Raw genomic sequence first — 56,627 nt, forward strand, 5'->3', positions numbered from 1 at the left:
TTTTTTGAGATCAAAACGTACGTCGAGTCTTTCGCCCATTCGTCTATTCATATGATGGATTTTTGTGAGAATTTTTCTTGATATTTTTTAATTTACATTTTATAAATTAGTAAGTACATTTTAGCAATGTACGCACACAATTTGATAGAGTGAGTGACCAGAAGAAAAAAATATGTCTGTCGAAGTACCTCACACCATTGGAATCTCTTTTGTAAAAGTACCTTAAGATTGGCCAATATTCGAGTTTTACGATGAATGGAAAATATTTTATTGCAAAATGCAAAAAAAAACGACGTCCGAGATACTGTGTGAGATTAGTCGGTTTTTCCTTATAATCAATCTATATAGTTATCAGCACGAATCTTGAGCTCTGACCTACATCTGCGCAGAAGTGGGTCCCTTTTGTGGTATGAAGTGAGGCGCGGGGCGGGCTGAAGCGGTGATTGTCCCGCAATGCATCGCGTCATAGCCGTCACTCGGGATTGGTTCTTTGCTAATAAATCACTTTTGCGCAGATGCAGGTCAGAGCTCAAGATTCGTGCCGATAACTATACTTCTGCGCAGGTGAAGGTCAGAGCTCAAGATTCGTGCCGATAACTATACTAATATAGTAGGTACTACTTACGGCTAGCAATATTATAAATGAATACATAATGTGACTGGTTTTTAGATCAACGCACTTGGTTCTTCTACTGGCCTCTATTTTATTCACACTTCTATTTCGGCAACGTTTATACAATAGTATTCATGTTTTGGACAGGAGTTAACGAGTTCTTAGTTATGGTAAGTAATAAAAACTATTCTTATACAAACTTTTTCATTACACTTATAATATTATATACTGACCTCTATATTTACACACTGGACCGGCTGTTCCGTACGTTTGACAGCAATTTTTTTGTGCCCATTTGAAGCGCCAATATCGTCTAAGCGAGTGTCCACAGAACTAATTTTGACGTATAATTTCAAATGGCTGTGAGAGACGTGTTTGTTCATTGGTTCACTGTAAAATAATTTTAGTACCACGAACACTCGCTACGTCTAACAGTGCCAAAATGGCGATTATCAAAGGGCACAAAAGCACGTTGACAACAGCCTGTCCAGTGTGGTAATTATAGAGGTCAGTGAATATATGGCATCTGCATCTTGTGTTTGGGCATCCTTTATTTTGTTTTGGTAAGGTTTTTCTACAATTATGGGTTATGACTACCTGCGCACTGTACCGACATATTATAAGTATTATAGTATTGGACCCAAAAACTGAAAACCATAATATATCTAAGCATCTATCTATATTTTAGAAAATTGGCAGGGAGGTAGTTAAGAGCCAGGGGAAGGACATAGGATAGTTTTTGTCACCATCCGGCTACGGGAAGCAGTTATCTCGGGACGTGGGTGAAACCACGGGCGGAAAGCTAGTATATATTAAAAATTGAAACCGATTTAACAAAGCACTGAAAGGGGCAAAATAAAACTTTTGACATGACTAGAAGTCGGTGGCAAAATAAACATATTCAACAGATTTGCAGTGTTTTTGCAGATCAACTGTCTAACATTATATAGTTTGGCCCATTTTTCCTTTGTTTCAGATAGTGACATATCATTGTTTAATACAAACCGTGATCTATGAATGGCCAAAGTTTCAACATAGAGTTAAAATTTGGTTTTTTAAAGTGCCGTTTGTTATTTTAGGCGTAGTGGTTGTAATTTTTACCAACGGATGGGTAAGAGAGAATTATAATTTTTCTAAATTATATATTGGATTATGATGTAAGAAGCAAAAATACTATCATATTAAGTAAGTTAGAAATTAAGAACCTCTGTAAACTATGGGATTTTAGCGATATGAATACTGAACATTGTGTAAGAATACCTTTCGAGGCATTCTACGTAAATACATAAGTACCTACTACTTATGTATTTACGTAGAATCACTAGAGATGTATAGAGAACTCTGGTAAACCACCTCGGATGTTCTGATGATGAAACTGGTACCATTTGGATGCATTTGGAAGCTAGAATATTCCGAAATAATATTAGTTGTATTTTATTCGGGCACGAGCAGTAATTTCTACGGGACGCGGGTGAAACCGCAGAAAACTGCTAGTGTTTTATACAGGTGTGCAGAGGCCTAGGCGCATTTAACTCTCGAGTGTATCGCGCTCCTTTTCCCAGCTATGCTGAACCCGGCTACCAGTCTAAATCGGTGCAGCTGAGTAACAGCATTTAACATAGAGCGACTGCCTTTCAGACATGACAACTGGGTGTCACTAATTAAACGTCCTTACAAAACACGGATTTTTTATACCACTGTTTTTTTTTTACAGTACATAGCAAATTTTTTTATCGCCAGTAAAGCTTTAATAACTGTCGTGGAATCCGTATTCTTGTACCTATTGTACCCTTTAGGAAGACTTGTAGACGACTATACATTTCATTACGGGACTCCACCAACCAGGTTGAGAATTCTGAACTTAAGATTAGTACCAGTATACTACGCGGTAAGTACCTATAATAAAATTAGCCCTCACATTATGAATTAGATTTTTTTTCCGCTGTGGGTTAGCAGTGGGGAGGGAGTGTCATACTTTTACTGACTAAAAATCCATCGTGTTCCTTCATATGCCGGTTATGAACCAGGGCCGTAAAACTTTTTCGAATAATCCCTCGGCCCCGGCAGGCCTTGGCCCTGTTGGGCCCCGCTGGGTTTGCTGACGTCTCTTTGAGGAGTGCGTGGAACAACGCGCATCGCCGTCACGGGACCTGTTATCTATACAAACGGAGAGACGATGAGCCACCCGAGCTCACCGACCACGGACCCACGCCTACCGTGACTGGGAGTCATCTCGCGACACCCGGCGCCCGTGGTGTCTACAACATCCGACTTGTATCTTAGAAGTTACTTCTTTCCAGCCATAGCCTTTCATATAATCCGGCTAGATTCATCTGTTTGATAATAATAGTGTTTCTCTCGTATTTATACCAATAGGGTTTACTTACTTTTTTCAAATCCACAGTTCAAGTATTACTTCATGATGAATGCTACATATGATGTACTGAGTCAACCAGAAGTAAAAATAAAGATTCCGTACTTCGTCTGGTCGTGGCCCATTATGGCCGTGCCATTATTTCTTGGCGTATTATGGATAATATACAAGTACCTTGTAAGGCAGAGAATGGCAAGTATAATATTATCCTCTTTACTAATTCTTATTCCCTTGGTCATACCATCAGCGTGAACTGCTGGACCGATTATATTGAAAATTATAGGAGAGATGCTTAGCCCCAGGAGAAGAACATAAGATCGTTTTTGTCACCATTCGTACCTCGCGGATGAAACCGCGGGCGGAAGCTAGTTTTGATATAAAGAGCTGAAGAGTTTACTCAAAGTCATTAATCTCAGGAACTACCAATCGCATTTGTTAAAATTGACAGCTTTTAAAAATTTAGATTTTGACATTCTGTACATATGTTTCAGACTTGGCAGTATATTTTCCGCCCTATCCCAAAATGGGGACCGAGGGATTTTTCTGAACGGCAACTCAGAAAGCAATATAGTTCTAAATATGTAAGTAATATTAAGACTTTGTCATAAAAATATAACAATTCGCTCTAATCTATGCGCTCGCTATCTTCAGTTGAACATTCCTTGATTGCTGACATCTTATGGCAAGATTCAACCAAAACTTTTTGAAAACGTGACTGATTTTCTTTCATATTTGTAATACTAGCGTCCGCCAGCGGCTTCGCCCGCGTGGTGTGTAGATAAAAAGTTGCCTATGTGTTAATCCAGGGTATCACTTATCTACATACCAAATTTCAACCAAATCGGTTCAGCCGTTTTTGCGTGAAAGAATAACAAACATACATCCATACATTCTCACAAACTTTCATATTTATAATATAAGTAGGAAAGTAGGATTATGATATAAGTAGGAAGTAGGATAAGTAAAGCTTTATTTGGTTCTCCTTTCAGTACATCAGTTCAGAAGTACCGAAACTACTGAGCCGCTATCTAATGTCTAAAAGGGAGTCTAAAGTATATAAAGTGGATGTTCGTTACGACATGCAAAGAAGGTCAACGGTCAGCAAGGCGGTCGGTTTTAGCGCTCCCAGTAAAAAAAATATGTAATAGAACATATAATTTTTATTGTTTACGTACTTAATTATATTTTAGATTTTAATTTTATTCATGAAAACGGTAACTAGTTTTATATAATTCTTAATTTTGACCTAATTTATAGATCATTGTATTTTTGTTTTTGGGATTTTAAAATATATAACGCCTACTCATTTATTTGTGTTATTCATGATTATCCTACATAATTATTGTATGTACGGAGTATGGAGATTGTTATTGGAAGCATACACAGCAATGCCATCCGGAATTCTCATGGAATGTCCTATATTCTGGTAAGTAAACTATTATAAGACCGATATTGAGGTGAAAAATAATGTATTTAAAGGAATTTATTAAAACTGTAAAGAGAATAATGAATTTCTTGAATTCTAGTAAACCACGATATGCAAATGCTTAAACCAATATAACGAAGAAGTTTTTTTTGTCTGTGTGTTTGTACCCTAAAAGCTACGTTACTACTGAACCGATTTAAAAAAGTCTTTCACTGTTCGCAAGCTACCCTATCTTTGACTCAAATAGGCTATATTTTCCTTCTACTGAAAGTGTGTGAAACCGCGGGAACAAGCTCGTTTATAAATAAAGCATTTCAACCGCCAACCCCACTCATATTATACGTACAGAATTTTCACAGGCAGATCACTCCTCGTACATAAATATTTAGCAGTCGCCCACTCCAACGCGTCAAATGCAAATAAATTCAATTCAGTTACTACAATCGTATTGGCACCAATGTTAATTAAATCTGTTCGGTTCATTGCAAATTTAATACTAAATTGCTTTGGTATTTATGCAGTGTTGGTTCGTGTGGCCTCGACCTGTTTTCGGAGATAACGGCGAAATTATTTAATGTGTAAACTTTATTATATTGTTAGCTATGGCTGTCAATATGAAACGCTTCTTTTGAAATATGTATTAAAATATTCAGTGTGCTATGGAATGCAATTTTCTCACAACATCTTTCTGACTGTTCTTAAAGACTAGACAGACATAATGTAGTAGGTGCTATCAGAAGATTCCATCATCAGCATTAAGTTGGAGACTGATCCATACTCCACGACAGCAGTGTGAGAATTGAAGCTCTCTAACAATGAAATCAAAAACTCAAACTAGCACATACGTCAAAATAACTCAAATTAAAACCAGATAATATTTCAAAATTATATCCAACTTCAAAGAGTGCTTAATAAAACAAAACACCCACTTAACAAAACGAATGTACAACAAAAACACAATTACTACCTACACAGGTACCTCGCAACGTTTACTGTTATTGTGAAAGACATTTACCAACTTAATTGCAGTCTGCCAGCCGACATAAAGTAGATATTTCAGCTTTTAGAACGCGTTGAGCGGCGCCGAAACTTCTCTTGAGTGGGAATGTAGGAGTGTTTACAAGTGGCCTCCTAGACGCTATGCGCGCCTGGTACTTTTATTTATGCTTTAATGAAAGTGTTATAAGGTTTCGAATAGGTTTACAAGAGAAATGCGTGATTTTTTACTAGTGTTGATTGATGATTGAGTATTCTTACTACCAGGTTAGATAAAGTAGATATTTCAGCTTTTAGAACGCGTTGAGCGGCGCCGAAACTTCTCTTGAGTGGGAATGTACGAGTGTTTACAAGTGGCCTCCTAGACGCTATGCGCGCCTGGTACTTTTATTTATGCTTAAATGAAAGTGTTACAAGGTTTCGAAGGTTTATGAGGAAAATATATGATTTTAACTAATCTTGACGATTGATTAATGAAGCAGGTGAGGTAAAGTAGATATTTCAGCTTTTAGAACGCGTTCAGCGGCGCCGAAACTTCTCTTGAATGGGAATGTACGAGTGTTTACAAGTGGCCTCCTAGACGCTATGCGCGCCTGGTACTTTTATTTATGCTTTAATGAAAGTGTCACAAGGTTTCGAATAGGTTTTTGAGGGAAATGTGTAATTTTTTACTAGTGTTGATTGATGATTGAGTATTCTTTCTACCTGGTTAGATAAAGTAGATATTTCAGCTTTTAGAACGCGTTGAACTTCTTTTGAGTGGCCTCCAAGACGCTGTGCGCCCCTGGTACTTTTATTTGACAGTGATACTAGGTTTCGAAAAGGTTTATGAGGGAAATGTGTGATTTTTACTACTGCTGTTGACGATTGATTATTCGATATAAATGTGGGGTAAGTCACAAAATAATGATCCAAGGAGAGATAGCAAACGAAGAAACTATGTATATGATAGAATAGCAGCTGACAGACTCCAAATAGAATTTCAGAAAAGGGTAAAATAACTTTTAATAACTTGTGACAACTCAGTGGAAATATTGTCATTAATAAAAGAATATCTAGAGCAATATATTTCAGATTAGAAAATTGGAATAGAGGACATACAAGCAAAACGCTAGGTACGTAATTTACTAGTAAACGGTAAATGCTAACCAAGAGAACTACATGAAAAACTAAGAAGTTTTGATTGTGAATCGCAAAATTGCATACATTTGCATAAAATTAATAAGTATGCATTGAGTTTCGATTTGTTTGGAAGAAACTTAAAAAAATTATGATTTGTTATCATGTTTATGCAAACTTTTGTACAGCAAAACCCAAAAAAAAAAATCTTGCTTTAGTTCATTTTAAACTTTAATAGTTGACCATCATTTGCCTAGCCTTTTCTTAACTAAGTTGGGGTCGGCTTCCAGTCTAACCGGACACACCTGAATGCAAGTGTTTTACAAGGAGCGACTGCCTATCTGACCTCCTCAACTCACTTACCCTACTTACTCCATACTTCCACTATTTAATGTATACTCCAAGGTAGCTATTATTCCAAGGTCCTCAGAAAAACTACCCGAAAAGGTTTTGCAGGTCCTATTTCTGTATTTATTGTGGCTTTATAAATGTAATCACGTAATTCCTGGTCACAAACGCGTCTCTTGTTCTACGAAGAAAATTGGTCCAAGTCACAAGTCGAGATAACAGAAAAATAAATATCAAGAATTGACCAATAAATTGAGTACCTACATTAATTTTCATTTCGTGTGGACTGTTTTTTTAATAAACAGACCTTTATCAAGTCGTACATACGCTGATGATAATTAACGATTGCTTAGCAAAACTATCAAAACTTTGTCCATTATTTACAGAGTTTTGATATAGAAAAGTTTTTTAGCCAATTAGTACAAAAAATAATTTAATTGAACATTAGACATTTAATAGACTTTGGTGCATAACGATGCTAGAGCATCGTATTTTGGAGGAGGATATACGAGCAAGCTACCCAACACTCAACTTTTCTAAAAAAAATATCGCTACCCGCTTTAATTTTGCACCAAAAAATCGTCGATCGTTATCTTTTCTCTAAATTAGAGGCGGGCGCGGGTCGAAAGGGTTTTCCTTAATCTCAGCCTTTAATGTGAGCAGATGCGGGTTACATACTATTGTTTATATTACGTCCTTGTGTTTTTGGTACTATTCTTGACGTTCTTTTGGTCATTTTAGTTAGTTGTTAGTGATATTGCTCACTTGCATGTGTTAGTATCAATGTGCTCAATTTTGCTTGTTTAAACATGTAAAAGCAGATAAAAATATACCAGCTACTTGTTGAATTTTTTGTGATTTTTTTATTAGTGCTTTGAATCCAAATAATGCTTATAGTGACATTGTCTGTAGATTTAACAGCCTTGTAAAAATATTATTTAAATATTCACAAAAACATCTCGACAAAAGAAATCAATACTGAAAACGTAAGAGTTTTATTAAAAACCTCTTGTTAAGCAAAATCCAATTATCGTTCCACCAACTCGGCCACAATCACAACAAAAGTCTGAAAAATTCACTCTCAGGGACGAAACTGGAAATTAAAAATCATATTTACGATTGTATATTTTTAATTTTGAAAAACAAACCGTTGTTACCGTGTAAGATGTTGAATTATTTAGCTCATTCCCGCTTCTCGTGAACAAGTTGTCATATAAATTTTGTGGAGAGTTGCCATAATTTATAACAATTTACTGGCTCCTTAAAGTTTTTGCTCATCTGTCATCGTGATTTTGACGCGACAACATTGTTTAGTTTTGCTCCGGTAAAATAATTATTTTATGTGAGTTTGTGTAAGTTTTGAAGTGAGTGACTGTTACTACTAAAACATATTATATCTTTGGACATAATTATGGTGTTTGTGTCACAAATTACCAGTGATACAACCATTTTTCAGCATAATTTCTAAATAAAATTTCAGCTTATTTTAATTGTCAAAGTTGGCATATGTCATTTTTTTCTTCATAAAAAAGTTTCTATAAATAATGGAAAGCGGTTGCGACGAGGAGGACGGTAGCAGCTGTCATTCTAGCTCTGTGACCTTACGAGCTATGATACACAATACTGATGGTACGTCTGATTTAGAGGAGGGTGACACTGAAAGCAATTTGAAAGTTGGGAATAAAAGAGGCAGAGATGATTCAAGTCCGGATGATGATATACAGAATGGAGAGTTCATTACGGTGGGAAAGCGTGGTAAGAAAGCAAAAGTTACTACACCGCGTTCTGGATTTTCTCCAGGAAAATCGTTCGTGAGTGATAATCCTGAATATGTTGAAGTATCGGTTATATCAAAAGAAGTCCTTCCGAAACAGATTACGCTAGCAAAACTATTGAGTACTGAGAAAATTCCGGAAATAATGAGGATTGTTTACAAAAGTCCACACAAAATTTTGATTAGATTTAAAAGTAACTATGCTGCAGATAAACTATTATCTTCTGCATCTATCAAACAAAGAGGATGGATCTGTAAGAAGACTAATGAGGTAAATGTTTCCTACGGCTTGATTAAAGAAATAGACCTCGATCTGGATGACAATAGCATTAAGGACATACTAGAATGTGAGGTTGATATTTTATCCGTAAAACGTTTAAGCCGGAGAAACGATGAAGGCAAATGGGTTGCAAGTGCGAGTATTCGCATTTGTTTTCAAGGTCCTATTTTACCTCCGTTTGTTTTTGCGTACGGTATGAGGATGGAAGTATTGCCTTTTAATTTCCTTGTTACCCAGTGTTCAAAATGCTGGAAATACGGACATATTAAAGCATTTTGTCCTAATAAAAAGCAGATTTGTCCGAAATGTGGTGGCGAGCATGACAATTGTGAAACAATTAATTTTCAATGTGTTAATTGTAAAGGAGACCACATGTCTATGGTGAAAAGCAAGTGCCCGGCATTTTTACGTGAAAAAGAAATTAGAGATATAATGTGCAAGCATAATTGCACATACAAAATGGCTCTTATTAAAAATAAAGAAAATAAGAATGTAGTAGTACCTAGTCCGAATTTATTTACTGTCGATGAATTGACTAGAGCCGAGGTAAAGGCTGGAAAATCCTATTCAGATGTTGTCAAGCAGTCATTCCTGCCTACTGAAAATTCGGATGAAGATAGAATGTCTCCTATTCTAAATTCGAATAAACTTTTGGTTCGTTCTAAGAAGACTCTCAAAAATAAAATTACAAAAGTCAAGAAAGGCAGGCGTAAAAAAATAAGATGCCCAGTTGAGGATGAAGAGATATCGGAATTTTTGGCAGAAAATATAGAGAATACTGAGTCCCAATCAGGTGATAAATCTCGTAAAAAGCATGATTTCAGTCTAAAACGATTTTTGAAGAATATAAAAGAAATTTTAAGTGGAAACAGTTGCATGGAAGCCAAAATAATAGCAGTTATAAAATATTTTACTACAGAATTAAAGTCATTCCTGAAGAGTTTTCTGAGTGTTGATTTTTTGCTGGAGGTACTAGGGTGCTCTAACAATGGATAAGAACTTCAACACAAAAAATAGAGTTGTTACCATTCTACAGTGGAATGCGAACAGTTTAAGCCCTAAAACAGATGATTTTCAATGTTTGTTACTACGGGAAAAGATACACATTGCTGTTGTAAGTGAAACTTGGTTATCTTCTGACAAATCTTTAAATATTAGTAACTATAACATTATCAGAAAGGATAGATTGGATTCCTATGGAGGTGTATGTGTTATAACGCATAAATCAATTAAAGTCTTGCACAGAGATGTTGTACATCCCAATTCTAGTATTGAGATGATCATCGTCGAAGTTTTAATGTGCCTGGAATAAAGAACATTATTTCAATTTATTGCCCCCCCTCATCTATTACTAATCAGTCCGACTGGCATTATATTTTTAACAGATTTGATAAAGAAACATTAATTGTTGGTGATTTTAATGCGCATCATATAACCTGGTCAAATAAGACTGATCGACGGGGAGAGATGATATATGACGCTTATTTTGATAAAGATTATTTGTGTTTGAATGATGGAAATGCTACAAGAATTAAGTCTGTTAATGGATTTTTACAACAATCTTCTCCAGATGCTTCATTTGTTTCTACTGATCTAGCTACAAAAATGTCTTGGGAGACTACAAATGAGTCACTAGGCAGTGATCACATCGTAATCAAAATGAAGTACGGTTATGAATCTGTAAATAATTTCATAAAGCGACGTAACTTTAAGCAAGCTCGGTGGAGTGAATACCGCGAAAAATCGGAAGAAGCGTTCGCTAATGTAGATCTTTCGTTGAGTGTTCAGGAATCTTATAACTTATTTGCATCCAAAATTGATCAGGTAGCTGAAGAGACAATTCCATGGATTAAAATCTGTCAGGATCCTACAGCAAAATTTGTACCGAAACCTTATTGGACTTCACAGTTGTCTAAGGCCGTAGCCGAGAGACGCTTGGCATTGGCAAAATTAAGACGTAATCCTATTCCAGATAATTATGATATGTATATGGCTAAAATAAATACAGCCCGAAAATTGGTTGGCAAAGCTCGTTCTACGGGCTGGAAGGAATTCTGCACGAGTATTGATTCAGAAACATCCGCGTCAGAGATGTGGAAAAGAATGAGATGGGTAAAAGGTGGGAGGTATGGTAACCGTTGTGTTGATTCTGACAAATGCAGAGAGCTATTACAATCCTTGACACCTGATTTAGCTTGCGAGGAACCACCACTTTTTATGGAGGGTTCATGTGCCATGGAAGAAGATATAACATTGTTTGAATTGTTAAATTGCTTGAAGCACAAAGATACGTCGCCAGGCGTAGATAATATATCTTATTCTATGCTTTTCAATTTGTCTGTTACAGGTAAAAGTTTTGTTACATATATATAATTTGATACTACAAACTGGTATAATACCAAACCAGTGGAGAAGCATAAAGGTAGTTCCGATTCCTAAGCCCGGTAGAGACCCCAATAGTTCTAATTCCCTGCGGCCTATTTCCCTAATGTCTTGCCCATGTAAAGTATTTCATGGAGTTTTACTGAAACGTCTTGAATGGTTCGTAGAGAAATCATACCTTTGTCTCCTTCCACTATTGGTTTCGTAGGTCACGCTCGTGCTTGGACAACCTAACACGGTTAATATCATCCATTCAGATTGGGTTTTCTAAAAATATGGCCACTATTGCATGTTTTGTTGATATAAATAACGCTTATAATAATGTAAATATTAATAGAATGATTTCCTTGTTAAATAGAATTGGGGTTGGGGAAGCTTTGTACATATATTTTAATTATTTGAGTCAAAGGTATTTACAAATTGATACGGGAATGGATGGTATCCTAGTAAGACAGGCAAGTGTAGGTTTAGCTCAAGGTGACCCATTATCTCCTCTCCTGTTTAATATTGCAACTATGAATATTTGTAAATCAATCACTAGCTGTAATGTATCACAGTATGCAGACGATTTTGTTCTCTATGTGTCTTCAAGTAAACATAATTTAGATTCAGCCATCAGTCACTTGTACACAGCTTTAGATGTTCTTGTTAAAAATTTAGGTGAGATGGGATTATTTCTGTCGGAATCAAAATCAAATGTTTGTCTGTTTAATAGGTCTAGGTGCTTAACGAATGTCCACATTAGTATTAATAAAAAGGAATTGAAAGTTGTTGATAAAATTAAATATCTGGGGTTGTGGCTTGATTCATCACTTCGTTGGGGAGCTCACATAAATGAGACATGTGAGAAAGCTTACAAATATTTAAATATTCTTAAAACTTTAGCTGGGAAATCTTGGGGCATTCATCCGAAACATTTAAGGAGACTGTACATCTCACTTGTTAGAAGTCGAATTGATTATGCTAGTTTTTTATACGGTAATAGTGCTAAGACACATTTGTATAAACTAGATGTTTTACAAAATCGTGCATTAAGAATTTGTGGTGGTTTCATTCGTTCAACACCTATTTGTGTGATGGAGAGTGAGCTCTGCGTGTCACCACTATTTGTGAGGAGATATTGGCTAGCCTGCAGGTATTGGCTGAGGTTGAGCTCCTTTTCCAATGATGCAACTTTATCTTTATTACAAGAACTATCTGTTTTGTGCACCAATGCATATTGGAGGAATAAGAATAAACCCATTTTGATTGATATTCATAATAAGTTCAATAACAATATTGTGCATAAGTCCCCTATATTAGACATGTATAGCTTGGATACTTGGGTATCAAATATTAATATTCGAGATTGTGTTATTTGTAATGTTGACGAATTAGGTGTACCAAAGCGTTCAATGAGTGTGGCAAATTTAAGAATGTTGATTTCTAATATGTTTAGTTGTAGATACGATAATTATTATTTTATATTTACCGATGGCTCTAAAAGTGTTCATGGTGTTGGCGCAGCATTTTTTGATGTCCAAACAAACACTGGTATGAAATTTAAATTGTGCAATGACGCTTGTATCATGAGAGCTGAATTAACGGCTATAGTAGAAGCTTTGTCCTATGTTCAGAGTTTGCCGTATAAGAATGTTGTGATTGTGACCGACTCCAAGAGCGCTTTACAGCATTTGATTCGTTGTGTATCCGGAGTTCGAGGCATGCCGATTGCATACGAGGCATTAAAGAGTATACAATTTCTTCAGAAGCAACTTGTAAATATTAAAATTCAATGGATAACTTCTCACATAGGTGTCCCGGGAAATGAAATGGCTGACAAGCTAGCTTCCGAGGCTATTGCTGATGGCATAGTTATTCCCGGTGACCCTTATTTTACTGAGCTTATTCCTCACATGAAAAAGTTTTGTCATAATTTGTGGGAGGAACATTTTAGTTTTGTTACAGCAAGAAAAGGTCTGTGGTACAGAACTATTCAGCATGATCTGCCTCGAGCTCCTTGGTTTGACGTGGGTAACATGCCGAGAGAACTTTTAGTGTTAGCATTTAGAATAAGGTCAGGCCATGTGCCTGCTAATAGGTTTCTGCACTTGATGGGTGTGAAACCATCCCCGTTATGCAATACCTGCACTCATCAAGTAGTGGACGACTTATACCACATTCTGTTAGAATGTTGTGCATTCGACGACTTGAGGCTACGGCTGTGTACGGCGGTCGGTGGCGATATGTATTGTGGTGGAGTTAATGTTTTGCTTGGGAGACCTCTCTCGGAACAGAGTGTTTCTATCTATAAATTTGTAAAAGAAGTGTTTTTGAGGAGAGATTCTTTTTAGTTCGTGTATTTTATTATCAGTTTATTTTAATTTCTTTTTTCATTCAAGCCTTAGTTAATTTTTTATATTCTGTTTCGGGTTGTCTCTCAAGTAAGGCGTGGGATTTGCCATTGTGCATGTCGCCATCGATTATATCGAATGGCTCTGGCATCGAGTCTTTGAATGCACAATATTTAATTAAATTCACTAAATTTTTTATTGATTAATTTGTATATAGAGTTTATTATGTGTTTTTTTAATTTAATTTGTGTAAAACCTTACGAGGCTGGCATAACGCAGCAGCGTTTAAGCCTCTAAAAATAAAAGATTAAAAAAAAAAAAAAAGTTTTTGCTGCTCACTTTTGAATTCTGCGCATGTATTTTGATGTGTCTTGTAAAATACAAGTATTTTTTTATTGATTTTAAAGTAGGACGAGGTCATGCCTCAGATTGTATGTCTTCAGCTCAGTTAGGAAATACATTAACTTGTGATGGCAAGTGCCTTGACGTGTATGTGAAATTAACTGCCCGTCTGTCTCACTTATCATCAGCCTATAGCAGTCCACTGCTGAACATAGGCCTGCACACCACTGAGATCGATTTTCGGCTGCTCGCATCCAGCTCCTGCCAGCCGCCTTGCGCAAGTCATCACTCCACCGTGCCTGAGGACGTCCTACACTACGTTTGCCGAGTCGTGGTCTCCACTCTAGAACTCGTTTACCCCAACGGTTATCGGTTCTTCAGCTAATATGGCCAGCCCACTGCCACTTCAGCTTGCTGATTCGGTGGGCTATGTCGATGACTTTGGTTCTCTGACGGATTACCTCATTTCTGATGCGATCCCTCAGAGAAATGCCAAGCATAGCTCTTTCCATAGCCCGCTGAGCGACTTTAAACTTGTGGACCAGCCATACCGTCAGTGTCCACGTTTCGTATACCCAAAACTACTGAACCGATTTGATAGAAATGCACTGATATTTTAGAGCCTGTGAAATGTCAAAGGGCTACTTTTTCATGCCAAAGACATACTCAGAAAGTTATTTGTCATTTCAGCCGAGACCAGTTGAAGTAGATAAATATATTTTCATGTAACTATAAAGTATTCATGCACTCACGTATTTATGCTTAAGAAAACAAAACGATGCTTATACAAACAACAACAGAATTACTAAAATCTAGACCGAGGCCAAGTAATAATACAAGCACAAAGAAACAATATATCCGTTCTTATAAGAAATAATCTCGGTAACCTTATTCCGATTAGGTTTCATAAAAACAAAGGCTCAATAGGAGTTGACCGTTACGAATAAGGCCGAACGCAGTTGACCAACTTATACTTAATTCTTGCCCATTTTCTCAAAACGCAAGTGTGGCAATTATCAAATTAGTACCTACTTGCTTTCTCGGCGTTCCATCAATTTATGTACCAGGTTGGAGATCAGGATTTTTGTTTCTATATTGAAGAAAAGACTTTCGCCCAGAAGTTGGAAGCGGGTGTAAATAATCTTACTAACACTGAAAGATTTTTTCAAATCGGTCAAGCAGTTTTGGAGCCAATTTGTATCAAATTTTACGTTTCCTGTTTATAATATTAGTGTAGATATGTGCACCAAAAATCGGACGATTCTACAAGTATACAAAAGTGTGCAAGGTTTCATACAATTGCATAGGTTTAAAGAATACTAAAATTACTTTCGTTTTCGTTCCCCAACAATGAAGTCGACCTTAATTCTGATTCCTGAAAACTGTACTTCGTTTGTAACAATCCTTACTCGAAACAATGAGTACCTACCTATAGTTTTATTTCCAGTTGGTTGCTCCATATAGCAATATGTAGGGCGAAGTAAATAGAGCTTTTGTAAAAGGGTTCTTGGGACAACCTTACGTAGGCACTCTAACATCGATTAGCATTTTTTGTTTAGCTCAGTGTTTTAACAGAAAAAGACTAAAACAGGTCTTGAAATAAATAGGTAATGTCAAGGTTCTAGGCTTTTCTGATCACACGAAACTCCCGTGTAAAGTTACCTATATTATGATCACAACTAAAAACTACACTTATGATATTAGCGTAAATATTGAAGACGTAGTATAGTAGTATTGTCCAGAATTCAGATTCACTATCCTTGTTTGTAATCGTCAATATTAACCATGAATGTCAAAGAAACAATCAAAACTATGTGTTGTGTTTTGAAGCTGCATTGCGGTTAGGTAGCATGGCGTACCTACATTTTTGTGTATTGCATGAATTCCTCAAATGACCCGACCGTGGAGAGTGAGCGTCAATTATAATTATGAATATCGATTACTTATTGCATTAAAGAAAGTCTTCCAATTAATTGGATCCTAAAAGATCATTTACCCATTAATTAAGTTTGAGAGCAGATGGTAGACGAATTTAATTTAATTATTTTAACGTCTTCTATTTATTTCAATTTTATGCCACAAGTGTTTCTCATTGAGACGCAGTTATTCGGATTTTGACTGGGTGCAAACTTATACTTAGCTTTGAATTAGATAAGGACTAGCTGTTCCACGCGATTCCACCTGTATTCTTATTGAAGTACTTCTCGGAACTGCACAAAAAGAAGCCTATATCATTCCTGAGGCTCTAGATTATCTATATATGTATGTTAGTATGTTTTCACCATCGGTTTTGTAGTGTTGGTGTGAAAGCGTCACAGGCAGACAAAGGATGATGGGCAATTTTATATGAACCCTGGCCTGATAACCAATAAAGTTCTTATGTATATTAGATTATTGCTTATACCCTACAGTTACTGAAATAAAACAGTTCATGTCAAGAATCGACCGGAAATAAGTACAGTCGGGCACAAATGCCATGGGCTGTCCTATGCTATCAAGTGTCATATCTTCGTTCTCCGGTGGTTTACAAGGTTGTGCCCATAACAAAAAATGAAGCTTAGGGTATAAGCTATCATTTGATATGCGAATGGTTTTTATTGGATATACCGGTTACACTCACCGGAATGGCGGAATACGTACACCATAAGTTGTAAATACTATGTGTTAAATAATCTTTTTTTTATAAGCTTGGAAAATATGGGCACAGACACCTTGTGTGATATGTCCTGACTAATATGGACAATAATATAATGCACTTAAACATCGCTCCCATACAGAATCAAGTGGTTCAAGTCCATAGGTTGTCCTATGCTATCAAGTGTCATATCTTCGTTCTCCGGTGGTTTACAAGGTTGAGCCCATAACAAAAAATGAAGCTTAGGGTATAAGCTATCATTTGATATGCGAATGGTTTTCATTGGTTATGCCGGTTAGAACCACCAGAACGGCGGAATACGTACACCATAACGTTGTGAATACTACCTGCTAAATAATATTTTTTTTTCAATAAACTTGGAAAATATGGGCACAGACACCTTCTGTGACTCGTTTTGACAATGATTGACAATAATAATGCACTTAAACATCCCTCCCATATGCAATGAAGTGGTTCAAGTCTATGGGCTGTCCTATGCTATCAAGTGTCATATCTTCGTTCTCCGGTGGTTTACAAGGTTGTGCCCATAACAAAAAATGAAGCTTAGGGTCTAAGCTATCATTTGATATGCGAATGGTTTTTATTGGATATACCGGCCAATTTTACCCATCATCCTTTTCATAAATAAATAGAATAACCTTCCAGTTAGGCACGAATTCACTCCAGCCACTAAAAACAAAAATATAACAGGCGACTAAGTGCTTAATATATTTAGTGGCCAGCTTAACACCTTTTAAAGCACATTTTATGCAAATCAGTAGCTAAACTCTCTTTGTTTTTGAAAAAGGCTACACAGAACTAAAACTAGGAGAACCATTAGCATTTTCAACTAAAATCTCTCAGCTTAGATTTGGTCGTAACTGCGCTAAATCTAGATTAGAATAACTATTATCTGGATTTCTAAATGAATGCCGTTTCTGCCCAGATTCTAATGTCCCTAATGCTAGTGTGAGAGAAATATCATTTTGCTAACTGCAAATTGAAATATTTGAGAGTTTTGGCGCTATTTTCGGGGAATGTTGCTATGTGAAATTCTTTACTATTTTACTGGGGGCTGTGTCCCTGTTTGATGTTTAATTTTTTGTTATTTTGTATGAAGTATCCGAGAATTTGTAACTATGCTAACGAAATATAAAATTGAAAATAAATTATAATTACATGGATTCGGGTTTATTTGTTTCTGATTATGCAATTACTTAATTTTTGAATGGGTACAAACTTGTTATATTATGAAATAGCTTAGTGCTTAGGAATTCAACATGGTTCATAGTGCCAAGAGTGTACATTTTCTAGGCTAGTAAAAGATTAGAAAATAAAAAAATAACGAAGTTTTTTTTCTTTATTGATAACATGATTACAAAAAAAAACAAAATACCTTTACAATATAATTTGTGTATAAATTCCGTTAAATATGTGCAATGGTTATGGGATATCCAGGGATCCGTGGTTTTAAAGTATTTTGCCTTTTGGTAATTCTGTCTGAATACCGCCACATCCCCCAGCCTCCTGAAACTACACCACAATATGTTAAAATATAATAGGTCTTTACAAGTTACATTGTTATATAGGTAACAGTAGTCAAAAATATAATAAGCGTACTTCAACAAAGTAAAATATGAAGTTCACTGGACTCCAAATAAAATAACAACAAGTATTATTGCACAACCTGAAACCTGTAAATAAAGTGTCGAAAAAATGGAACTGGTAAAACTGGTAAGCTCTTGTGATTTCGATGTAATGAGAAGATTTCTTAATTACTGGACAAAATTGTGTGTGTTCTTGTATCGTGTATATAAACGTAAACCAATTTTAAGAACTATGCTTACGTTTAGATCAACCAATTTACAAGAACGACACTTCATAGATATGCCATGCCATCTTGTAAAATAAAAGATTTCATTATTGAATACTCTTCAATATTTCACTTCGGCTGAAATTTGAACATCTTTGGCAGTCGTTACGGGTAGCCGAGTCTAAGGGGTATAAAATTACCTGGCTAAATGGGTTGAAGAAGTCAGATAGACAGTCGCTCCTCCTAAAACACTGGAACTCAACTGCTTTCAGTTAGACTGGAAGCCAGATGATCTCACTTATAACAAATGAGAAACCAAATAATTATAATAAATTACTTACGAGGTTTACAGCACTCCATACCCTGCCGTTGTTGTTCAGGACATAATCCTATCTCCGTAACAATATTCCCGGGGGGACAGGCGAACCTTCTTGCACAAATACCACCAGCTTGCATACATGGTAACTCAAAGAACGGAGCCTTGCCAGCTGAAAGAAAATTATTCGATGAAAACGTTTTGATTTTAAGGCTATGTTCAATTGAAACTGATTGTATGTCGCTGAATGTGAGCGAGCGTTACGCAGTTTATTGTATTTCCACGCATATATTTTTTTCCTACAGATCTAACCGACGATACGTTATGTGTAATATGCATAGACGCTGTCATTCGGCGGTTGTCAGTCTGTTTAGTTTGAACGCAGCCTAACTTCTAAAATAGAACTGTAGACTGCACATCAGTGGAAACTGTAATGCACCTTAACTCAACAGTAATAAGTACAATTTTCCTATAAAACTGTTACCACTGACCTGAAGTTGACTGTACATGTATAATTATTATTTATCGGAGTACCCATCTATGTAAGTATCCTATTCCTCTTTAATTGAAAATGGAAACTGTAAGCAAATATCTTATTCTTCTTTAACAGAAAAATTGTAAGCAAAGTGATTAATTAATCGTTTTTTAATAATTAATAGTTCCAGTAACATCATTTCTTAGCAAAAACCACATACCGTTCCCACTCATTTCTGATGGCTGTTCAGTAACTTTTGAGCTGCACAAAACACTCGAAAGTAAGGACAAACAAAAAATCTTGAAGAACATCTGGAATACAACCACTCTAATCGAAATTAGATAAGCGACTGAACTATTGACATAATAATTAACTTAAAATATTATTGCGTTTAGTTTTGAGAGTGGTTCACGAGTGTGAAAGGTGACTTATTATTATAATAGAGTACTTATTGAAATTTTTTAAGTGTATCAGTTAAATTGATGTACAGGATGTTACAATAAAGTCGGACCTTATAATCATCATGATTTTTAGTCCTTGATTGGGCTCAGAAGGATCAAACCTTTTTTCTGTTAGAACAGCCCAATGGTTTTTTTCTTACTTCAGAAAGAAATTAATCTCAGTCAAAAAAACTGGATGGAGCAATGGAAAACAAAAACAATATTTAAACAGTTATGAAGGAAACAAAGATCGAATGGCTTGAAAGATCTGATGACTTTCATCCTATCTCTTAAATCAGTGTAATTTTATAAAGAAAAACACGTTTCCTTATTCTTCAGTACAAGGTGATGTCACAAGTCAATATCTGAAAAAAATATTTAACACCTTCTATAGCTACTAGAGAGTGTTTCAAATAAGATAGTTTCAACTAACGAACAATGGGTCTCGAAAGGAAGATGATGAAAATCTTTCTCACGAACCTTTGATAGTCTAAGAGCAAACATAGTTTACTATTTTGGGAACGTATTCATTCAACTATCAATTTTGGATGGGAGCGGTCGCACTCAAAATGTTGCTCAAGATATGTTATCTTTTGCTCGTTGTGAATTGTTTCTGTTCTGCTGTTTGGGATCTGAACGAAGTTGAGATATACGGAGGTAATTTTAACATCGTTTCTTTGCACTGTGATAGGCAGTTTAATTTCATAAGCATAGTCTTGCCAATAAGTGGCAGTGACTTTTTGGTAATAATTTTTGCCCTTTTTTGCTCATTGATATAGGTTCTTTAAAGGTAGATATTGTATAGTATGAGCGCATTCACACTAACGGATTTTTCACTCAGTGTTTTTGAGTGACAATGCTTGGTTTGTAAGAGCGTCAGAAAACAATTGACAACTACGACGACGAAACGAATGATTTAGATTTGCCTACTGCCGCGCGAAAATTTTACCGCTAGGAATGCACCCAGTTTTGACAAGAATCTGTCAGTGTGAAAGTGCTGTCTTAAACGTCATAAGACAGACTTTGTGCTCGCTCAAAACAAATTAACTTGCATGTCCGAATATTGTTGTAAGGTTAACTCAAACAGAATTGTAATGCCAATTATTTATGTCTTAAAATTACAGCTGGAAAAGCCCCATTCTTCGAGATACCATGCATGCGCATAGGAGGTACATGCGCGCAATCTTTCGCCTGTCCTCCTGGGACGAAGGTGGGTCAAAGAGGCCTATGTCCTGAACAGCAGCGCATAGGCGTAGAATGCTGCAGACCCCGTGAGTTCCTCTTCATGTATGCCTTTTTTGAAATAAGAAGCATGCAGTTTGGCAAGGTAAAATTTTGGTGTAATTTTTGTTGATTCTGATACGGAGCTCGTTGTGAAAGTTTTGAGAAATCTATGCGTACAGTCATGAGTTTTGTCGCTCTCATTTATTTTGTTGAAGGAAGGCAATATACTGCTGTGTTTTGGTAGGAAACTCACAATTTAATAGGTTAAATCCTTGCACCAAAATTCAACCTTGTAGGAAACTAACTGTTTCTTGTTTCAACCTCTCAGTCTTCCACATGTTCTTTGATAAATTATACTTCTTTTATCTTTTCCCAGATTTCAGTCGGCATATCAAACTTCATAAAAAATGGTTGAGACGTACCCTGTACATGCCATGAAAAGCTTTTTCATTTACGAACTTATATAGTATGGTTTTTACGTATTTGTAATCATCGATAAATTGGTAAACAGGTAAATGGAAGGAGGATCGAGTATGGAAATCCAGAATTGGACCGACACCTGCTAATCAAAATTTTTGAATTTTATTGATAAGATTAAGTAAATAAAATGATTATGAAAATCAGAACTATGCCACTGTAGGCTTTGATTTGATTGGGCCTTATCAACAACCTGTAATAATCACCATAATTTCTCACGCCAAAACAAAGCAGTATAACAACTAAGATTGTAATTACGTCTTTCACAACGAGCTCTAGTAACTATTCTAAGCTTTCCAAACATTTTATTATTTCTCCGATTTGGTAAATAGAATTTCAACAGTGTTTTCACACTAGCGGATATTTGTCGCACGGTTTTTATACGCACGACACATACCGGCGGCAAAAATCGGTCGCGCTTTGTTAAACGTCATCTTCCGTACAAGATGTCAATTGTTTTATGTAAACACACACAAGAATCCGCTAGTGTGAAAACGCTGTAAGTGACATCTTTGAAGATAATAATACTTTTGTCACTGAAAACCTTGGTTAAACAAATACTCTTGTTAAAGAAGAACTTTGTTCCAGTAAAGGGGGTAATGGGATGTCGAACTCAAATGGGTGAATGCATCCCATTGTCTGTCACATGCCCAAGTTACTTGTTATCAGAAGACGCCACTGGATGTGGGTATGACGAAATATGCTGCTTACGAAGGGGGAAATCACGCCTTGAAAAAAAGCCGTAGCTGGTTCTTGTTGAAACTTTTTTAAAGTAATTTTAAGGTTGGAAGTCAAATGGAAACTTTTTGTTTGGAAGTCAAACTCAGGCTTCAAATTAAGATCTGACATGTAAATAGAACGCCTACAGATGCACCTAGTTCTGGTTTTTGTTATAAGTTAAAATTATTTGTTTTGTGTTATATGTTATTGTATTTTATTTTTGTCTAGTTTTTTTTTTATCTAATAAAGATTTTTTTACAATAGTTGGTTTTTTTATTGGTTAAGTTGGTAAGAAAATTTGGAAAATAAATGAAGTTGATCTATAATTTTTCGTTTTATTTTTTAATTTCGTCAAATGATCTCTCTTTAATTCGTGGTACAAAAGGGTTCTTCTAGGATTCGTATTTTTACATTCCATACTCATTCTATAGCAATTATTTCAAGGTTGTGCTTACAAAAATGAAGTTATTTTGAACGACCTTATAAATTATAACCTGAGTTGAATAAACAAAAGAAGCATTATAGATGATAACTAGCTTCCGCCCGTGATTTCGCCCGCCTCGATTTCGGTATAATGCGTTTCCAAGAGAACTCAAAAGTCCGGGATAAAAACTATCCTATGTTCTTTTAATCAAGGTCAACTTTATCTCTGTACCAAATTTTATTAAAATCGGTTCAGTGGTTTAGACGTGAAAGCGTAACAGACAGACAGAGTTACTTTGGCATGTATGATATTAATAGGGATATAGCATCTATGGTATATAGTCACCCAAGAATGGGTGATGTCATATAGACCATTTATTCTTTCTTTTAAAACAAGCTATTCTATTATCAATCAAAGTTTATGAATAAGGAAGTAAACACTGACTGATGTATTTATTAACAATTATAAACAATCATATGGATAGACCAGTATTTTTCTACTTACTGACCCAGTAATCTTTCTACCTCGGTAAAGTGACCTGGTTAGACTAGGAAATGTTTTTCCGTTTCATTTGTTTTTCTTTAATTGTGAATAGTTTGTGGTGTTCGGTTTGGCATACAGCGAGGGTCAAAACCTGGTATAGTGGTAAGATATCTATCTTTGGTAGTAGTAATTATAAAACTGAAGAGTTTTTTTTGTTTGAAAAAATCTTTCTATGTTAAGTAGGTACCTAGCGTGTTTTTCAAGAAAAGTTATATATGCTACTTTATAAATTGGTGCGCTTAGTATTTCCCGCATGATGTAGTTGAAGTGACAATCCTTTTTTCTGGTTGCGCGAAATGTTCTCACGGGATGGGGTTGAATTGACAGACTGTGAGGGAGCTGCTTTTCTCAGCTAAATAAAAAGCAGTCTACGCCCTGTCTCAGGCTCTAGATTATCTGTGTAACTTTCATTTAAATTGGTACAGAACCTTTTGACCTGACCCGTTTGGACTAGCAAGCGCAGCGTTAGACGTCCACCAACAAGGCGGACAGACGACCGTATAAAGGTCGCCGGAAGACGCTGGATGCAGGTCGCCTCCAACAGGTATCTGTGGAGATCTAAGGGGGAGGCCTATGTTCAGCAGTGGACGTCCTATGGCTGAGATGATGATGATGATGATGATGAGATTCTTTTGGCGTGCAACCGCGACAAGACAGAGATTCTGATACTTCAAATAAATAGAGATCATTATAAGTCAAAAGATTAAAATTTTCTTCCAGTAAGAAAGTCACCTTTCTTCGAACAGCCATGCGTACGGTTGCGAGGTTTCTGTGCACTAAAAGACACGTGTCCTCCTGGCACGGGGGTGAATCACAAGGGTTTGTGCCCTGAACACCTGGAACAAGTCATGGAGTGCTGTGTGCCTCGTAAGTACTACTTAGTAAAAATCTACATAATATGTAACAAGTATTTTTGGTGGATTTTGGAATTGGAGGTCTTAGGATGTCTCTGTGAGAATAAGGTCTAATAAAACTAAATCTTACATAGCCTTTATTTAGATGAGAAGGATGACAGTTGCATTTAGACTGAAGTTACTTACAGAATGTAGACAGTGTTGTTGTTTATGATTAAAATGTGTGTTAATGTAGGGTTAGAAAAATCTGTGTAATAGTTTCAAGTTTTTGCCTCTCTAAGTTTGCAATTGCATAGGCAGCGAGTGGGACGAGTACCAAAATTCCCTACCGGGTAGCACAAATATGGTCTTACAATAGGCGCACCAAGTGCGAGCGGGGTGTGTGAGCGGGAACCACAGTGAAAACTATGTGTTTTCGTTACCCGCAAGCGTTTCTGCCCCGCTACCACTGTTATTCCATACTAAGGGTGCGTCCTGCATGGGCAAATCAACGCGAACGCGAATGCGTAGCGATCCGAAGCGAATTCAAAAATAGAACCGCGATAACTCACGTGGGAAATCGATAGTATGTTATTTTCACGTCACACCGCGCCGCTTCGCGTTCGCATCCAAATCGCTCACATAGGACGTACCGTAAGCAGTCTAACCAAAATCTTATTCATCTGTTTCAGAAAAAAGAAAGAGCATGTGCTGTTTAAACAAAGGAAGATGCCTTCCCAAAGTGTTTAAATGCCCCCAACGCTCTCAAGTACAGTTATATTACTAAGGAAAAGTTTATTGTATTAAAAAAAATGTTTTAAAAGATTTCCTTTTGTTTTATTTCTTTTAGCTAATTTTACTAATATCATACGCTTGTGTTCGCCTTAGAGAGAACAGCCGCTGTGACCGATGTCTCACTGTACTCAAGGTCATGTAACCGTAAATTGTAAAAAAGACGTACAAAAGACATTGTTCTATGACATTGTAGGATCTGAAGTACATAAAAATTTATAATTGTTACAGACTAAGTTGATACTGAAACTTTCGAAATTTTGCCATTTGCCATCAAAAAGTAGCTACTAACACTGCCTAAATTGACGAAAAAAACCCTTTCAAGCGTATATCACAACAATCAGTATATCCCAACTAGTTTTAGAATACAGGATACAGTTTCCGCGATCTCCCACCGGTCCTCTGTACGGTAAAGCTTCAGAGTTAGATAGCTTGAAGTTGAGTCCCTCGATACAATGAACTCGAAACATTATTGACGTGGATGAAAGACAATAATATATTGTGTTATACTTCCAGTTAGAGGTAAATTAGCAGGATTCACGTCATATGCAACATTTAGATTTATAATAATTATAATGCCTTTGCTAATATTATAATGTGAAAGAAATGCTTCGACGAGTGCATAAATGTCGATCTCTGCTGATGATCTCTCAATCGTGTTGGATTGCCATTCCATCGAACTATAAGAGAGAGAGAAAAGAGAGTGCATCTGTGTCAACGCAAACGCTTGTGGCTGAAATATCTATAGTGCAATAATATAACAATATCCATTTGTATCTATCACTAAAACACCATACTAGTCAAATAGAAATCAAATCCATTTAGAACATAAAACCACACAATTTCATCTGTCTACAACATGCTAAATGTAAAACATTTAATATTCACGCAATCACATAAGCAGGATAACCAATGGAAATCATCATAAAGTACATAATTATCTCGTGAATATTTTCAATATTGAATATGAAAATGTCATCATCATGGATTAAAAAAAGATGTGCGGAGATTCCATAACTCAATTAGGCCAAGCAGATACGATTGTAGGCCGAAGTAACGAACGGCAGGTGGGATCAGTTGGAACTAACGAGGCGTTCTCATTCTTTGTCAAATCGAGATGCATCTGTCAAAGATTGTTCTTTAAAATAATGAGCGGGTTCTATAGAAGGCGTGTAAGGGTGGAGCTAGTAACGTTCCTCGAAGACCCGCATTTTGGCGCGCTGCTTTCTTAGGATACTTTGCTTTATGGCACCTCCGCCAGTTATTTTGTTCTCCATGGTCATCATTAACTTTTGGGACACGTAATATTTTGCTCGGCCACAAAATCGAATTACGAATCTGTTTGCAACGCCTTTATGCTGTATAAGTAATATTTTTCTGATGATTGTAAATGAATTGGGATTGTAATGCGTTTCACCATTCATTTTTAATTTAACACAGTAAATTATTGAGATATTCTACTTAATGAGTTCGGTATTAGGTACTTGATGGCTCATCAATACTCATCTTTGAATTTTTATTTAATTCGGCCAATATCTTTGAATTGACTATTGATGTCCTCCTAGCCGATTATCGGCTACGGCGGCTGTTCTCATGTAAGGAGATTAGCCAACTACGCAGGACATAATTATAGTGCACGAGCATTTGCGCAGACATAGGCGCACTCACTATTCCTTAACTCTCATAGCCCGATGGGACGGTAATCCGACACGACCGGAAAGAGATCAGGCGCAGGACCGACATTTACGTGCTCTCCGATGCACGGGTGTATCAATCACCAGCTTCCAGGCTCCGGGCTGCTTTGTGAAAGTCTTCTAAAACCCACAAAGCGATTTCGGCCCGACTCGGGAATCGAACCCGAGACCTCGTGCTCAGCAGCCGCACTTGCGACAGCTAGACCAACGAGGCAGTCAACATGTATGTGTAGTAGTGGCATTGACTATTATACAGTCAACGTCCGAACATACTTTAACATATTCTTTGGCGAGATTAGAAGTGATGCCTGGCAGGATTAGAATCATGATTATTCATGATCCACTATTGAACTATTATCAAGTTGTGACCTTCATCATCATAATCCTAATACTTAGGCTTACCTAATACAGCTTGAGACCTTAATATCAGTCACATTCGTCACTAGGAAATTCCAAATAAATAAATTCACCTTCACTTAAAGGAATGGCCCGCAAATAACCCATTATGTCAACATCGAGCTGCGTAAGGAGTCTTGAGGACACCGTTCAAATCTGTTACCATGTAAAGACCGTCCGTTAATGTAGGTCAGGATTAGTCAGCAACTCTCGCTTAGCACCCGCAAACTGGAGACTAAACAGTCGGCCGATAGTTGACAACATTTTTTAAAAAGAAAATCTTGATCAAAATCCTGTTCCAAAAGCCGTGGTGGAATAGTTTGAAAAGAAACAACCTCTCAAGTGTGAGTGCGTGGGTTGCATTCCAAGTCAGGCAAGTACCAATGCAACTTTTCTAACTCTGTATGTAGTTTCTAAGTATATTTTGTAGGTCCCGGCTGTCATTGAACATCCTTGGCAGTCATTATGGGTAGTCAGGACCAGTCTGGGCTGATACCAGTCTTACTAAGAGGTATTGGGTTGCCCAGGTAACTGGGTTGAGGAGGTCGGATTCAGTCGCATCTTGTAATACACTGGTACTCAGCTGCATCTGGTTAGACTGGAAACCGACCCCAACATAGTTGGGAAAAGGTTCCGGAGATGATGATGTTTTCAGTCAGTCTGATACCGGCTAAATACCTGATCTTTGTAATAGGCGTACTACCATCTTAATACTGATTTATGAGCTATCGGCCGACTAAAAGTTTGCAGTGTGAAGTCACTCTTAATGATCAACTGAGTCATCTTTTTATATAAGCTCTGAGATTACATAATGGTGTTTTAAGACTGGAGTTTTGCTTGGTAGTGGTACAAGATTTTAATGAGGCAAAATTTTGACGGCTTTTTGTTTTGAGTTTTAAGGATTTTAGAGTCTGAATAATTATATGTTTAACTTTATTTTTAGTTTTTATTTTAGTCAGAAAGACTTTGTAATTACTAATACGGGCTGTTTAGTAAATTATGCACTTAAGATGTATTTTTATTTTTATTTCAAGTAAGTTTAATCAGCCGGAAATCGATCACTTGGATTCACGGGCACTTGGAGAGGCGTATGTCCAGCAGTGGACTGCGAAAGGCTGATGATGATGATAAAGTTTAATCAACTAATCATCCACCAGTTCTGTCAACTTAAAGTAAAAATGTAAATAAAGCCTTTCATTGAAAATTCCCAGACTATATAATATTCTATAGTTTATTTACAGTCTGTAACTATCACAGTTCCTAAGATACATTCTGGTGACCGACAGACACCCACCGAAGTCCTATTAGGGTCCTGTTTTACCTGTCATCTATGAAAGGATATAATATCTATCCTATATTTGCTATCGAGATCAGGGACATCAGGTATACAAGTACCCACCCAAAACAAAAATGTGAAAGACTGCCAAGTTCGATAATATGGGAACGCTTCGCCTATAAAAGAAGTGAGATCTGAATAAGTACCAAGTTCCATACACATACCTCAGTTAAAAATAGTTACTTTTTAATGATGCTACTTGGCAAGTTTTCACACACCTTGTTATAAACCTACTAAATGCAATGAATCAAGTATTTAATTTTCTATTAAAACTTGCCAAGTAACATCATTAAAAAGTAACTATTTTTAACTGAGGTATGTGTATGGAACTTGGTACTTATTCAGATCTCACTTCTTTTATAGGCGAAGCGTTCCCATATTATCGAACTTGGCAGTCTTTCACATTTTTGTTTTGGGTGGGATTTCATTTATTTTTGTAAGGTTGTTTATTTTATTTTTTTCATATGACTAAGTTAGTTTAGGAAATGACTCATTTATACTATCTTTCAGATTTTTTAATATACACGCTTCTTACAAAGAAATGAACTAGATTTACCAACTGACTGACATGACATGTTATCATATATTATGTTTGTGGATCAAAGTTACACATTCGTTATTTTCGAAAGTGACTCACACTTGGCCGTTTTCAGATTTTTACTTTACTTTGACTAAATACAAACCTTTGTAACGAATTTCAGATCGGTACGACCATTCGAAGATATATTATATAAATATAGATAAATTTAGTTCGTTTTAGTTCCTTAGGGGTATAAAACACCTTCATTATTTTAAAACCGACTCACACTTGACCATTTTCAGATTTTTCCCTTTACCTTGACATAAAGACCTACCTCCATGCCAAATTTCAAGTCAATACGACCATTGGAAGTGGTCTAGGTTTTTGATGAGTGAGTCAGTCAGTCAGTCAGTCAGTGAGTGTATAGTAAAAATAGCGATTTTCTGACGTCAATATCTCAAGACCTACAATAGGTATATTAATGAAATTTTGTATTTTAGATAAGTGACGGGGTCTCAACAGATACTTGAAATTTGATATGCGTAAATAAAATAGATTTTGAGTTACAGGGTGTTCGAATTTGGCCCGAAATGGTTCGTGTAATATAACCCACGGCCGGTGTGTCGCTTTTTTTGCTCGAACTTGGCGGACACACTGCCGTGTGTCTAGATAATTAGATCTTAAGTTCAATGATCGTACAGAACTAGCTTTACGCCTACATACAAAACGTTTCTTGTCCAAGTAATTATGTGACAGTTAGTAAACAAGCATGTTGACTTACTGTTACTAATTACTAAGCCATTCAACTTTAATTCTGTATTAAATAAAAGTGAGTTCAATTTTTAAACTCTGATTTTCGTATATGTATGTTTGCTTTGTGAAATGCTCAGGAAAGACTTAGCTGGTTTAGACGAAACGTAGTGGGCTGATAGTTGGAAAACTGTACTATCTGTGGAATCCTCTGAGACACAGCTGGTATTTAGCACGTTCCTAAAAATCAATGATGTCTTTTCTAAAACTAATTATTCTTATTAGATAAAAATAATAAAGAAGTGAATGCCGAAGAAATACACTTATTTGTACATCTTTGGCAGTCGTTAAGGGTAGTCAGAAGCCAGAAAGTCTATTCTAATGACCAGTCTTAACAATTGGTGTATCAGGTTGCCTAGGTAACTGGATTGAAGAGGTCAGATGGTCAGTCAATCCATGTAAAACTATGATCGACATATAACGGCTAGACGGATGCTGACAAAAGTAGGCATGTGAGTATAATATTTTTAGACATACCTAACATTAACGTTACTCATATCTAAACCTATGAATATCTCACCATTGTCTTAACCTTCCTCAAAAACCTTTGTCAAATTAAAACATCCTTTATAACGTGTCGTAATCATAAGATAATACAGGATGTGTAATATATGAAGGTTATCATTTCTCACGACATATATGTTATATTGATCAACTTATACCAGTTATTTGCAGTAAGTAATCCATTCGTCTTAGCAAGTTAGACAAGAGAGGTCGTGTTACACGAAGAACCTTCTTTTTGGGAAGTCGGTCAAAAATGTTCTTCAAAATTGTGATTTTAGTGTCTTTGATAAATTACGGTGTGTCGGTTCTGAATGAGGAGTTTGAAGATGCGGCTGCGAGTTGTAAGTTTTTTTGAGTTTCAAACTTTGAAATTAGATGAAGGCTAAGGACCAAGTCAAATATTAATTTCGTAGACTTTTCCTTGTACTGTGCTCAAACAAGCCATTATTTACGCGGCTTCAAGTTTTTTTTTAGTTACTTATTTAAACTACTCTTGAAGAATTTATCTTTTATTTACTTCGTTATGAAATGTATCGATAAATAATCAGCATTACAAATAAGGGTTTGTTTACAAACATTGCTCAATGTAACTGGTTAACTAGGTTAGTTAAACATGAATGTTGCATAATACCTACTTGAATGAAGATGTTCTTACTAAGAAATTTCTAGAACAATAAATATTTTTTTATGTGTCTGTTCTAAGAGGAGTCTCAAGGTTTATTTTTATGGGACAGGAAAAATTGTACAATTATCAGATGTGTATTTTTTAAGATTTTACCATCTTATGGCTTGCTCATAAACATCACAGTACAGATATAACGTTAGCATTCTCTCTCAGATATAACTTGCTCCCACCACCGGTTAAACCCTCGACTCGTGGCAACGACTCTGCGCGCCTGGTTCAAAAGTATTATGTAGATTCCTTACTCCGTGATCCTGTAGCTTTCGCCAATAAATAGGTTATACCACTGAAATATTTTTCACGCCCGTTCAAATGAACAAATTACCTCTTCACTATTATAAGATTAGTACCTATAGATATTAGCTTAATCTTCTTACATTTCCAATGTCATTTCAGCGGGCAATGCCCCATTCTTCGAGTTGCCCTGTATGGTGGTGGGTGGTACTTGCGCCAGATCGGTGGCTTGCCCTAAAGGCACGAAGGTCAGTGCTAAAGGATTGTGCCCCGTACAACAAGAACATGGGATGGAGTGCTGCAGACCAAGTAAGTCTATAGTAAGTTTTTAAGTTTTTAATTGTTCTTTTTTATGGGCTTTCGGTGCTTTAAACTGATTTTAATTTAAGTTTACTTCTATCCTACTTATATTGTAAATGCGAAAGTCTGCTTCTTTGCTACGCTTTCACACAAAAACTACTTAACCCATCATCAAGAAACTTTTTACACATATACTTGGTTTTACTAGAATGAACATAGGATACTTTTTATTAACACACCATCACGCGGGCGAAGCCGCGGGTGGAAGCTAGTCAATATATATGTAATTCGGAAAGATTTGACTGCTTGAATTAAATAGGCTCCTCAACTGCTGAAACAAGTTGAATAATTCTTTCACTCTTAGGTTGGTACACTACCTGTACCGAGGATGGGCTATATTTTGTCTCTATATTTAACTTTTAATTTCACTATATTTAAGATCTCTGTTTAGTCTAGGTATTATTAGTTGAGCTATAACACCAGCATCTGAATGTTTTTGTGGGAAACTAACCTCTTTCATATTTGTTATAACTATAACCTGGGTATTATTAAGAATATTGACATCGCTCGAATTCAATGTTATTATAATATTATAATAACTTATATAATTCTTAGGCACAACTGCCGTCTATTCAATTGCTTTGACTATGATAACCTATTGTATTTGGTTCTCAAGTTTACATCTATAGTACGCGCCACGACTCAAGACCGACAGAAAGTTCTAGCCGATTATCGGCTACGGCAGCTGATCTCGTATAAGGACAGTAGCCAACTGCGCAGGACATATTAAAGCGTACAAGCATTTGCGCAGACACAGGTGCTCCCACTATTCCTTCACTCTCATAGCCCGATGAGAATCCAATCCGACAGAGAGAGACGGAGAGAGGTCAGGAGCAAGACCGAGGCTTACGTGCTCTCCGATACACGGGTGTATCAATCACCAACTTTAAGGCTCCGGGCTGCTTTGTGAAAGTTTCTAAAATGTACAAAGCGATTTCGGCGCGAACCGGGAATCGAACCCTAGATCTTGAGTTAGTGGCGTGGACTATACTTAGTCAAAATATTGTAGTATGTATAGTGAAAACCCACTTTTGTTCCTCCTAGAACCACGATACTACCCACCACCACCTAGGGTCACGATTACTCTTTTGAACGATCCCTCAAAAATATGTTATCCATTTGGTCCATTTTTTTACATTTCAGAATGCTCTTGTGTACGAAAAATATGACGAGTATTTCTAGAAGTTGAGGCGTCCTGTTCATATATTATTATGTACGTAGCTCATTAACCATCGAGTTTGGCTTGTCATTTATTTCAAGAACTTTTTGAATACAAAAAGCGAAGTGTTAGCACTCACGCAATTTGAATGTTATTGTCCAAATATATTAAACTTTCTGAACTACCAAAGATAGCTAAGTTTTAAGTTTCCCAATACATGTAGTTAATATATTTTTTCTTTTTTCAGCCCTAGTTGAAATGAGGTGTTCGTCGAAAGGTGGCGAGTGCGTTTCGAGCTTTTTCAAATGTCCTATATCTCTGAGAATAAGCGAAGCTACGGACTGCGCCAAGGATCAGACATGTTGTGTTTATGTCAAATAATTTATTTATTTTGTACAGTTTTAATTAGATTTGTAAAAATGTTTGACTGTTGTTGAAAATGTTAATAAACCTATAGTTAAGGAAGGATGAAACGCATTGTTGAAATAAAAGTACTTTTTTTTGTGAAATCTTGTTTCTTTTTCATCATTGTAAAACCGGCCAAGTGCGAGTAGGACTCGCGCACGCAGGGTTCCGTACCATTATTTAAAATGAGCAAACAAAAACACTTTTGTTGTATGGGAGCCCCCAAAATATTTAATTTTATTTTAGTGTTCAGTATTTGTTGATAAATCGGCAACAGAAATATGTATAATATTTTTGTGAAAACTTCAACTCTCTATTACGGTTAATGAGATACAGCCTACTGATAGACCGTTTAGTTGGATAGATCCCGTTTTACCCTTTGGGTACAGAACCCTAAAAATCAACGTGGGTGAAATTGTGAGAAGCAGTTAGTTATTTATAATAATAATTCCTACGCATAATATCCGTACCTACAGAATAATTTCCAGAAATCCCTAAGGCTTTGTTTTCGGTTCAAATAATGTGGTATTTATCTATGGTAATACGTAGTACAGTGTAGTTGTTATACTAATAAAGCAATTCCTGTACGAATAGTTGTTATAATCTATACTAATATTGTAAAATTGAAGAGTTTTGTTTGTTTGGTGTAGTTCAAGGAAAGGGATATAGGAATGGAACTTGTTTAGAAAGAAAATAGTGACGAAATTCAATTTTGATATTGATTGTGGTGAATAAAGTAGTAGTAGTAGTTTTAGTTTATAAATAGGAAAACTAATTTTGCTGGTGTCTTCAAAGGGTAAATTACAGCTTTACTTAATTAATAAGGTATCTAACACTAAAATAATTTTTCAAATTGGATCCAAAGTTTCTGAGATTACCGCCCTCTAACAAATAAACTCTTTAACTTTATGATATTGGTATAGATTTACTGAAAATATGACTTTAATAAGACTTTTACTCAATGAAAATTAAGTCAACATACAAATTGAAAACTTCAGTTAAGAATTTGTTTGGCTTATACAGTCGGCCTCAAAATAAAGTATGTTGACAGTCTAAAATTAGATACAGGAAACTCATTTTAATAATTACACCGGTAAGTACCGAAAAGTACGTTTTCGAGTAAATGACGAAATACTGAAGAGAAATACATACGTTACCCATTTTCTGAGAAACTTGAGGCTTATGTTACAAACGTTAACCTGTATAAACAATTTGTATGTGAATGTCACGTAAGGGGTGTTTTATAATTAGTTATGTTATCACTAGCTTACGTTAGTAGGGTTACCTGCATCTCGTGAGAACTAAATGGCGTGCCTGTATAAAAAAACCTATAAGCTCGATAAAACGCTATTTAATAGATATCTACTTGAAATTTTCATATAGGTCCGGTGGTTCCTGCAAGTAAGCAAACAATTTTTTTAGTAGTAGGTCCCTATAGCTAATGACTTATTTTCTTTGAATAAGTTTTGATTCAATAACTAACTGACGAAAAAAATATACCAAATGTATCTTAACATTTTGGGTTCCATATGGTGAAAGTTCTACGTCTTATGAAGTGATAATTGGCCTGGCATTTTGTAGATTACTAATTATGACAGAAATGAAATAGGTCTTCCTTAATTGCGTCAAAAATGTTCAGAAAGCCTATCTATACTCCCAGCCTATTCTCCAAAAAAAATCTTCTACAATATTTTACGACGCTAATTTGAATAGCATCACCCTGTATACAATATAATTAGAGTGTAACAAATACATTTTCGCTGTCGGTTAACGCTGGGCTAGACATTGTGCGGTCACGGCGAACGAGATCACGCTATTTGCTTATAGCTGGTACAGTTCACGACAGAAAATAGGACCAAAGACTTTTTTTTATCCAGGTGCAAAAAAAATGTAAATTGGCGGACTTAATGGGACAAGGCTTCAGCGGGGCCCAGTAGGGCCAACACCTGCAACGCCGTACATAAAAGGCCTCGATTTTTAGTCAGTAAGAGTCTGACACACCCTCACCGCTGCTAACCCACAGCGGGAGCGGTCATTTGATGATTTTTGTCATCGTTAAAAAAATGCTACAAGGCATTCTCTTCCATTTAACGATCGGTTTATAGGGAGATAGCATCTTTCTTTAGCCTTATTTTAAAAATAATACCATGTCAAATGTTCACTTTTATGTAGCATGTGGGCGTTGGATTACCAAACTTAATGAAACATTCTGTGTACAAAAAGGAAAATTAGAGTGTATTTATTTTTAGCCTGCAAATGAGTAATTTTATTTTTAACACAAGGCCTTCCGGAACTCTTTAAAGTCATAACATAACGCAACATTTGATAATGATAATGTTTTTTTTTCATTCAATTTTAGAATACATATATTATGTTATCAGTGTTGCATATTTACTCAAGTGTTCATTGACATAGTTGTGAGAGATAACTGTATTGTAAAAATAGCATAATACCCCACACAAAAAACTTCAATTACCCTAATTGACATTTTTGCAAGCCCAAAAGAGCTTTACACTGAATTCGGAAACAAAACAGCATCTGAACCATTGTTTACATTTTGTGTCCCATTTCCACCGGCCGCACGTGTATTTCAAAACAATGCATGCAGCCACCCTTTTGTAAGGAAGACTAAAATATACATAAACACGTCAAATAAACATTAAAAGCCTGAGTGACGTGTTTTAGTAGTATTGTTCCAATTGTTGGGTTAGATTTGTTGGCAATTAACTGTAATGTGGTAATTAGGCTTCCGTTTTTAGGTTTGGCGTGTATTGATGTTCTAATGAGGTTTTTTTTTTAATATTTATTGTTTTAATAGTATAGTCATATTGGATATTTTTTTATATGAACATATTATAATGATCCTAAGAATAATAATTAATTCTTCATACAGTAGTTTATGCTGATTAGATTTCTAGGAAGACTAGAATTATATTTGATTTGATTTCTATCTTCAATTGTTTCACGAGAATACGTATAGTTGAAATAATTATGCCTTACTTGGAACTATTACATAATATTTGGCACACTGACAAAAGAGCTAGATGAAGAGTACTACAATCCTACATGTCTTACATTATGATTCATATTAACATAATTAGAACGTGACTGTCTATGTACAGTAAAGTGAACTATTTGGTATCTACTGGGATAAATAGTATAGATTTTTTTTTCAAATGTTACTACATTATTATTGTATAATCCATTCCTGGTTTCTGCGAGAAATATTAACTAACAAACTACACATGCAAAATTTTAAGATTATAATAATTTGTTGTTTTAATTTTGTTTACTTATTTACTTTAAAATGTTTACCAATAGTTTCTGTGTACCTACTATAGGCTTAAGTATACAATTTTAATATGACTCGGATTTACATAATCGCCCATTGCTAATTCCCAGTTAACCTACATACACAAAAACAAAGTATTGATATAATCTTTTAACAGATCGAGCAAATTCATCACAAAACCTAGTAGGTACACTATAAAGTGCACCACATTTTTATTTAGCAAGTTTATAACAAAATTCTCACTCCAGTTCATAATGATAACTAGTAGATGTGCAACGTTGAATATAAATGCGCTCTCAGCCCGTGTGCATATTTTTGCCAAAACTGCTAACGTTAATATTTCATGACGTGACGGTACACTAAAGAGTAACACTTTATTATGTTTGAATTTTGTTTTTTGGTCTCTCTTTTGTTTTTTGGATGAAAACTGGGACAAACTCCCATTCTATTCACAATTTTAATCACTTTTTAACCAACTTTCGAAAAGAAGGAGGTTGTCAATTCGCATGTATTTAAAAAAGAAGTATTGGTGATGAATCTCAACTTCTCCATAGCCATATGAAAATTAAAAACATGGTAATTCTAACGTGGAAACATTTCTAAAACTATTAGATTAACTTAGTTTTAATAGTAATAAACTCACCGTAACGACTAGATGCGAATCGAATAAAAAAAAAAATAAGAAAATTCAATTTTCAATTTCATTCATTAAAACTTCATCCTATCGACCATATTCCAAGAACTTTACTAAAAGCAAACGATACAACACGAACCTGTACCAATCAATACAGTACAAGTTTCCAATAACCGATCCCTCACAAATCACCAATCCAATTAGTGCAATCCTCAAATTGAAACAAAGTGCAGTTTATCAAACTGTCGTCTGATTTAAAAAAAAAACGCTAGAAAAAAAAGCACCATGAAGAACAAAATGACTAGCGGAGGTGCCATAATGGAAAATCTACTAAGAAAGTAGCGCGTCAAAATGGCGGGCGGGGGACGAGGAACGTTGCTGTCGACGCCTTCTTTGGATCCATTCATTTATTGTAATACCAAAAATCGTTAACACTGACTCAAAGAACAAAAACGCATCATTAGTCCACTCGTAACTGATCCTTTTGGTCATGTACACTATACGTATTTGACCTAGCGGAAGGCGCCTGACCTACCTGCATCATAACATCTCCGCTCATCTTTCCTCACTCCGTGAAAGCACCAAGTCATTCCGTTGAAGATTTTAATTCGAGTGAAAGGAAACTTTTCTTGTTTCCAGCGAGTTTCACGCGAGGAACCGTCCCTGATTAATGGTACTTGGCTGAAGATAAAAAACGGACGCTCTAGCTTGCTTGTGTTTTAAAAAAAAGTTTTTACACAAGTCACCAAATTGTGACGTCATTGTTTTTGATGTGTTACGTGATTTTGGGAAAGGTGGCAAAAATGTATGCAGGTTTGATTCGAGTGAGACGCTCGCTTGTTAGTGCAAGCCGTTTGAATTTTTGGGAGCAGCTGTCTTTTTTGTTGCTTTTTGTGACTGATAGAGGCAATTTTGAGTGTAGTGTACCTTCGGTATTTAATTATTTTATTTTTTGTGGGAATATTGTTTGAACTAGTTTAAACCATTAAAATTTAGTGAGATTTCTACGGCAAATAGTTTTAATATAAAAATCGTGTTAATGTTTCATTTTCAATTAGTTCAATACCAATCCACTAATTACAGGGTGAATCATTTCAATATACCAATCAACAAAGCATTTAGTATCATTTAAAGTCATGCAAACAGCCTAAAGTCTAAATGAAAAAGCAATTTTTGTAAGATATAAGCACTGAAGGCTGAACACAGTTAGTCTGTTCAAATGTAGCAAGGATTTGATTCCCTAGATACGCCTCTGAACAAACTTGCAATTAGCCCAAAAGCCTAACTGAAGACAGTTTATTGAAGATACATTTATGTTCCAGATGTAGGGATAAATCTATGATATGCTTTCCGATGTTCTTTGAACATAAAAAGGACAATAAATATATAAATTTAAAAAGTACAACATAGGTTGCATCATCCTCCGAGCCTTTTTCCCAATCATGTTGGGGTCGGCTTCCAGTCTAACCGGATTCAGCTGTGTACCAGTGCTTTACAAGAAGCGACTGCCTATCTGACCTCCTCAACCCAGTTACCCGGGCAACCCAATACCCCTTGGTTAGACTGGTGTCAGACTTACTGGCTTCTGACTACCCGTAAAGACTGCCAAGGATGTTCAATGACAGCCGGGATCTACATACACACCACCAAATAATGTGGCATATAATTCCAATTATTTGTCAGTTTTTTAATACATCAGTCTATGTTTCTTTCTTTACAGATATGATAAAGGGAATAATTTTTTTGTTTCTTTGACTGTACCATTAAGGCTCCGAAAAAATCTTTCACTATTGTAAGGCTAAACTTTTCCCGAGTAACATAGGCTATATTTTATCCCGATATGGGCAAAAGTTCCCACAGGACGCGAGTGAAACCGCATTAAAACAACCAGTTTTTTAAATAAAGCAAATCCTCTTTTACTTTTTTTACATTTTTTGGCAAAAGCATTGAGAAAACAATTCTCTCTTCAATAAAAATGCATTCACCCACTTTATTTAAATACCAAATATTTCCATCACTTTTGCAAGCAAATCGACGACCATCTCTGCATACATTACCCGACAAAAGGCGGGAGAGAGAGGAAGCCGAAAAAATATTCAAAAAAATAACAAAGTCTGCACGTGCTGCTAAAAACTTTCTATAGTTTTACAGTTTTTTCAGCATAATTTATAGAGTCGTCGTTGTTTTGAAATCTGTGTCTTTTTAGGTTTATGAAGTTTTGATGTGAATTGCTAGTGAAATCGTTTTTAAGTTTTAAGCACACTAATATGTATAGGTGTATGTTTGACTGCGCCAAAACTGCAAGAAGTTGATAAAAAAAATCCATGAGTTACCAACTTAATACTTTTTACTCAGTTGAAGCAAGTGGTTCTCCTTGGATGCGGGTAATTCCGGGGGTATAGCTAGTTTAGTTTTGTTACTTTTGTCACGTGTTATAATCTGTTGCACCCTCGTGCCTAAGGCCCCCGAATGACATGAGAAGCAGTCATTGCCACAATCTTTTTGGACGGATTTGAACAAACTCTGACACCAGGGCTTATTAGATGATTAAACCTACAGCTGACTCGATAAGAATAAGATAAAACTCTACTCAAAAGTTATAAAAATCTTAACAGGACTATCCAATAGAATCTCCAGCTACTTATGCGTTATTCAAAGCAACATGTTAGTTTTGAACGTGACTCCGGCCATTGCCAACACAATTCTTACTGAACTTGTACTTACTGCGTAATAGAATAGAGTGGTGCTGTGGTGCATATAAGGATTTTTGCAGCTTGAATGGGGATTCATGATAAAAAAATCTTTGTAAATGTGTTAAGGTTCTTTTGTTTTGGAGATGAATGTCTTGAACTGACGAATTGGTAAGCAGAAGATGATATTTTGTTTGTTCTTTTGAAATAATTAGTCTCAAAAGCTTCTGGTCCAATCTGAAAAAAAGTTATATAGCCCACTAGCTTTTGCCCGCGACTTCGTTCGCATGATATAGTGACTTCCGGCATATTTTTGGTTTGACCAATAGATGGCGCTATATGTCCGGAATAAATTTTATTTTTATATTTTTTTTGAAATAAAAACTATCCTATGTCCTTTCTCAAGTTCCAAACTATGTCTGTACCAAATTTCACACAAATTGGTTCAGTAGTTTAGGCGTGAAGAAAAGACAGACAGACAGACAGAGTTACTTTCACATTTATAATATTAGTTAGGATTAGGATTTAGCGAGGAAGGAAACAGTGCTGTGATTAACACTTTTTTTAATACAAGACACAAATACATAGAAACACTATATCTAAACCAAAATGGCCATCCATACACATGCAAGATTTTTTTATTTTATGCGGGAATCGAGCCCGCAACCTTTAGCGCGGCAAGCAGATACATTAACTATTCCGCTATCTAGCACTTTTCAAATAATTCAATATGACTATCAAATTGACCAGTTCTACGTTGGATTTCGAGTACTCCAGATATTCAGCTGTCTTAGGTATTTGCGATAACAAACATGGTTCAATCAAACACACTCTCTGAGGCGTGACGTCTTGTCCGAGTGGGGACGACCATAAATGGAATCTAACTTGGAATATGAGAGATATACATATCTCTGCTTCAATGATTTATCAATCACGTAAGAAAGCTTTGAGATTTCACTATCTAATCTAATATTGTAAAGAGAAAAATAATTTGTTTGTCAAATGATCTGAAACTACTTAACCGCCTTGTAAAATTCTTTCTTCATTGCGAAGCTACACCATCCCAAGTAAAGTGTGCTCCATTTTATCCGGGTACGGAAAAAAGTTTTCCCGGTATGCGAATGACATCAAGAGAAACAGCTAGTCATTTTTAATTTCATATTTCAAGATAAAACCTCCTCGGTCAAAGGCAAATTCCAAAATCTAAAATTCAAATTGAACAACGAACACTTTTACACAACGCATTCTAGAACGTTCCATTCGATTTCACCATACGTAAACGTACATTTGGACTTTTATTTACCCGTTTTCTAGATCCGACCACTGGCTAGATGTGGCTAGACCAATGCAGCTTGGAACGGGTAAGTCATTAGTTCTGTGGTAAGCTTGTCCCGTATTTTCTGCAACAAGTGTTAGTGTCAAAATTGTTGGTGGGATATTGGGTTCTGACGGTCTGTTTATTTTTGTTTTAGGGGTATTTGTTTTATTAGAGGACTTGGTAGAGGAAATGTGTTATAATTTTTATTTCGTTCATTTTTTTGAATTCATCACATACTATGTCTTGTTTGAACTACATTTTATCTTGTTTGACCTTAACTAACACCCAATGCTTCTCTATTTGAAAGGAAGCCTGTGCCCAGCAAAATGGATGATAGAAAGGCTGATGATGATGACCTACCTTGCAAAACTACCTCTTTTCAGCTTTTAACAAGTGCATTTATATACAAAGCACTTTCTTCGTTACACTCTTGTACCTACTCGTAATCACTCTTGACAAATAATTCCAGTTTAACATTCCTCATCTCACTTATCATTCCAAATTCAACAAATACCAACAAGCAGACATCAGGTGTGCCATTAATAATTGTTCTCGTAATTATAACGTTATTAATAAGCGGAATCAGCTGTGTGGAACATTCGGTAATCATGTTTAAACAGCACCACAATTTCCATGCGTCACTGGTTTGTAAGCGTTACAGTGAAATTCGAATGTTGTTAGCTACTTTTGCAATGGGCAATTACAATCAAACTTAGTTATATTTTTGACGTTCATAAGTGCTCGTGAAGGCGTAGATGAAATAAATGATTTGACTTTGACTTTGTTAGAAAACTATCGGATTTTATACATCCTCAAAAGTCAGGAATATATGTAAAATCACGAACAAGACCATATTTTTCATATAATTAGCGTTGGATGAAAAAAAAACAGTTGCGCAGTTTGAGTTATACCCTAATCCTAAACTCCCACAATATTTTCAGAACTTCCAACAATATTTCAAAGTCCAAAATTATAATCTTGGCACAAAGAAAACCAAAACAAGGCTAATCTAAAGCAGCTCCTTTTAATTTAGAAGCCGCATCCTTAAGAGTTCCGGCACACTGCAAACTTTAAGTCGGCCGATAGTCAAAATTGCTTGGGTTCATAACCCAGTATGAAGATGAATGATGTACTATGCACATCACAAAGATCAAGTATTAAGCCGGTATCAAACCAACTGATAACTTTCATTGGAATCAAAATTATCTTCTTCTTTTTCTTCAATTTAAGAGCCCAGCTCTTGTCGGTGCAGCTCCTTCCATTTACGCCTATCTAGCCCCAACTCCTGAACTTCCTTGTACGTCACAACATTCACCTTCTCTTTAATTTGCTTCATGTAGCTGTACCTTGGACGACCCCTTAAAATGGTCTTAAAAAAATATTTTTGCCAACCATCGGGTCAACTACCGGCCGACTATTTAGTGTTCAGTGTGCAGGTTACCCTTAAGAGTTCTCGGGAGCTAGTAAATTTCCTGCAAATTGAGTGACTTGTTTGCCTTCCCTCCACAAATGCGTCCCTGGACAATGCACTCTTGCCGGGTCACTCTCGTCTTAAATGTTATTAGCTGTCTGCAAAAGAAATAAGAACACTGTTTATGTTTGGGATAAAATTGCGAAGCTTTGTGGTGTTGCAAAAATGTTATACCTGAGAATATAGAAACTGTAATTTCTGAGAATTTTTATTTAGAAAGTACACGGTTCTAGAGACAAGGGCAACAAGTATTTTTTGTGTTCTCTCTCAACCCTAATTTGCCAGATATTTTGTAGGTATATTTTTATTTTGTTATAATTTGGAATACAAACATTTATTCATACACATATTTTCTACTTTCTCAGTGTAGGTAGCACTTTCCATTTTTTATTTTTTTCTAAGTATTCACAACATAAAATGGCAAAAATTCCATGCACTTCACAGAAAGCTCAACCTTTTTCCCAACCAAATATCTAAAGGAATCAAGAACCTTTAAAAGTGGAACTAGTAACACGCTATAAGTTTCCAACACCAATATTATAATGCTTCGTACAAATTGAGTGGCGAAGACGTGTGGGACCGCTCTTCTCGTTAACGTAAGTGAGTTTCGATGTACCAACATCGGTTTATGCAGCTTTAGGGAAATAATTGTGGGTATGCTGAGATTTTTTGCGTTGATGGTCCTTTAAGGAGTTTTTGGAGTTCAGTTGTGAAAGATGGTGTGGTTTAATATGGATCTGGTAGTATTAAAGTTATATTGGTTACAGTAAAATTTCTCTATTTTAAGAAGACGAGATGGGATCTGTTACTGATCTGATGAGGTATTTAGTATGCATAATTAGAACTCATTACAAAAAGTACATTTTTTACAGAAATCGCTCTTGAATTTGCTGATAGTGTAATAAAATTAGATTAAAAATAGATAAGAATTTATTTTTCTTCAAATTCTCGAAAGTATGCACGTCAATTTCAGGTCAGTCAGAAGAAAGTTTTTTTTTTTTAAAAGAAAATGTTATATTTGTTGTGAACCTATTTTTGAACTTAAGTTCCTAACTAAGTTTAACTATTAAAGAAATAGTCCTTGACAAATTGCTTTTTAAATACACTAAAGATCATCCTTGTGAAACTGTGTAGCGCTTTGTTCGCAATGTTTTTAGGTTGCATCGGGTCGCAAATAAAGTCAGTGAAAATATTCAGAATGGAATGTTACTCAAAGCTTTGCGCATATCTTGCTTATTTGGTCCAATTGCTTTCTGCAATTTGTTGCATTCCAGATAATGTCGTGTATGTAGAACGTATGTGCAAAAAGATCTTTCTAGAATGTTTGCAAACACTGCAAAGACTTTTATTACTTCTATTTATCATTATATGAGAGGTTAGTCACCTAACATGGTATAGTGTCTGTGATTTCTCAAATTACCTTTAGTCAGAGGATATGCAATTCTCCTACTTTACTAATAAGCTTATACAATACGATGCATACTGTTGATGCTATTTGTTAGTAAAAAAATAATTCGTTTCCTAAATATTTGCCTAAATCTTCATCACAACCAAAACTACCAACTGCAATGTCTATAACAGCTTTATTAGCAAAATCTTCACGAAGAAAACCACGCAAAGCACATCATCTAAAATCTCTTCACGCTCTACTTCGCACACGCTTACCACATTAGAAGACACTAAAACACTTAATACGATCTCTAATACCCCTTATGCCTAGTCTACACAAACTGTCTCCGGAGCATTAACGCGGCTCGTTACCAACTTGCAACTTGGATAAGCAGCAGAAACTACAAGATGCTAGGAAACTTTTAATGCTATAAGAAATGATACGTTCGCTGTGTACCCATTTTCGAGGCGGAAATTATTTTGAGTGCGGTTAAAGGGGGTTTGAAAGTGCCTGTTTATGGAGCTGTGACATTTAATGTCACGCCTGTGTTACTTGAAGGTGAAATTATTTTGAAAGTAACACTACTGAGACAGAGGCTATAAAAAAGAGAAAGAAGAAACTGCATTATAAGAAAAACAGCTTTGATAGGCATCCTAATTAGGTATGGTAAGATTGCAACAAATCATACAAGTTATATAGTAGAAGGCTATCGTAAAGTCTTCTACAGAAAAGTTTGATGATTCAAAACGTGGGTATGAAAACTTTAGTGTTAGTTGTGTATATCCTAGACATCTTTCTTTTGTATGAATATTGATAAACATGTTAAAATCTTTTTACTTTCAAGGTAAGTTATCTTGAGGGCGAATAATCATTATAATATTTCCTTGATCTTATGGCTTATTATTCAGCAATTTACTTTTATGTAAGGGTTAAATGTTTGTGAATTTTATAAAAACAGCACAAACTCAAGCGATAACGTTTAAACATGACATTTATCCGGTAAACACCAGAATTTGTTTTTAACATTCTTTGTAAAGGATTTTTTGTACAAATGCATTGGTTGATAAATATTTTCAATTGGGTTTCTTTACCCGTTATACTCAAACGTTACTTTATTAGTCTCACACACAGTTTTTCTGTCGTACGGTATAACAATTGACTTATCGTAAAACACAGATGTATCGTGTGTTTTAACTATTGATGTTTGAGCAGTACTTAATATTGTATGACATTTCAGTATTCAGCCATTAGACATAAATATCATTTGACTAAACTGAGACCAAAATTGAATTTACTACTATGTAACCTAAATTATTAAAGGTTATTTATTGAAGAGAACGATAAGACTATGAAAGATACCATCAACAAAATATTCTATGCTATGACATTCAATGAAACACAATGGTGACAGTTGTTTGTTCTCACGAAGATCAAGCCGCCAAGAAACGTAATAATATAGACAACATAGTAATGTTATTGTGTACAATATACAGGGATTAAAATGACTGTCAAGTAGTATCTATCCGATTCTTTATTTCGATATTTATGGATTAATTACCAATAGTAGCAAAAGCTCTTGAAACAACGTGAGCTGGTAAACATAAAGTAAGTAAAGTAATGTCATAAGAAATTTTAAAAACTGCTTCTACAACTATATAACAACCTATGTAAATTCGTGGCATGGTGGTTAAAGAATCTACCTCTCACGTAGATTCCAGGTCAGACAAGGACCAATGTAACATTTCTTCCTAAAGTTAGGTATACATATTTACTTCCTAAGTCTATCTTAGACACAAGGTAGAAAAAATCTTGAAGAAACCTTCATCAGGTCTTTCTCCTATAGAATTATTCAAGGATCTACAAAACGGCTAGCAAAAATCTGGGTACACCACAGAAGTAAGTTTGATGACTCCCTCGGGAAATAGAAACCCGGTAATATGTTATTCATTGAATCATTTCTAGAACTATCCACGAATATTGTTGGGTACGGAGTTATTCATGTGGGAATTAGTGGCAGGTATAACTCAAACCGTACATAATATAGGTTTTTGGGAAATAATATATTTCTTAGAGATAGGATAAATGCCAGAAAGTTATCTGTAATACTATAAACTACCCACCTAATTGACAGTCATTCAATACACTGCTATTTATATACCTTAGAGGCTCTGAAACAACTGAAGCCAATTGAAATTATTTTACATTTGGAAAGGATCACTATTGTCCGGTAGCATAGGTCATATTTTATCCAAGTACGGGAAGTCATTTCTTCGGAACGCACTCCAAAGTATATTGGCGTAAATATTATCCTTACTTAAATTCCAGGTTTAAATACTTCCAGTTACCTCTTTGAAAGCCTCACTTTCATTCTCATCAAAACTGCTAACCATGATTGCTTCAGAATCAACCTTATTAAACCCAAATCCTCGTAATTCTATTAATAGGACTAAGCACCATCAGCTGAGCTTAAACTTTCTTGTTCCATAACGCAGCCGCAGCCTCTGCTTATCCCTATACATACATAGCGCAATACGTGTAGGTAGTGCAAATTAATTAATGATTTAATCCTCTTAAAACAACGCGTGGAGTTTAAGTTGGGGGCGACAGCGGGTGAAGTTAGTAACTGGGTTGGTATGTAGATGGCGCTGTTTCATCTATTTTTACTTTTTACCATGGATAAACACATAGGTGTGACTTATGACTAAGCTACAGCTACATGAGTCGATCGTTCTTCAATGCTTTGTCGGGTGGGTTCGTCAATATTGTCTTTCCTTCCGAAATAAATAAAATTGTGATCTGAAATATTTTTTTCATGGTGGAGAAAAGGCTAGACAAATGATGGACAAACCAGCAGATGAAATCATATATACACGATAGCCGGTAACAGACCATAAGTCTGGGAGACTAGGGGTGTCATATGAGAATTTATGGTGCCCTAACCGAAGCATTCGACAGAATTCCAACGACTGAAATGACCAGCAAAAGTCGTTATCTTGCTGACCTAGCTAAACCATGTAAATTAATTAATAATGAATAAAATCTTTTAAAATAAAGAAAAAAAATGTATTTTTTCTTCAAATTGTACCACACCCGAATATCGTACACGCTATTTTAGTCCTTAAATATACTTAATCGTGTCGTCAACACCTATCTACATACATTATAAGTAATCGCTGTTGTGTAAACGCATAAGCTCACTTAATATTATTTACGCTCAGTTTGAATCACAATATGGATAGAATACTAAATAGAATTTTCTATCTATGTATTCAATTCTATGTACTTTCTATCAAGCAGGAGATGTGTTTTATCTAGGCGTAATTTATAATACTAAATAATAATATCATTATAATAATCTTCTATTATACTTTATGGATGTTTTTTTGATGGCTAACTGCGGATCAAAATAACTGATCTATCTGTTGGTTTTCTATTGAAGATTGAATTTTGAAGTCCCATTTTCAATCGCAAGATTGAGATTGAGAAGTTGGATAGATTGCTGTAATCCGTAGTAAAATACTTCAGATAAAATTAAATAACAATATAGTCAGTAAATCATCGATATAAAATGCATAGTTAAGAGACCAGAAAGCAATTACAATTATTTTCTAACTCAACAAAAAATAGTTTCTAAGTACAAAACTAAGACCAAAACTTAAGTTCAGAAAAATAAGAACGAAAAGCTTTTGATATCAAACGGATCAACAGGAGCTAAGTTTGCTGTGTCAATGAAATCAGTTACCAAGCTGAACAGAAAGTAATTACTAGCCAGACGGAATCAAAGTTTATAATAAAAATATAGGAAATAATTTGTTGCCCGCTCGAGGTGCTAACTGTGTCACAGAGTTAGCAATCAAAGTTTAGTGTAGACTAGCTTCTAGATTTTTTCATTCATTTGACAAAAATACATTAATTATATTATCTTCTCTAGAAAAGAAAAAAAGAAAAATTATTTATTGACACAGCACAGAATACACATAGACATAGATAAAAATATAAAAAGTAACAAAAGGTTGCGCTAAATAAGTCCTGTTCAGCATTATACCAGACAGCTAGAGCCTGACGCTGGTTTTCAACTGAACCTATGAGGATCTAGTAATACTAACAAACATCACTAAGTAAATATTGTTAGCACTTAGTTTTTAATAAAAACCTGACCTTGAGTTTTAACCTCTGACAGCAGCTAGTCTCAACAAAAGACTTCAAAGCTAACGTTTTACATTATAATTTTTAGTCTTAGGCTTAACCTCAAGACAATGTTTAAACTATCAGATTTGTCTGTACTTTACTACCTATTTCCTTAAGCGCTATCTAGCAGCCAAGTTGTTAAGGCCACTACCGTTTCAGCTTGCTTATCATGTAAGCGGGGTCGGAAATTCCAGTACTTTCCGGACACGTCCGTTTTACATAGTGTCCGTCAAAGGAATTCCGTGTTAAACTTAGCTCGCCCTACGATGCTGTAAAATATTCTACAAGAATTTATTGTATCTATTTTTGAATCTTTTTTATTACATTGTTTCAATGAAGTTACACAGCGGTTTTATTGTACTCTAAGGAAGCATAATTATATTAGTTGTATGGTAAATCTGAAAAAAAAAACAAATTCTGGATTCAACGTCATCAACAGTCAATTAAATTCCAGCTACAATCCTCTTTCTACCTCTACGGCGGCAATATTTAATAGTAAAGAAGATGATGTTGTTATAAATAAAGCGTTAGACACAACACCTACAATAAAGAGGCACCAATTTAGAAAAGTCTACAAATAAAATATTGAAGGACCTCTAAAAGTTGATAAGTCTACATAAGAAAGTATTGGAAGCGAAGCGGACAGACGCAGTAATTGATCGATGAGTTCGGACGTTGGTACCGTGAGCCGATTCTGTGTTGATAGTAATAGTCTTGATAATATGAAGAACTTCTCTAATAGTTCCTTTGTTGTTAGCTCCTAATGTAATACCAATAATGTTTGTTTTGTTATTTCTTTTCAGATTTATTGGTAAAAGATTGTGATTTATTTCGTGTAGATTTCATGTTAGTGTCTTTCTTTTTCGTCTTTGATTCTTTGGAAAATGTAACGGTATTTTATAGGTAGGTATGTCCAGGTACGAGTGCCAAATTGATTCATCTGAATATACTGCTCAGTTAAATAAGTAAGGAGGTGTTACTCTTGATAAGGTACACTGTTGTTCTTTGAAACTTCCATGTTGTTACAGGGATTACACTCGCTATGTTACATGAACCGTTGGTATTTTGTAAAGACTTTAATTTAAAATCCAGCAAGTCAGACTCAGCACTAATTACACAGGTTTAATTATATTTGTTTTCGCTATTCTCACCAGAATCAGTCGCCGAGATTTCTCCGAGTGCATTTCCCAGCAACAAGATGTATTGAAGCCGGGTGCAGATTAAAAATTATTTCTTTTATTTCTCGAAGCTGTTTATTTCTTGTCCGCGTCTCCTCTTTGGTTTTCATCCAAGTTGACAGCAGATTACTGTGGCGAGTGTTGTGAGAAATTGTTGGGAGCTCGTAACAGATATTTTTAATGGAGTTTTTTATGTAAGTTCAAAATCAACTCATTGATCGTGTTTGGTTATTTTTGTTATATATATATATGTATTGTTCAAACGTTTGTTACGACTACTGTTTCAGTCCATGGTCTGACCATCGCCTTATACCATTTTTGAAATGTTACACATCCAGTATCCACCAACATTTCAATATAATTTTTAAAATATGCATACCTCATATTCACAAATCGAAGATTCATGCAAAACAAACTTTTCTCCCACATTCAGCTTCAACAGAACTAGGCAAAACTATCACAATATTCAAAGAGGAACCTAAGAACTAGACAAGCAAAGAAAATATCAAAGCTGACAATACCCAAGTTATTGAAGCGCGTGTAAGAATGAATGAACGACAAACTTGTACAGATGCAATCGAGTCTCTGCAATGCTATTTAAACTTAGACTTTTGTTGTGGAGAAAAGTTTTGATGTTTCTTCGACAGTTCCAGCGAAGTGAGAAATAGTTCGTGAGCGAATTTTGATGGATACGATGATCCGACGAGTTTAAGATTGAAAGGATAAACTGATGTGAGTTCGGAAGTTTCTTTTGTAAAATTTTAGGTTAGATGTCTTTCAAAGTTTTTTGTTGATGAAAATAGACTTTCATGTTATCTTTGGATAATGAAGATCATGTAATAAGGCCACAGTTGAATAGTTTTGATGGATTTCTATAAATCCCAACTTTCTTATTATTATATCTGCTTTTATGAAAAGTTTTCTTTTGTCAACTCTAACAAATGGATGTTCTTGATTAGGGATTTCAATAATCGATGCCCACTGGAGCCGTAGACACAAAATAATACAAGGATACTTTCCCAAACAACATGATAATTATTATAATACTCCTCCTTAAAGAACAAGCGATAAATCCGCAACATAGGCTTTCGGAAATAAGGAAGCCATAGCATAAGGAAACTAGAGTCCCTTATCGCGGGCACATAAATAAGAATTTTAGCGGCCGATGTGATGCACGAATATCCTTTATACTATCACATAAGCAGGGATTTATCGCGTTCAGCTTGATCACGATTTACGGGCGGGTTCACGGTATAAGCTGTAGCGTGTATGATTTTTTACCATAATGTAACATTGAATCAGATGTAACCGATCCGATGTTAATATTTTTTTCACACTATTGATATCTTACTCAGTCTATGTAAACACAATGTTAGGTACTGGCCTAGGCCTTCTTTAAGTTATTACACAAAAAACAGTCTTCTGTTCACATTGGCGTGTTTAATTAGCAAAGTTTTTCATTATGAGTTATCTCTAAAGCCTAAAGAGGTTTTATAAAGATATCGTATACTAATCAAGAACTCACGATGCAGACAGCATACTCACTTTTTAGGTATAGTTTGAATGGAGTGCCACAAGGTAACATTTTGTGTCCAACTTTTTTATTCTTGGTTTTTCTCTAAGTTTTAAACTTTAAACCTTTCAATATAAAACAGGAAAATTTTATATTTTAAATCGAAAATCCTTAATTCACCTATGACTCGCACCTCTTAATAAGAAAAAAGCTTGGCAAGGAAAAACGTAACAATGTTTTTGTACTCGCTACTTATGTTGTTGTCCTTGCTAAACGCTTTTGATATTATTATGTTCCTTTTTTAGCTTTCAGATTTGTTGTTTATGTGAATCTGCGTGTTACGAATACCATTTAAGTTTTGTTCCTGTTTCGTATTTTTAGTGTTGACTATTTCCGTTTTTTTTATTTGCATAAATTATATTTATAATTCATCTAACTCACCCTTTAATTAAAGATAGTTTACTATGCAGTGATTTCAGCTGTTTTTTATGTCCATGATGAATCAAAATGTATTACATGTTCCAAGTAAAATACCTAGAAAAAAAAAGGCGAATAGTAAAATCTAAATCTCACAATGACCCTTTAAATAAAACCAGTAGAAAACTGCACTTGTAAGCTGTCTAATTAGTCAGAAAGGCTTGTTAACAACGATTAAGAGTTAACAATGTTAAAGTTAAACAAAAAGTATTTTATTCCGAGTTTTCACGTTTAATCATCTTTGTTACCGGTGTAATTCAACTGTAGTAGCTGAAGTGTTTGAGATGGAATTAATGCAAATAAGAACTCGCGAAACGGTATTTAATTTTGCTTAACCTGACTTTGTTTTATGCAAACTATTCAGTCTGAAAGTTCTTGAAACTTTGAGTGGGTCAGTTTCTGGCCATTTTTGCTGTACTTACAGTTCTTGTCTTTTAGGTATGGAAGTATGAGTGCATTCGATCTTACTATAGATATTATGTATCTATATTGGATCAATATTCTTAAGATGAACGTGTTATAGTTTTCATTTCATCTATAAATATTAGTCCGGCATAATAAGTGATGTTTGATTGTGTGTGTTAGGTATATTCTGGAATCAAAAGAACAGTCACCTTAGGTGTTACCTTTATATCATTCTCATCGTTATATTACTAGCTGATTTTCGTATACCTCTATAAAATTACTTCACAACCAAAAACCCTATGTACGTTAACAAATAGAAACTGTAACTTTCCATATTTTTCTTCAATTTTCTCAGGTAAATACGGCAACTTTATCCTCAAAATATTTCCAGTCCTTAATAACCCGTACAAAACCACTACTATATCCACAAGCTGCATAGTTATTCTCCTAGGAATTTAATTAAAAGTCTCGGAAAATGCACACTGTAAAAATATAGAGATACTTTTCGAAAATCTCCTCTGAATTAATGTATTGTTACGAGTGAAATCTTGTTGAGTTTTAAATTTACTGCGAAATTAATGTGGATCGTGAGGAAAATATTTTTCAGGAAGATATTTTTGTAGACATGAGAAAATTATTCATATTTATGCATGGTAAATAAGCAGATACAATACAAAAAAATATAATTTGCCTTCCAACTGAAGCTACTCGTAATAAATGACATCGTTTTTGCATCGCAAAGTTGACAATATTGACATCGTGCATATAAACTCAAATGACCCTAAAATACCCCAAATTATCACTGTCATAGCAATCTATTGAATTCAGACCTCATCAATGGGACAACAGAACTATTTAATGGTAATCATCAATTAACCTCTCCTGCTGTGGGTGCAGCGTGGGGGAGTGTCAGACTCTTACCGACTAAAACCTATCATGTTCCTTCTGAAGTCCTTTATGTACCAGGGCCGCGGTAACTATTTCGAACATACCAGCCCTGACAGTCCTAAACAAAAGAACTAGCGTTCCATTTCCAAATCAACACTGACATTATGAAACACAAATGACCAAAACCATATAATGCAACTTTGAAATAAAATTTCAAACCAGAAATTCTCGACAGAATGAAACAAGATAAAGTTTTTAATAGTTCCAACGGAATTATGAGAATATTAACATTTTGGAGCCGCAACATTGCAAGATTGTATTAGCATGTTTAATAAAATATTACATTTTGGTCGGTAGCAACGTTCGGATTTTGGTTTCAAACTGCAGTAACCGGCTTTGGTTTTAAGATGGTACCTATAGAAGCAATGGAGATATCCTGTTTCTATGCAAATTTTAATATACACAAAGTTTGTGTCTTCGTTCCAGTAATGTAGATTTATGTTCTTACAAAATGTACATTGAGCAATTTAAAATAAATGTAACAAATTTTTGAACACCCTACTTAACCTATTGAAATTAAAATATATGCCTTAACATATAAAGAAATGTTAATTATATAATTCTAGCTATGTTTGTCTTCTCTTTACTAAAATTCTAACGTACAAACTGAAGAATTGGAGACCACACAAATGTTTTAATCAATTCCAGTAGCTGCTCTCGATTTTTTCTTTCCATCCATTGCATAAAACAGAACATTAGAAAGAGCCTCAGCTAATTCCCCTTAGGATTAGTGGCAGATTATGCCGTGGCATAACTTTCCTTTTCCCATCGGATTATCAGCAAGATTGCAGGCATGGATAAATTTAGGCCACCCCGCTCGTCTTGTGACTATCGTAAAAGTCGGCTTAGAGACTCCAGAGAAACTGTGGCTGTATTATTGTGAGGAGAAATTAAAAGGTTTGAGTAAACTTTGATAAATAATAATAACGTCCAAGGCCGACTTTGGCTACGGTGGCTGTTGTCATATAAAGAGATCAGCCAGCTGCTCAGGAAATATTAAAATGCATACTGAAATAATGACAGCATAGTAGTTTCCTAAGTTATTATGTACTTTTCTAAGTGTACATAAATGATTGACTCAGAAAACAAGTCAAGTGATTGTGAATACCGCTCAATTCTTCTCAGGATGAAGAGACTAAAACGTCAAAACTGCAAGAGTAGCACAAATACCACATATTTCCAAAATTGCTGTTTTCAATGAGAATAAGTTGAAAATCCGACCCCTTTCTCTTAAAAGTTTCACTCGGAACAAAACTACGATGATATTAACATTCCTCTACCGACATAGCAAGATCATAAAATAGTTAACATTTTGATTCTACTGTGCAATGAAATTTCTTACCACGTAATTCTTTAGATTGCAGACTGGAAACTTTTAGTCGGATGATAGCTTAGTAGGGCTCTAAATCAAGAGATGTAAGGTAGTGTGACTTCATAGTACATCTTCAGTTATAGTAATTAACAACTGTAATTATGGCCACACTATTACATTTCAATTCCTGTAGTGAAAGTGATGATGTGTTAATGAATTAATTACAATGATCGAGAGTCAAAAAAAAGTTTGATGTAATTCTGTCAGCCAACTATCGGCCATCAGTTTAGTTTACTGGGTGTAAAGAATGAAAATTAAGCATGTTAAAAAAGACCTATTGTATATTTGTACCTCATGTATTAACTAGAAGCTACATTTTTCTTATTCGTTATGTATCTATTGAAATAAAGTATCTTTTCATGTTAATTAAAGAAATCTAATTTATTATTACAAGCAAATATTTTTGCGTTCATTCTGGTTGATTCAAACTCTCAATTAATTTTAGTTTATCTAGTAAGAATTTTATGATAAACCATCAAATATCATGTTACCATCCAATCAAGATTTTAGTACAAAAATAATAGTTTAATAAAATATTCCCTTCATACAGCGGTTTGAGTAATAAATGAAAAGTACACTTAAGAACAACGGTGTTAAGGAAAAAGTAAATTAACTTAGATAATCATCTAAACCCTTCAAATTCTTTTTATGTTCAGATTGTTAATTAAATCCTTCTTTCGGATTTCCGCTTGCTATTTTCAGGGATTTTAATTAATTTTAACATGATCGTTATCCGTTGAAGATATTTTGGTATTGTTTGAAGAAAGTTCTTGAAAATTCTTGTACTGAAGGCCACTTTTTATCTGAGATAGGTATTCCAAAAGTTTGTTTTATTCAATAATTAGGAGAGATTCAGATTTGTTATTGAATAATTCGGAATTTCAATATCTGTTAATTTTTTTTTTCGTTTCCATTAGACTGCTCACGCTTTGTTTTCAGGAAACTTTTTGTCTTCATTTTTTTTCAAATTGATTGCTATCATACTGAATGATTTAAACATGATATTGATGTTTTGATTTGAGATTTATAGTATAGAACTAAAAGAATAAATAAGTATCCACGCCGATACCTTTGAACCCACTAAAAAACACTCCTCATAAAAATAAAAAGCCTACAGTTACAAGTCAATACCAAGTAACACGAAAAAGTGTTGACCCATTTAGCGAGTCGAAAAATACTCTATACACACGTCCCTCCAACAGTTCCGAAAGCCGACGCCGAACGCGAAAAACAAAAGTTTCGCCGAAACACGAACGATATTGTGCCGGCCGACATTTAAGTGCACGTTGTCATGTAGACGGATCTTTTTGATACATGTACTGTACAAGTATTTTTATTTGAAAGTTTAAAAAAATATTTTTTTATTTTTTTTTATTAATTTTTTGTGTTTTTTTTTCGATGTGTGAAATTAACGAAGAGGTTATGTATGCGACTGTACTTTTTTAATTTTACAATTTTCATTTTATATATCACTTATCATCATAAGCCATTTTATTGTCCCACGGTACAGGACTCTTTTCATACAGAAAAATGCTTGTATTATTGCAAAAAAATAAATCTTCTGTTTCGGAAATAAAACTACAAAGGTGGTACGCTTAACCAAGCAGAGTATTAAAATCTATCTGACTAAACCATCTAAAGTCTAAACATCTGTACATCACTTATTTACTTGAAAAGGATCCCCAGAGCAAAAACAGCATAATCCTTTAACAGGTTTACTTAAAACGATTTCATGTAGTCCATATTATTAATGCAAAACTTCTGCCCAAGTAACCTAAGACTGGTTTTCTAGGTCAGCGGGTAGTTAAACCTAGATCATACACTGTATTATGCAACATTTATTTACTCAGTTTACCTCAAGTAGCTTAACTAGTGTTAAGCTTGTATGCATTGAACTGCTAAAATATAGAAGGAAAGAAAATGTGTAGTAGAAATAAAACTGTGCTTTTATTTTTGTTGTGTAGTGTAATTGAAATTAAATATGTAGACGTTTTAAAAGCAGTTCAGTTCAATATAGTAGTTTAAATAATCTTAATCTAGATTTTATTTATATCGTTAGCATTTTATTTCTACAGATCAAGGCGTGGATCAGATCGAGTGGTTTGTGATAAGTTTTTCATCCGAAAATCTAACGTCAACATCGTCATACGATCTACCTTACCTTGCGATTATACCTTGTTTTTGTTAAAATATTATTATTGATACTGATAAGAAATGTTTTGGCTCTATTATCTTAGCTTTTTAACTAATGGCATATTAATCGTTAAAATGCATTAGATGCTCTAGACAATATAAAACCAGTTGCTTACCGGAGTCATTTTCAAAGTCAAGGTTTTTTTTTTCATCAAATTATACATACTTACCACCGTTCTCCGTGACCATACATAATATACTTGTAATATAAAAACGATGGTATATTCGCGTTACGCTCGCTCAGCAAGCGGTTAAGCCTAACAAACCAATTACCAAGGCCCTGTGACCGCTGAGCCGAAACCGACATGTAAGGGATTAACTTTGTTTTCTTTGGAATACATATTTTGTTTTGTTATAGGGTCATAATGGACACGTTTGTTTTAATGAAAATGGATTGACAATCTCCTAGGAATGCATACGTTAAAACAGTTGAATTGATATGTTACATCTGCCTTCCTAGCTCTATTGAATGATCTGATAATGTCATCTTTAGTCCAAATCGATGGATGGATTATATGTGAAAGTCGACATGGCTAGAAAGAATGTTTCTAGTGAGATAATGGCAAACAAGAGTATGGAAGAAGAAAATATGCTGCGCCGACCCCAGTTGAGATACGGGATGATGATGATGATTAGTCCAAAACATTATTAGTTAAATATTACCTCAGGACATTGATAACTAGATAGGTTGCAGTCAGGTTATTTTGTATTTATTTAAATGCCTCTAAAAAGGACTCTCAACTTGAATGAAATCTCCGAAAACTTATGTTAGACAACAT

At 35.2% G+C, this 56,627-nt stretch overlaps 2 protein-coding genes and 3 long non-coding RNA genes across 6 annotated transcripts in view; 4 read left to right on the forward strand and 1 right to left on the reverse strand.

The window, feature by feature from the left end:
* The window catches only part of LOC110380446 (uncharacterized), a 10,112-nt gene extending 5,831 nt beyond the window's left edge, over positions 1–4,281 (forward strand). For both annotated transcript variants that reach the window (XM_049841841.2, XM_064034905.1), the window contains 7 exons: positions 1–64; positions 671–783; positions 1,590–1,724; positions 2,328–2,501; positions 3,018–3,179; positions 3,479–3,568; positions 3,977–4,281. The exon at positions 1–64 is cut by the window's left edge and continues 72 nt beyond it. In XM_049841841.2, the coding sequence (XP_049697798.2) occupies positions 1–64; positions 671–783; positions 1,590–1,724; positions 2,328–2,501; positions 3,018–3,179; positions 3,479–3,568; positions 3,977–4,132 (894 nt within the window). In that variant the 3' untranslated portion in view covers positions 4,133–4,281. The remainder of the gene's footprint in view (positions 65–670; positions 784–1,589; positions 1,725–2,327; positions 2,502–3,017; positions 3,180–3,478; positions 3,569–3,976) is intronic.
* Positions 4,282–17,977: 13,696 nt separating this feature from the next.
* LOC126054988 (uncharacterized) lies at positions 17,978–19,630 on the reverse strand. Its single transcript, XR_007511182.2, has 3 exons — positions 19,447–19,630; positions 18,777–18,923; positions 17,978–18,155 (listed from the first exon to the last, which is right to left on the reverse strand). It is a non-coding gene; the product is annotated as an uncharacterized LOC126054988 (long non-coding RNA).
* Positions 19,631–20,195: 565 nt separating this feature from the next.
* Positions 20,196–22,261, forward strand: LOC110380452 (uncharacterized). Its single transcript, XR_010276456.1, has 3 exons — positions 20,196–20,323; positions 20,791–20,937; positions 21,267–22,261. It is a non-coding gene; the product is annotated as an uncharacterized LOC110380452 (long non-coding RNA).
* Positions 22,262–23,054: 793 nt separating this feature from the next.
* On the forward strand, positions 23,055–24,671 carry LOC110380454 (uncharacterized). Its single transcript, XR_002429819.3, has 3 exons — positions 23,055–23,156; positions 23,775–23,921; positions 24,580–24,671. It is a non-coding gene; the product is annotated as an uncharacterized LOC110380454 (long non-coding RNA).
* Positions 24,672–30,122: 5,451 nt separating this feature from the next.
* Positions 30,123–32,861, forward strand: LOC110380451 (U-scoloptoxin(19)-Sm1a). Its single transcript, XM_021340447.3, has 3 exons — positions 30,123–30,280; positions 31,018–31,164; positions 32,622–32,861. Exons 1-3 carry the CDS (start codon positions 30,193–30,195, stop codon positions 32,753–32,755), a joined length of 369 nt encoding a protein of 122 aa, XP_021196122.2. The 5' UTR covers positions 30,123–30,192; the 3' UTR covers positions 32,756–32,861.
* Positions 32,862–56,627: the final 23,766 nt, after the last annotated feature.

This window comes from Helicoverpa armigera, chromosome 5, assembly GCF_030705265.1.
Source record: "Helicoverpa armigera isolate CAAS_96S chromosome 5, ASM3070526v1, whole genome shotgun sequence".
NCBI classification, from domain to species: domain Eukaryota; kingdom Metazoa; phylum Arthropoda; class Insecta; order Lepidoptera; family Noctuidae; genus Helicoverpa; species Helicoverpa armigera.

Bases quoted from the DNA above. Each gene is read 5' to 3' on its own strand.
- LOC110380451 (XM_021340447.3), top strand. From the start codon at position 30,193: ATGTTCTTCAAAATTGTGATTTTAGTGTCTTTGATAAATTACGGTGTG. The intron at 30,281-31,017 runs GTAAGTTTTTTT...ATGTCATTTCAG, and splicing joins TGAAGATGCGGCTGCGAGTT to CGGGCAATGCCCCATTCTTC. The intron at 31,165-32,621 runs GTAAGTCTATAG...TTCTTTTTTCAG, and splicing joins GATGGAGTGCTGCAGACCAA to CCCTAGTTGAAATGAGGTGT.